We start from the raw sequence: 69499 nt of genomic DNA on the forward strand, positions 1-69499 counted from the left end.
TCAACCCCCTATTTTCCTATTTTCACCTATCTTTTGAAATGGGCTAAGAGTCCAATGTTGTATATTCACATTTCCCTTTTTAATATTTTTCACCCTTCTACATTTCTTTACACACCCTCTCAATCCTTCCACTCTTACGTTGCCACGTGGCTCACTTTTTTCTCTCTCCCTTTTAATTTCCTACATCTACACACACCATACCCTGAGAGCTGCTCGCGGTGGCGTTCGAAAATGGAGAGAAGGAAATGGCGTTCCAAAAAGAGATGAAGGTTTATTGGTCTAGGCCATTTAATGCTTTTTGTACCCCGAATGTTTGATTGATTTCACCATCATCTTTTTTATTTGCTGTTGGTTTTATAGCACCCCTACGTTTACTTTCCCACACCCGTAATTTGTTGTTGGGCTTTAATTTTCTACACCCCTATTGTCATCATGCACCCCTTGAGGGGGCTTCTCCCTGCACCTCCAATGATTTCTTCTGTACCCCCAAAACTTATCTTAATTCCGTCTTTGCCCATGATTAAAAAATGAGTTATTATTTTTTACTGCACTGCACCCCCAAATACCCCGTGACTCACCGCACTGCACCCCCAAAAGCAGATTCCCTCCTTTGCACCCCCTGCCCTTGCCCTTGGAATCTTTAACCAAGGTTTTTTTTAATGTGCAGAGGCCTCCATCCTCCACACCTCTTATCCCTCTTCTCTCTCTTCTCCCACACACACAACACAGCACCCACACGTCCTCCCTCTTCTCCCTCTTCTCCCCCTTCTCTCTCTTCTCCCACACACACAACACAGCACCCACCCACGTCCTCCCTCTTTTTTTTTTTTTTTTTAGGAAACGGATTGTGTAATCCGTTTCCTTTTATTTTTTTTTATTTTTTTTTAAAACGGATTGTGAAATCCGTTTGAGTTTTTTTTTTTTGGAAACGGATTGTGTAATCCGTTTCCTTTTTTTTATTTTTTTTTTAAAAACGGATTGTGAAATCCGTTTGGTGTTTTTTTTGGAAACGGATTGTGTAATCCGTTTCCCTTTTTTTTTTTTTTTTTAGAAACGGATTCTGAAATCCATGGTTATTTGCAAATTTCTTTAGGAAACGGATTACAGAATCCGTTTCATACACTGTGAAACGGATTCTGTAATCCGTTTCATACTAAGAGAGTCAAGTTTTGGGGGTGCAGGAGGTTGACGATGCAGTAAATAAAATTTACTGCGTCCCAACGAATTTCACCCACTCTTATAAATGAGGGTATAACGGTCTTTTTTGGGGGTACAGAAGAAGTCTTGGAGGTGCAGGGAGAAGGCGCCCCCCTTGATTGCCTTTATTTCTTTTTGGACTGTTTAGCTCTACGCACCCCTTTCTCAGTTCTTTAAACCCATATTCTTCTTTGTAGGCCATCTTTTGTCGTTTGCCGCACCACGTTCTACTGTTCGCACCCACTCGCCCTCTTCTTCTTTTTAAGTTGTTTCTATTCTATTTCAATATTTACAACACTTATTTTACCATTAATACTTTAATATTGTTATCTTTATTTTAATATTTTAAAATTTTAAAATCAGTTTTGATGCATTTCTAATTTGATTATTTTAAAAAATCACTAAATGCATTTTAAATTTGGTTATTTTCAAATTTTAAAATCATTTTGGATGAACTTCTAATTTCATTATCTCAATATTTCAAAAACATTGTGGATAAACTAATAATTTTGTTATCTCAATATTTTAAACTCACTTTGTCTGCACGTCTAATTTGGTTATGTCAATATTTTAAAATCACTCATGATACACTTCTATAGTGATTATGTTGAAATCTAAAACAATTTTGAATGCACTTCTAGTTATGTTATTTTTATTATTTTAAATCATTTTAGACACACTTATAATTTAATCATTTTAAAATTATTTGGAATTATTTTATATATGCTCATAATTTTGGTGTTATAAAATATTATATTAAAATTAAAAATGACATTAAAATTTTTCAATCCACAAATGTTTCTAACAAAATCCCTTAATATCAAACTATAATGGTATACTCAAAAGAAGAAACAGATAATTTTTTATTTTTTTTTAATTTTAATCTTTAAAGATTTGGGTTAAATGATGAAATGTTAAAAATAAAATAATCATATATATATATATATATATATATATATATATATTTAAAAGGTAAATTTTTTAATTAATACTGAAATTATAATATATTATTATTATTAAAAAAATTTAAGACATGAAACTGTTTTAATATATGTGGTGAACTTTTAAACTTACAAATATCATATTGGAATAGTGTTTTAATTGACATTTTATCCAAATACTACATAACTATTATAATATTAATATGTTTTATGCGGCAATACTATTCTGATCAACTCAAAAGTATCTTTTCGTAATATTATTTAGTTTCATAAAATTAAACTTTTTGAAAATTAAAATGTCTTCAAATCATATCACAATTAATTGATGAGAATATATATAGTTTAGTATAACTCTGATCTAGTTAGTGATTAATTGTAACAAAACATACTACCATCAAATCATACGTCAATACTATATTTTATGTGACTAAATAAAAAATTTATATCATCCCAATGAACTTGAAATAGATTTTGATGTCCTTCTTCGATCAAATTCACCAAAACATTCTTTCTACCTAAAGTCGTATACCTACCTAAAGTGTTGCTTTGTTACCACTAAAAATTTGAAAAAAAAATCGTACATGCACCTTACACACCAAAAGAAACTGCCTTTAAAACATAAAATAGAAGAGACACAGAAAAAGATGGAATTCACAAAGGAAACATAAAAAAGAGAGTGACGCACTAACGGTGTTGTATAGGCATTGAGGACAATAAATCCAACATGTTCACTAATTTCTATAACAAAGTTTTCATCACTCAAAATTTTATTTACCATACATTACATTTTTTTTTTTCTTCAATCATGCACGTTGATTTTGAACATGTTCACTAATTTATATAAAAGATAAGCTACAACCTCGACCATAATTCATGAAAAATATAACCATTTATATATAATGATACTTATATAGCAAGCATAATATACAATTTAGAATTTAGTTGTTATTTAAGACATTAAATGTTAACATTATTAACATTATAAATTTAAAGTATAAATAATTTAAATTGTATTATTTAACGTTTAGAAATTGGAAATAGTTCTTTAGCAATTTTGTGATAATTTTTTTAAGAGAAATGAGAAACCAAAATTAGAATTAATCCAACAATTAGGCTTAAAATACAACACTACAAGAAAATCTTTAGATAGTAACCAGTTTTAGAGGCAAAAAATAATTGGTTACTATTTAAGTTTGCACTTACTTAAGTTTGGATTCTGTCTAAATCCGCATTTGGAAAGGAAAAAAAAAAAAAAATTCTCAGATCAAGTTTCGAATGACTTTCTCATCAACTAGGTATTCTCAAGTAATACATCGCATAGACTGGGGTTTAGATTACTCCAACAAAGCCATAATCTCTCCGCGTTGACTATCATTTAGGTGACTAACATTTAGATGTAGACCTTAGCTTTTGCGTTTCATGCCTCCCTACCTCCCTGACGGATAATCTTTCACACTGTGGTGAATTATTTTTCTAGTGAATACAAGGTTTATTATGACCCCATATTTCATGCCATAATTATATGACTTATAATATTTCATAATTATAATGAACCTTCATATTCCATAATTATATTATCCCTATTATTTCATAATAACATGACCCATAAAATTTCATATGCCCGCATTCTAGTTAAGTTCGCAACAAACCCCCTTGATATTAAAATGATCAAAATAGAGACTTAAGTGAATGTATAAAAATTATTGATATCTAAAATACTAGTTATTATAAATAAAAATTTATAATTACTTTGTAAATTAGACTTTAAATTGATTACTAATATTAACTACCAAAGTTTTAATTATCAAAGGAATCAATGTATAAATTAGTAAAAAAAAAATTAGTAATGTTAAATGGCATATGAATGTCTATTTTACTTTTATGCCATGAAGTTATAGTCCATTATGAAATACTCAAACTCAATTGCATTGCACGTAACATTATATTCTATTATGATGGTTTCAACTCAAAAAGAGAGAGTTCATAACTTTAAACTCTATTATGATGTTACCAGTTTTGCGAGGTAAACCAAATATAAAGCTACACATTCCATTTTCATATTTTATCTAAACCAAATGAAAATAATATTTTTGTTTAAAGCAACTTAGTAGGATAGTCACCTCTTTAAAAATTTTCCGTTTTGTTTCTACCAAACCAAAATAGAGATAAGATGTTATATTTGATGGAATCTAAGATGAAATGAGAGGCTCATTTGGAGAAACATATATTCACAATTTCAAATATTATATTAAATATGATTTTAAAATACGACTTTAGATAAACATAAAAATATATTTTTAAACTAATACTTCACATGAACAATTTAGCATTTATTAATAAAATTACTTTAAAACTTATCACCCTTGTTAAAACTTAACTTAATTTTCTTTAGTTAAGTTTCTTGATTTTCTAGATGAATGGTACCAAATTCTCCATTGATGATAGCAAGAGCGTGTAAATAGATTTCTGAAATTTTGTTTGAAGGTTCTATATAATGTCTGTGTGGTTAAATTGAATTGACCTCTCCCTAAAACAGATATCGTACGAGTACAAATAAATATAATTGATGAGAAATTTTTTATCACAATTTATATTATAATTTATGTATGCATAGCAATTAAAAAGGTATGAGTGCATGTTATATTCAAATAGATAATAACAGTTCATAAATAATTAATTTGAATAAAACTTTCGCTTTCCAATACATCTTCTAATAAAGCAAGAGTTTCAAAAACAATATAACACATCTTCATACTTTTTATGTATTAATACTTTTCTTATCAACTCAAAAGTATTTTTGTTTTCATAATATTAATCTTTAAGTCGTTACTAATATTATACTTTTCGGTATCTCTCATGTTAATTTGTCATTAAAAATAGAAAATTATTTTTTTAACGGTTAAATTTTGATAATTTATTTTTACAATATAATATAATATTTTTTAATTAACTTTTTATTTTTTATTTCTCTGTATTTTAAAATCATTTTAAAGATATTATCTAAAATTATAAGAAAAAATTGTTAAAATATCGTTCTGAAAATGTGATCGTACAACATTAATTTTGTTAACCCATTTCAAGAGGTAGGTGAAAATAGAAAAATGGGACAGTCGAGAGAAAATCTGTTGGGCTGTTGATCCATTAAGAAGAAGCGTGTGAACATATAATCTATTGGTGTAGTAGGTAATATAATCTTTTATCTTTTAGTTTGTTTGTTGTATTGATAATCAATATAATAATAATAATAATAATAATTAAATAATTAACTGTTTCTTTTTTTTTTTTTAAGTTTACCGTTAAAACTTAATATTAATTGTCATTAAAAACATATCATACAAATATCGTATAATTAAAATATTTTAGATCTCATATCACCATTACAAAGGATATAATTTAGGACATAATAAAAAAATTAAAATTTCATTATTATCTTAAGGATATTCCATCTTGAAAAGTATAAATATGATTTCCTAACCCAAGACAACCATGAATATTTTCTTCTATTTGATTATTGTGGTAAACTAAACTTTTCATACCATCTACCAACCTTCCTATGGCTTCTCAATTCAATCAACATCTTTTAATGGGAATTCTAAGTATAGTTTTGGTTCTACCTTAAGGTAATTCATAGATTAATTAATCTATTTTTATCTTTATGTCACATGAAAGTAAAGATTATCGTGTTTTGTAATCTTTCTTTTATGTATTTAACAAATGACACTCATAGTTTTGAATTTGGTTTAATGTTGAAAAACAAAATAACAAATGAAAAAAAATTATTATAACAATATGATTTTTTTTTGCAGTACTAGTTGCTGCAAAACCACTCTTTACAGAATCAATCAGAGTAGATAGTGATCCACCACCATATTGCAATGGATTGAAATGCAGTGTAGGAACTCAATTTTGTACCATTTGCTGTAATGGATAAGAATCTAAACAGGACAAATGTGTTCAAAAGAAATATTTTATGTTTGTCAATGTCAATAAAGTTACAATATTGTATCAATTTTCATGAGAAAACTAAATAAAATGCATGCTTTAAATATTAATTTTATTATAATTACAAATAACATAGAAGTTTGAAAAATAAATAATTATGAAATAAATTGAATTTTAATTATGATATACTGTGTTTTTAAGTTTCATCCAATTATTGCATTCAATAAAATTATGAAATGTAAGTTACAGAGAAGAGAGAAATAGCCCTTGATTTAGATTGGTGCTCTTCCAAAACTAATCACTCCACCTTATATAGATTAGAAACCGTTTTATTATTATTTAATTTTTCTTACTTTTATTATCAGTGTGACTGTTATTATAATATATTGTATTTTGTTCATATATTTTTGCATGTGTATTTTGTTTACAATACTTTAAGTTTAACTTCATTTATTCTTTAATTTCATATGGTCAATATATTCTTTAATTCTTTAATTTTATATTTTTTAAACTGCTCCTATCTACATATCATTGATAAATTTTAATATCAACTTCGTTGTATTTATTTCGTACAAAATTCATAATACAAAAAATTCATAATACAAAATATGTTTACATTTTAGTTTAATGGTATATACTTTTTATTTTAATATAAAACTTAAATGTTTAATTATAAATTTTATTCATACAATAATATTAATTTTACTATACTCACTCGTTGATTATTATATCAATTTTATAATTTAACACAAAAAAATCCAAATGCATAATTTTCTAGAAGAAATCATACATATGCAACAATAATTAATTATCATAGTGTCAATGTCAACATTAATGATAATAATTCCATCTATTTTAATTTAAACATTTTAATCTCAAATTTGTGTATTCACGTCACTCTATTCATGAGAGACTAATTATTATATTAATTTTATAATTTAAAATAAATAAATTCATATCCAAATATTATTTTTTAATATAATTTTAATTATTTGTACTATTATTGATGTTATTAGTTATACTCTTTTAATAATATATTATTTTAATATAATAAAATCAATATTAAAGTTATTTTATTTTATTTTTTATATTAAAAATAATCATAATTAATTATTTATTTTTTCTCATATCATTAAATTTTTATAAAAATTTTATATTAATAACTATATATAAATATAAAACTTAATTATATCATTTAAATAAAGAGAAGAATAATTATTTTAATTTTTAATACAAGTTAAAATAATAAATAAAAAATACAATTTATTTTCGAATATAATAAAAATTAATTATTTTTTTAATATGAAAAAACAAAAATAAATTAAGTTTTAATCTATAACAATATATAAAAGGGATTCCTCTTTTTGTGTTCACATTTCAAAATACCAATTTTACTTTTTAAATATAATAATTTATTAAATTTTTTAAAATTGACCGTTACTTGTACAAGCTTTTTATAAAATAGGCTATATCTACTTCTTCCCTTCTTTTTTAGTTATGAATGGTTATTCTTTCATCTGTTTAGATATATTTCACTTTATTTTTAATAAATATAAATTTAGTTTATATATTAACTTAATAACATTACAATATTATCACCTACTAATATAATATCACGCATATTTAAAAAATTGCATTTTATCAACATTTTATTTTTATTTGTAAGTTATAATTTTTAAATTATTAATGTCTTGTGGAGAAAGTACACACATAAAAAATAATAGGTAACATTTTAAAAAAATTGATTTTTTTAAAGAGTTTATCCTCTTTCCTTCGTATTCCTATTCCATTTAATTTGATACATAAGGTTCCTTTAACCCTAAATTTCCTTTAACCCTTCGTATACCTCTTGCTTTTACATAATGATGTCTCCACTTTGATCTTCTTTCTCCATTTTTCTCTCAATTATTGCACCACAATATATTCTTTACCTATTACATAAACGTTCTTTCTCCTTCCTACATTTACTCATGTTCTACTAAATATAGAAAGTTTTTATATAAGAGTTTTAATGCAGTTTTATGGTTGGTTTAGCCTAAAATGATAACAAAAACTTTGATTGTACAGTGTGATTCATCACATGCAAAAATATACACAATGTTTCATAAATCCATTTGGGAACTTTAGATAGAAGTAGAAAATTTCCCTTATCACCGTTCCACTAATGTTTCCACTCATGAGTGAGTCACCAAACATTATTACTTTTAGGTTTTTGAAAGAAAAAAAAATTCTTTCATGACATTTTACTGCATATTACAGCACTCAATCCTTTCGTGTAAGCTTCACCTCTATATAAGATGGAGTAATTAGCCTTGGAAGATCACCATCTCAACCAAGGGCTCATTCTCTCGTCTTTGTAACTTACACAATTTTCTTCTCTTCTATGTCACTTCTGAATATGTCTGTTTCTATGTCATAGAGGTCTGCAAACATGATGTTTGGAGTTATTTTTGTTCTACTCGTTTTCTGCTTCTTTATCAATGTCATCGCCGGACACCCGATTGTAATGGGTTAAAATGTAGTTTAGGAGTTGAATTTTGTATAGTTTGCTGCAATGGCCAGGGATATAAAGATGACGTGTGTGTTATCTCACACTCTTCTTATGTCTTTTGTGACTCCAACTAATTTAACAAGTGCACACTTTAAACCATATCTTTTGTGATCAACATGTGTGTGCGCATGCGTGCGTTCATACGTTAGTATGTGTGTCCGTGCTCGGGCAGCTGTTCTTGCATTTGTTTTACAAAATTATTTTTGTATGTTTTGAATCTAGATATCAAAATCCTCATTATAAATCTTTTAATAATCATATTCGTATAATTCTAAGTTTTAACTCATTAGTATATTCATCTCATATTCTTTTTTATATACTTTAGATTTCAAATACTATCATTAGACTTTTCTAAACTATAATGGTCTTACGTCAATATTGGGAACAATGGTAGAGATGTAATCATTGTGATAATGTATACTTTGATGACGGACAAAAGCATCAATTTATTCTCCACAAAATAAGATAAAAACAACAAAAGAAGTTATATATTAGATGGAGTTAGAAAGGAAAATATTATAATAATAATAATAATTATTATTATAATTATTATTGGATACGCCATTCGTGATCAGCATGTGCCATGTCCATGTGCGTGTGTGTGCGTGTGTGCGTTCATTCATATGTCCAGATGTTCGTGCATGCATATTACATGTTATGCACAATAGAATAAAAGATCATTAAATAAAATCTTAGTGCTACGAAGATCATTGTCTAAATAAAGTTAAATATTGTCTACGATGGAATAATAAGATAATAAGAATGTTGTGAAAAAAAAAATCAAATGAACCAGTTTTCTTATAATGATACAAAAAGGCAATGGATAAAGAAAAAGTTTTGACACAGATAAAAATAAAATAAAATCGAATGATTAATTAACTTAATTTGTTATTTTGAAAATTTCTAATAAAAATAACCATTTAACTTCGAGTATTTTTTACGCAAGAAATAGTATTTTTTTCTTATATCTCAGACTAAAGTTACTGATTTATTTATTTTTCTTGTTTATTTAATATTCTTTTTACAATAGATATTACTTATGATTGTAATTTTTCTTTATTTTAGAAAGTTTCATCAATAATAAAATTTTCCTTGAATTTAAATTGTTTTTTTTTTGTCATGGATCTTTGTATGCATAGTTTGACTATAATAAGATATCTATTAGTAATTTATATATGTCTATTGAAGTTGGTGCAAAAAATATTGTCGATAGCTTTGCATGTAGCATGTGGTAATATAACCAAAGTTTTTTGTTACCAATTTTGCAGTAGACCAAATATAAAGTTGTATTATTCCATTTTCACATTTCTATCTAAAGTTTCAACCAAAGAATAATGCGCACAATAATAGTGGGTTTCAAAAATCATACCTTACCTATGCTTTAAGCTTCCATGTGAAAAGATTTGTTACAGTTTTGATGGAGAAAAAAAAATAATTTTATGGGTTATCTACGTAGGCTTGGGAGGCTTTACTTGAAGGAATATTCTGCAACATTAGTGGAGGAATATCACTTTGTTTGTTGTCCCTACTGCATTTGTGGAGCAGCAGTCGGTGATGAAGGTTATTCCTAAACTAGGGACAATATTAATGCCTTTTATCTAAACTATTTTTTCATTATGCATCGTGTTTCGACATTATGATATAACACTCATGTTTCCTAGTATACTCATGTAACTTTTCATCCTTTTATCTTTTCTCAGATCAAGAGAAATATTATAATAATAATAATAATAATAATAATAATAATAATTATTATTATTATTATTATTATTGTTATTGGATACAACCATTCGTGATCAGCATGTGCCATGTGCGTGTGTGTGCGTGTGTGCGTTCATTCATGTGTCCAGATGTCCGTGCATGCGTATTACATGTTATGCACAATAGAATAAAAGATCATTAAATAAAATTTTAGTGCTACGAAGATCATTGTCTAAATAAAGTTAAATATTGTCTACGACGGAATAATAAGATAATAAGAATGTTGTAAAAAAAATCGATGTTGTCAACTCATAAGAGAGAAACATAGTCAAAACATTAATGACAACATGCATCTAAAATTGTTTAAATTATTGGAATAACTAAATTAAAAGTGCCTCTAAATTAGTTTGAAATATCTGAATAAAAAAATTAGAAGTGTATAAAATATTGAAATAATCAATTTAGAAGTGCATCTAAAGTGGGTTAAAAGCCTAAGAGTAATTAAATTAGAAGTGCATTTAAAATAGTTTTAAAATATTAGAATAACCAAATTAGAAATGTATCTAATATAATTTTAAAATCTTAATATAACCAAATTGGAAATACATCTAAAGTGGTTTTAAAATATTAAACTATATTAAAAACATCAAAAATTATTTTAAACAATGTAAAAATAAAAAACTTTAAAAAAGATACATAAACGTGAAACGATTTCTTCATAATTTTATTATAAAACATTATTTTTATTTTTGATTCAAAATATATTTATTATTTTTTTATTGATAAAGAAAATTGGTTCACATTTGAAAATATGAGATGGTAAATATATAAAAAATGTGGAACTATGATAAAATATGTGTTATGGAAAATAAAGCATAAACCTAACCGGTAAGAATTGGTTGGGAAGCAAAGATTAAGGTGCAGAATATTAAAAAGGGTGCATAAAGTAAAAGGCTGGGAAAACAGTGGGGGTGTACAAAGTAAGAACTCAGACCAAATTTCTTCTTCCATGCGGAGACACATCTGACTTACGGTAAAATCAATGATGAAGTTTTAAAAACAAATTAGTCATATATATTTCTGACTTACGTTAAAATCAACATTCTACTTGAAGAATTTCGTAGTTAATGACTTCAAAAAGTAACATATAAAAACACATATTTCTTATTTAATTGTTGTATATACATTAATTAAAAAATAAATCAATATGAATTAGTTGATATCTATTTTATGTTGAAATTAAAATAATTGAAATATAAAAGTTGTGAACTTGGTTTTTATACGAGATCAATCAGTAATTGTAGAAGAAGTTTTTTTCAGGACCAATAAGAATGGAAGATAACCCAGCCCCATATTGTAATGGAGTGAAGTGGAGGAGTTTTTATTACTATTTTGTGGTAAACCAAGTATAAAGTTGCATTATTCTATTTTTCTATTTTAATCTAAAGTTTCAAAATTGGTTTATAAAATATTTTTAATTAAAACATAAACTTGAATCATAGAAAAAAAAACAACATTTGGTGAATCAAAAATTAGATGTATAACCTAATTATAGTTGAAGAGACTCAACGGTGCATTTTACCAATTTTATGCTATGCAAGTAACACGATATATTTGGTTAGCTTCATGTATCTTCATTTGAAGTTCAAAGTTGAAAGCATGGGACTTGGTAAAAGAAAAGCTGAATTAGTTGAATGTAGGGTCCAATACACACTCACAATAGAGAATGACACCATCAATCACTCACTTTGTTATACATCACAATTTTGTGTGTGATTTCTTATGCTTCCTATTTTGTTCTTTCACTTCTTTTTCATAATTTTTTTTCTTTTTGGTGTGTCAATCAACAATTTATTATACAACACTATTTTAATTTGTATAATCTTTTGAGTGTGTTAATCATATTTCACCTAGCGAAAGATCTCAATTTGTCGAGAAGCATCGTGGAAAGATGATAACTTAAAATTATAAAACAATTTTTGTGATGATAGGAACCAAGTGTTGTCAACAATTACCTTTTAATTTATAACAATGCACTTATTAATTAAGTTTGTGATAACATTTACCTTTGGTTTGTCAATTAATTTAAATTAAGGAAACACATATATTTTAATAAGTTATAAGAATATATTCACCTTTTGAAAGGTAACTTGAAATATAATTGAATTATATCATATACAACTTTACATTACCGAAATAAAAACAGTAAAACATTACAAAATTACTGATGTACACCTCATCTAATTATAAATAGATAACCATTTAACTCATTTGCACCTCTCATCAGAACTCATCTCAATTACTCCAATTCTTACTCTTTCCACTCTCAATCAATTCCATGACATTCTTTCTTCAGAGTCTTTCCTTCATCTTCCTTCACCTTCCTTCTAAGTATAGTGGTCTGAGAACAATATTCTAGTAGGAATGAATAAGAAAGTGATTGGATGAAACAATTACCTCAACAACCAGCGATGAATTTTAATCACTATGCTGATTATGTCAGCTTAGGACTTGACAAAGAGAAAGCACTATTTTACTAGTTTTTCGAAGCAGAAGCCAAAGTACAAGAGATTTCTGTGATGGACCATGTTCTACTTCAAAAAAACAATAAAAAATGCTATCTCTTTATTAGATCCTAACTGCACATAACCAGTGTAGTGATTAAAATTCACTGCTTGTTGTTCAGGTAACTATTTCACCCAATCACTTTCTTGTTCATTCTTACCGGAAAATTGTTCTTGGACTGCTCTACTTAGAAGAAAGGTGAAAAAAAAAAAGAATCTGAAGAGAGAATGCCATGGAATCGATTGAATAATGCAAGCTTTTATAACCATGTCATACCCGCAATATATATGAAAAATGCATGATCAAAACACTTCACAGTCAGAGTGATAAATTTTGTAGTGATGGAAGAAATTACATCATCTCTCTCTTACACTAAGAATTTCTCAAAATTATGAGATATTAAGGAAGGAGAGAAAGGAGGAGGAGATGGGATGTGTTGGTGTGTGAAATGAGGGGGGCATATGGTTTCTTTTATAACCACCCAGCCATGGCCCATGTTCCACCTATGTGGGACATCTTTCTTCACATATTACTCAATTCGAGTGAATGATCGAGTTGAACAACTCGCAGTGAGTGTTTATGTAAGCTTCGTGGCAACGCTCTTTGCGAAGACCAAACCCACTTGCATCACTAGTGATAAATATAGAAAAAATTACCTTTAGACTATAAATAATGACATTTTTTAACAAAATTACCTCTGATCAGCAATTATTGGACCCCACATGTCTTGAATCATGAAATGAAGGTACAAGTTTGTGGAGAACAACTTATTCCAACAACCAATATCAAAAGCCACGGTAGCGGAATAGGAAATTCAACAACAGATTGAGTATAAGTGGTACAACCCCTTTAAAACTCTTGTTCAGCTACAAATGGAAACTTGATTAATTTATTGAACTGATAGATTATGTTATTTTTTCTTTCACAATTCAAAGGAGAAAACCATACAATGATACAAGTATAGACCAAACACTAACACAAACACCTTAATTTCTTTTGCTCCACAAGTATTGAAAAAGAAAGAAAGGAGAATGGACAAAGTGCGTAGAAGTGGAGTGTCAGTGGAGTGAGTATAGTGCGTATAGTGCATAGAAGGCAGTTCATTTCAAACAAAAAAAAAGAGTTAGTTTGGTGCCGAGGGAAAGTAGGACTCCATTCTCCTTCTAATTGTTAAAGCACCTCCCCTCCATTCCATTCTAATGATATTAACATCAATACCCTTTATTAGCTATCTTTTACATTACCAAACTAATAAAATTCAGAACTTTCTCACATTTCCCTCAAGATGAAAACAATGTACGTCACTTCAGAAATGTGCAATATTCTTTCACATTTTTTAATTTTTCATGTGTTCTGTTACTTTAAATCATTCAAAAGTGGTGGTCCGTGTGACGAATGGACAAACAAATGGAGTGCATTGAGATCAACATTCCAACAAGTACACATGCACAAAATTTGGAACCAAAGAAATTTGGGTTCAAATTCATGTGTGGGAATTTTGCAAGGAAGACACCGACAGAGAAATATTTGCACTCAAAGTTGGGATAATTGTTCTTCTTGTGTCTTGTTCGTATTATTTGAAGCCTCATATCAAGTCTTCGGCTCCAACATCATATGGACTATTCTCACCGTTATCATTGTCTTCGAGGACACTGTTGGTATGTTCCATTTCATATATATAATATTTTCTTTAAATTATTTAGAATAACTTTAAACTTAATTTAATCTTATAAAATTTATTTGTAAGCGATGAATTTTAAACTACAATATCTTGAAAAATGTGATTCTAACTATGATTGCTGAAGTTGAATAATTCATTGTATGACTGAATTTTGATGCTGGTTGTGAATTTGAAAGAAGCAACGTTTAATCGAGGATTTAACCGAGCAGTAGGAACCTTGGTGACTGTAATCTTGGCCCTGGTGGCTGCTGAGACAACACCTGTCGTGTGGTCATGTCACTGAGCCTATTATCCCTTGCTAGAGCATGTTCATGATCGGTAATTGCAATGAGATGTTATGGTTTTAATTTTTATTAATGTTAAAAAATGTATATAATATATTATTAAATTATAATATGATGGGATTTGCATGTCGACTGTGTTAAGGAAATTAACATAACTTTAAAAATAAGAACAACAATATATAAATAAAATTATTTATATATTTTTTTTAAAATTTTAAATTAAAAATAATATTTTAATATGTAAAGCTTAAAAATAATATATACCATATAATTGAAAAAACAATTAGATGAAAGAGGATATACAAGAAACCATGTATCCAACACCAAAATTTTAAAAAGTATGAGTCACAATTGTAAAAAATTGGTTCAGTTGTCTTAAACGGATAATTTTCATTAACTTATAATTTAAAAAAAAAAGTGATTCACATATTCTAAACAAAATGATTACAAAATGCACAATAAAAAAATAGTTATAGGCAACAAAAAAAGCTTGAAAAACAAAGAAGTAAACGAATTCATAGGCAGCAAATTCCCAAAGTATGATGTAATAGTCTAATCCATTTATAATTTGAAAAACTTGTCTGGCTTGAATATTTTGGAGAACTATACATGATATCAGACTCACTGTATGAAACTCTTGGTATAATTATGTGATAACCTTTTTAACAGTATTTCGATCCTATAAATTGGATTTTTACAAATTTAAAATTTTCTATTTAAATAAAACACTCAAAAACAATTTAAATTTAATATATTTAAACTTTCGAGAAATTATAAAATTGTTATCCAACCCCACTTTAAAAAGATTAAAAAAAACGAAGCGATTATATCAAATAAAAAGTTATTTATTAAAATTTAAAAGTAAAGGATGTTAAAATTATTTAATTCAACCGAGAGGTTGTAAAGTAAACAAGAATAAAAACACGTATACAAAAAATGTTCATCATCTTTATAGATTTATATATTGTTACAGGTTAGGAAAAAAAAGTGTTCACCAGCTTTGCCATTATGGGCGGTGGCTGTGGCGGTGGTGATTGTTCGGTGATCTCCTAGCTTTTAAAGGTTTGTTCTTTTATTCTTCTATCTTTGAATAGTAAATACCCACCACCACTTTTTTTCTCGGTTTTACTTCTTGAAAAAGGAAAAAATTGAATGGAACTGTTTCGTGGGATATTGGCAATTGCTTAATCATTCCAAATGCAATGCTCACCTAGTTAGCTTCAGTAGTCTTAGTAACCTGAATCGGATAATGCCGTGGTTCTCTGTTCTGTTGAATTTGGGGGAAGAGTGACCAAACTGGGAATTATTACTGTTCGATGAAATTTCTGGTAATGCATTTGGGGTAAAACTGCCGTGATGTGAGCGGAGTGTTTCTTTGCTTCAAAGAGAAATGGTTAGGAAGGAAGCAATGCAGTGTTAATAGGTTTCTGTCTAGGAGGTGTTTGTAGAAATGCCGCACCGAAGCTTTGCACGTATAATAGTCTGCTTCTTCTTTTTTTGACATTATTTCAGTTTATTTTCTCCGCTTAAGATCTTCGTTCATTTATATTACCCTGATTAGTTTTCAGTGTGTGTCACTTTACAACTGATTTTATCTCTTTTTCTGTCTTACGCTTCTTTTCCAGCATCTAAAATTTGGTGTGCATAAAAATCTTGTTAGGTTTTGAACGCTAGCACCTTTCCCTCCAAATCACTGATGGCTTTTTTATTTCAGAAATTTCAAGAGGTATCTCTTCATTTTTTATGAAATATTACTACTTTTGCTTGACCTTGCCAAATTATTTAAATTATTGTTGTTGTTACTGTTATATAAATATTGAAAAATGAAAAACACTTAAAATTATGTGTTAATCTCACTGCCCTCATGAAAGACTTGCGGTCTTGAATGAAGAGTGACCAAAACTCATTCATAGCAAAATATGTTTTTATGTTATGGTTAACTGTGATATCTTATTATATATGTGGAGCATCATGTGAAACCTATAACAACAATTTTGTTCTTAATTTGTCTCCAGGCTGTGAGAACCCTCACAAAAAATCCCATATTTTCTAGGGATCCTAAACAACTGCAATTTGAAGCGGACATTAACTCCTTGTTTCTTTATACAAGGTTGGTCTTTTCTATTGTCTAAGTTTATTGATTAATTTTAATTGTGAAGATTCATTCATTTGGTTTATATCATGGTAATAGACACTTTTCTCTCTATGTTTTGTATCATGGACGAGCTAATGTATTTTGACAAAATAGACTGTGTTTGTGTCCTAACCTTTTTTAATAATCAAAGGTGGCCGGAGCCAGACAAACAGATTTGTTAACATTCAGTTCGGTTAGTAGTTTGGGTTAAAAATGGTTCTGATGAAGTTGAAAGTGAATGGAGATGCCTTTTGCGACTATCTCTCCAAACACTAGGTTATAATATAGATGCTCTTGCTTTGAGTTTGAAAGCCAGTGTCTCTAAACTGGAGCTGTCAAATCCAGCTGCATTCTCTATCATTAGGCTAGCCAATTTGGGACACCTTAAGGTCTTGCTCTGAATTTCTAAGCTTCAATCATTGTATTCAAAAAAGGATCATCAATGCTGCTTCTGATATAGATTATAGACAATCAACTGTCTTTGTTCTGATGAGAAATTCCATTGATATGCATTTGTTTGAATACGAAGATCCATATAACCATTGGGCACCCCTTCAGTTATTGGTGATATTGATTAATAAATATAATAATGATCGACCCTTTTGAGCAATTACTTCTAATCATTATATGATGTTATATAAAAAAAATTGGAATTGGCGTGTAATAAAAGTGAGAACCGCGTTTTACATCTGCCTGTGAACAAGATTAGCAAGACTGAAGTCATTGATCCTCATGAAGAGACCTGTAATATTGATGTTATTAAATATAAGGAAACTACAGGAAGACGAGGAAGGGTATGTTGCCTCCAAAGCTTGTTAATAAAACAATAATGAAACGCAAAGAAACATAGGGAAAAAAATGCAGAAGGATTAAGTTAATTTTAACGTTAAGATGTTAAATCTTCAATCGTAAGATCTCATGGACAAAGTATTTTCTATTTCTGGTATTATGGATTCAAATAATTTTATTTCTAATTATTTTTTATCTTGTTTGTATACTATGCGATGTTTTTCCTTTTTAACATTTTGACATATTTTGCTCATGCAAAGACTTAAATATCCAGTTACAAACTGTTGGGGGAGAATGCTAATGAAGCAGATGCGGAAGAGATTATTAAAATGGCTAGTAAAGCCTCTTTTGTCGATCAACAAATGCAAGTACAAGAAAATGTTCACTCTCAAATCAAAGCATTTTGCACATGCATGAATGAAATTCTTGTTTCAAAAGAAAAGATGGTGAATGGCCCCTTAGAATTATCTCAACAAGCAAACACTTCACCTCTCCGTGGTAAGCCTAGTTCTGCTAAAGGTGTGTGTGACCCAACTAATAACATTCCCGGTGATTTGATCTTTGCGTTAAATTTTAATCTTCCCCTTATTTTACCTGTCATTTTGCAGTATTTTTCTCATTGCTCAGTCATTTCCTTCTCCTTTTGATCCATGAAGGCGTAGAGAAAAACCTTTTTGAGTTTTTTAATTCACATTTTCATATTGCTATGAAATCTCTAACCATTGCGTGTTTATCATTTGTTATTGATGTGCGCAGCTGCCTCTAAACAAAAACCATTAAGCCAATCGGAAGTCTCTCAGAAGTTAAAGGATCAACTTGGTTACACACTTAATGTTAAACCTTCTCAAATACCTCACAAGGATTCTGGCAAAGGTCTACTTTTAGATGGTGCAGTTGATGTTGGTGCTGTTCTAGCCTTTTATCCTGGTGTGATCTATTCCCCATCTTACTATAATCAAATTCCTGGATACCTTGATGAGCAGAACTCGTATTTGATAACAAGACATGACGGGACTGTCATTGACGCCCAACCATGGGGTTGTGGCGGTGATGGACCAGAACGATTTGACGGTAGAAAAATGTTAGGAAACAAGCTTGATAATAATGATGATGTAGTTGAGCGTAGAAATCCATTAGCCTTGGCTCATTTTGCTAATCACCCTCCAAAAGGGATGCTTCCTAATGTCATGATCTGCCCTTATGACTTTCCATTGACTGAAAACAGCATGAGGATTTACATACCAAACATATTATTTGGAAATGCAGAAGTAAACCTGAAGAGATTTGGCAGCTCTTGGCTCAAATCTGTAGTTTCAAAAAACAGTGTATCAGATGTTCCTACCCTCAAAGCTGTTGTTCTGGTAGCAACTAGGGCTCTTCAAGATGAAGAACTCCTTTTGAACTACAGATTGAGCAACTCTAAGCAGTGGCCACAATGGTATGCTCCAGTGGATGAAGAAGAGGACATGAATCTCAAAGATGAAAGTAGCCAATGATGAGACAGAACACCTTCTGATATTAATCTCTATGAAGTCAGAATGATGTTGGAGGTTTAGGTTAACTGCCTATCTATTGATCTCAATTAATCTTTATTATACAATGTTAGCATGTTATTTAACTATTTTTTTAATGAAGGTTGGAAACATTAGATAATCCCCCCATTATATAAGTATTAAAAATATTAATTTTATAGTTTTAAGGGATGAAAAAGAAAAAAAATGTACTATAGGAAATACAAAGCAATTCATTGCGTAAAAGTCCTTGGAATTTTTAGAAAATGTAAAATTACTGTGACTATTTTTTTTTTTTTTAAATTTCTGTAGAATTTATAGTTCTCTTTGACTTCGATTGATGGAGATAGTAGTTAAATAGTTTCTCATTTGTACCACGAACCAGTTTGTTCGAACGTAATCTTTAACTCATTTTTTAATATTAACAAACTTTCTTTTGCAAAGAAAAGTAATTAATTATTATAAAAGTTTTTTTTTTCTTAAAAAATCTTATTATAAATACCTCAAATAGAGTTCAATTATTTTAACGTTTTGATGAATATCATGTACCTTTTCTAGAACTATATTTTAAAATTATTTTTCAATACATATACGTTGACAAGTTTAGATATTTTGTATACTATGATGTTATTGATGGATGCAACCAAATATATATAGGTAAGAAATAGGAACTTTGATTCTTTAGTAGTTTTTTTGTGTTGTCTATATATTGTATCTTCAAAGCATAAATTTTATATTTTAAAGTATATTCAATTTTTTATAGTATATTAAAATAAATGTATTTAAAAATAGAACGCTAAAATTCAAGAAGAAAATGTAGATATAGTAAACAGTGGCGATATAGATATTTAAAAATTAGGTTAATTTTTCTTTCTGAAATATTTTAGAAAATATATTTTGATTTTAAATATATATATATATATATATATATATATATATATAAACATACTTAATTAAGTATTAACTTTAACTAAATTTTGATTTTTTTATTAAATTTTAGTTAAAAGAATTCATTTGACTTTGAGTATAATTTTTTTTTTATATTTTTAAATTGAATCCCTAAAATTTAATTTCAATATCAACTATGGTCATTTTGTTTACTATTGTCATTGCTTAAGCCTATTGACATAAAATATAAATAATGACATGTTAAATTTTAAACTCTTGTAAAATTTTATATTTTAGTATTTATTAATTTTTTTATAGAATATCCAAAAGTTTAATATTTTTTAATCAAAAATTTTATAATAACAATTTAATTATAAATACATAAATTTAGAGAATCTAAAATTTAATCATATCTTTTATTTTTCATCTAAAAACATATAATGCAAAATAATAGTTATTTCAATCGACTTAACAATAAAATTAAACAACAAATATTTCATTAAAAAGTATATAAAAGTAAACAAATCAATAAACAAACTCTTTAATAAACTTTTTAATTAAAAGTAATCAAACTTTAAAAAAATTGAAACTTAATTAAACCAATATAATATAATCAAATTATTTATTAAATTATTCTAATATTTATCTAAAAACCTGTCCCACCTGATTAACCCTAAACCCTAGAATTCCCTCACCACGGTCTTCTTGACCTCTTGAAGGTTCATACTTCGTTTTGCTTTTCTTCCGCCACTTCACCGGTGTCTTTGCGCACTTTAAGGTATGTTCTTCACAGCTCTAAACACTCTTCTCCATTGTTGCTTACTTTCCAGTTTTCATATGCATTGCCCCAACCTCTACCCTCCTCCATCATTTTAACAAATTCTTGTATCACTAAAACTAATTTCACCGATTGCGAAATTCAATTTTATTATTGTGTGTGAATATTCTTGCAAGAGGTAAAGCTCAATTTCTTGTTTTGTTTTTTCTTTAGACGATCTCAAGTTTCTGAGATCCTATCTTCCCAGCTTGTTTGATATTTTTCCTATTCTACTTTGCATTACTAAACAGGTGAAAGATGGAGATAAATTTGGGGAAACTTGCATTTGACGTTGATTTTCATCCGTCAGATAACCTTGTCGCCACGGGTCTAATTAACGGTGACCTTCACCTGTACGTTGCTTTGGATTGGAGCTGCAGCTTTCATAGCTAACACCTTTTTTTTTTTAGTTATTTATACCTTTTTTGTATTTATGATAATTATTACATTGAATATGTGTGCTGCAGATACCGTTATAGCCCTGATAGTGTCCCTGTGAGGTATAAACTTTGAACCTTTTTCTTTTTATACTTGATTGATACTTGTAAACTCGCATACATGCTGACTTTATTTGTTTGCTGTGTGGTGGTTGCTGTTCGGTGATAGTTTCTGCTAATATGTAGTCATCTGTTGCAATTCTTAATATTATTTTATTATTTATTCTTTCAGGCAATTGGAAGTTCATGCACACACAGAGTCTTGCAGGGCTGCTCGATTCATCAATGGTGGACGTGGTAATGCACTTTATTTTCGATATTGTGTATAATTTCTGATGATCTTACTTGCATGCGTTTGAGTTCAAAATATTTATGGTCATGTTTCTCTTTCAGTGCTGTTGACGGGTTCTCCAGATTGCTCTATACTGGCTACGGATGTGGAGACCGGATCCACAATTACCCGTATTGATAATGCTCACGAGTGAGTAGATTTACTGCAATTACAGATTTGTTGTGATTTGGCTTACTGGAGAATCACTAGTATCCTCATTGCTTTAGAGTTTTTATTTGGCTTTTGTTGTGACATAGGGCTGCAGTAAATAGATTGATAAACTTGACCGAGTCAACTGTTGCCTCAGGAGATGATGAGGGTTGTATAAAGGTACACTTTTGTTCTTATTTCAAATTCTCAGAATTTGTATTCTGTTTGAATTCCAGATTATTTTGTGGCATGCATTAATAATATTTTACATAGATATTCAGTCATTTCTATGATAGTGGATGGCAACAATGGATTGATCTCTTGTTTTAAAATTTAACAATCTTCGCCCAGCTCTTAAATTGATAAACCGTAATTAGTTGGGCTCAACTAATTTGAAAGCCCTATGCTCATAGCAAGCACAGAAATCGACTATATTCTAGAGATAGTTCAATGTTGATCTTGTAGATCAACATTGTAGAGTTGTGGGAGGGTCAGGCTATTAGTGCTTTCTCAACGTCTTTCATTTATCTCTTCCTTGTCTTAGGTTTGGGATACCAGAGAACGCTCTTGCTGCAATTCTTTTGATGCCCATGAAGATTATATTTCAGACATGACTTTTGCATCTGATGCAATGAAACTGTTGACAACAAGGTAGTAAATTCATGTAGCTCACCTGCCCCAAAATATCAATGGATATAGTCTAAATTCTTATTATCCATAAATTTCCTTTTGTTAGTGGAGACGGGACTCTGTCTGTTTGCAATCTTCGAAGGAATACAGTAAGTTGAATATCTGTGTTTTCTGGTTTGTCTTAAAGTATATATTCTCTCTATTTATTTCATGAATTTTAACCACCCTTTCATGATTTATCGAAAGGTGCAAACTCGATCCGAATTTTCTGAAGATGAGTTGCTGTCTGTTGTTTTAATGAAGGTATCAAATCCAAAGCCCATGAATTTGCAGTGAATTCTTATGCTTTTATAGGAGTTTTTTAAATATTTCTGGAAAAGTATTTTATAAATACATTTTGTGCTTCTATTTTTGGTCACTAGGAGAATAATTTTGTCTCGCTTCTCAAGGCATTTCTTTTATTTCTATCTTACTTTTATAATTTGACTAAATATCTGAAGAAATTATTTTTTTAATGAAAATACATACACTTATAATTTTATTACAGCATATCCAACATGCTCTTATTCAATGTATTTCTTTCCGCTGAAAGGTGTACTGTGTTTGACACTGAACCTCTAAAATGATCACATGACTGATGTTTACATTTTTTGGCTGGGGTGACCAGAATGGTAGGAAAGTTGTGTGCGGATCTCAAACTGGAATCATTCTGTTGTATTCATGGGGATGCTTCAAGGATTGTAGGTATATGATGTGGAATGTGTCAGAATTAAATGATGAAAATGTTGTGTTTCTGGAGGAGAGAGGCCGAGAGACATTAATTGGATGTTTTCCTTAGCTTGTATTTCTTGTTATACGTCTTCAACTGATGTTCTAACTAATTGGTTTGAATTCCAGTGATCGATTTACTGATCTCTCTTCAAACTCTATTGATGCAATGTTGAAGGTGAGTCAACAACATAACATCGTTATTTCAGCTTCAGTAGATTTTTCTACCATTTTTAGGTCTTGTAATAATCTTTCCTTGATCTTATTCTTAGCTTGATGAAGATAGAATTATTACTGGATCAGAGAATGGGATTATCAAGTGAGTCTTTTTCTGTTGGAGAGCATTATTGTACCTCTTCTGTGAATTGTACTTCAATATTTTATTTCTTGTGTTCTCTGTTTCATTTATATTAACGTTATTTTTTTTTTCCAGCTTGGTCGGGATATTACCCAACAGAGTCATCCAGCCAATAGCTGAACACTCGGAGTATCCTGTTGAGTGTCTTGGTAACATACAGTCTCTTCACATATCCTTTTCTTATTCCTGGCTTCTTATAAGCTTCACCTATAGTTTCTCTGGTCTTGTAGCATTCTCTCATGATAGGAAGTTCCTTGGAAGCATCGCACATGATCAAATGTTAAAGGTACTTCTCTGTTCTGATTCCTTAAACTTCACTGGAATTCTGTCCTCTTTTTCCACTCCAGGCAGTCATTATCGTGATTGTCATAAACCCTTCCTTTGTCATTTTACTCAGGCTTCATAAAATTTTTATGAAGAAACATTGCCTAAAATATTAAGGGGCGTCTCAGTATTTACGATTTTTGAGTAAAATCATTCCACCAGAGTGCTTTAGTCGAATGGTAGATTTTAGCAATAGTTATAGCAGTGTGGATTTAATTGGGATGGTCATTAGCAATTGAAAAGGGGACAATTGATAGTATGCCTTGAGAGAGTTGGCCTAGTTGTAGGGCTTACACTGATGGTCGTATACCGATATTTTTATCAGAAGTTAATTCATCAGAGGGTCAGCAAAGCATTAAAAATGTTCGGATGAGTTTGTAACTATTTGGCTTAAAATATGGCCTGCCAATCTGAGTTATCTTTGTTAAGAATAATGGTGGATGGGTAACTATTAAAAATATGAACAATTGGTTATATGTGTGTCTGTATTTTAGTATAATTGTATAGCTTAGACTAAGAACTTTGTCGTCTGAACGTCCACGATTGTCCTTTTGTGCAGCTATGGGATTTGGATACTATACTCCAAGATACAAAAAACACACAAACAAATGAAACTGGAGCGATTGATAGTGACGATGATGAGATGGAACTAGATAACGATCATTCGAAGTTGAGTAGAGGTAAGAGATGATTTACGATGGATGTGAATTTTATAGATATCCACCATTAAAGAGTAAAGTCATGGTATGTTTTTTGGAAAGCTATGTATATGATGTGCTTGAATTTGTGTGGACAACTTTGTTGCAGGGAACAAGAGAAAGAATGCAAATAATGGGCAAACCCAAGGTGGTTCGAACAACTTCTTTGCCGATTTATAGGAGAGGTTTGAATGCAACTTTGTTCTAAATGTGATGATAAGACCCACAAGAAGATGAACTACCAGAAGTCACGCAAAAGCAGGAAATGGACACCTCCAATATTGGGCCTGTTATCCAATCAGTAGCTTGGACTGTGTTGTGGTTTCAGGAAATTTAAATTGAAGCATTGAAATTAAAATTATAAATTTCAATTCAGGAAATAAATCACTTCCTGTGTTGGTTTTTTGAGTTATTAATGCTATCGCCTTAAGTTCAAAGATTAAAGCAAATGAATGTGTTGTTATATCTAATTGTTAAATAAACTTCTTAAAGCGAATAATTGTTAATTAAATGATTCTTTTAATAAAGAATCAAAGGAAAAAAAGCAAGTTACCTTATAAAGAATTTGGCGAAAATCATAGTGGCGTGTTGTTACCCAACAATTAAGTTGTAATAGGATTTAGGATTTTCATAGCATTCTAAGTGATAAATTACTCTTAGGTACTTTGTAAAAACTATACACTCCTAACGAATGAAGAAATTTTAAAAGAGACAATTAATTCTTTGACATTCCATTTTCATTTTTACACTCTTTACAATCCTATAAATTAATATTTTATTATAATTTAATATTTTTATCACTGATTTCTTGGCATTTCATTTTTTTCACCTACTCTACAACTTTATAAATCAATATTTGAACATAATATTTTATGAGAAAAAACTGCAGTGATTATTATTTAGGAACAAAGTGAAAATACTTTTTTCTTCTAAAAGGATGTATTAAGGGTAATTTTTTACGGTTTTGATAAGATTTTTAGATGGCTTTGGTAAAACATGCCAACTGTGATTCAATAGTGTATTATTTGTTCATAAAGAAAAGCATTTGGCATTGGAAATCTCCGGCAGCTCTGCTTATGTTATTCGAATTAAAAAAAAACAGCTTAACACTAATATATTTTATTATATATATCATTAACAGTATTGTCAAGCATTTATATTCAATAATCTTTATATTGTCAACTTTTGTTAATTTATACAAAACATTAATAGTATTTATTACTTTTTATGCCAAAAATTAAATACAACTATGATAAGATCATGCAACAGTTTTAAATAACATTATTTTCATACTTACTAAAATAATGTTATGGCATGTTGATAACTAATAAAATTGAATTCCGTGATGAATATATCAGAATTATCTAATAATTCTTGTTTCATAATTATGTCATTCTCACTCAAATATTGTTATCGCATGTTGATAATTAATAAAACAGTTCGCCACTGAGAACTGAAACATTAAGCTATATCGACAGGAATCCATTCACTGTTATGGAAAATCGTGATCACAAGCCTTAAGCAGCTCATAAACAGAAACCAAACCAAAAAAACAATAAACTATTTAATGGGGACTTAAGGCCAACTGAACCGGTAGCGAAACAAGGACAAATAATGTTTTTATTTACAACTGAGATCAAAGTTAGGGGACCTGTGATGAGGAAGCTCGAGCAGCACGCCTTTGCAGCGCCTTCAACCTATTTGCTTCCATACGAGCTCTCTGCTCTTCTGTTATCTCGGCTTTGCCCGACTCGCTTGTTCCATTATTTTGGACTTTCTCTGCTTTCCTTTCGGTTGCGTTACTTTCTGAAGCCATGCTGGTGCCGATCACATTGTCCGTGGACTGAGAAGGTTGCTGTAATAAAATAGGAAGGTTATTATGTCGTTAAGGCTTTGACATAAGCTCGTCGTTTACAGCTTCTTTGATAATTTGGTTTGATTGAAAAGATAAATACGAACAGAGGAGAGGGAAATAAAGAATATAAACTAAACTCTGATTTGTTTTAGGTTTTTACTCCTGCATACCACTGGACAAGGATAACTGAATTCCATTAGCTTTTTTCCCGACAAATCAGATCACTCACAAATTTGTCAGAATCAGTATCCTAGATAATTTCGTATTCCTGATTGATTTAGATAAATACCGTTGATAGGGTTTCTTTCACCAAGCAAAACATTCCAAATTGTTTTCACAGACACATTAAAACAGATTACATGACAAAGAACTAATTTTGTTTAAAGTAAATTAACTTACCTCGGTAGCTTTATCATATATATCATTAAGCATTTCTTCCTGAATGTCAGTAACATTCAAAGAATCTGCAAACACATCTGTCTCTTGATGAGTTGCACCCCCATCTTCAGCAGATCCAGCAAATCCTAAAGGAAAAAATTAGAAAAATGCATGAGCTTGTAAATAAATACAGCCTAACTAATTAATTTGAGTAAATCATAACAATGTTCCAGTGAATTATATTGAATCAGACAGCTGCCCTGATTGCAATGAGTTATGGAAAAGTTTGTTTCAAAATTAAAGATCGAACCAAGAATTGGTCCATTTTCAACAAGGATCAAATTGTCAATTTGTGCAATTTAACATTTAAGAGATACACATACGCTTGACGAAACGAGGCTTAAAAGAAAGGATTTCTTAGTAAAAACGATTTCTGAACAATTAAATATAGCTGGTTAAGTCTGTAAGCGGTACTCTTTAACAATACTTCAAACATCGTCAACTATTTGAATTGATAATTGATCCTAGCTGAAAATAAAAAGCAAAAAAGTTGTATGTCCTATTAGGTGTTGTCCTGTGTAATTAATTTATATTCACACGTCCATTAGAACAGAAGTTAAAGCTTAAAACCAACAAGACTAATCTATCTTGAGACCTTGATAGCAAAAATAAGGTGAAATAAATACCCTGTTCATCAATTGAAATGTCATCCACAACCGGTGGTTCGCGCAGTTTTGTTGGATCTCCACCACTTGCAACTCTTTCTCTCAATTCCATAATGCAATTCTGCTTATAAAACAGGAGAAAAAGTTAACTGATACTCACTAAGAATCCCTTTTTGTGTAGAGTAAAAAACTGGAGGTATGCATGCATCACTCATGCAATGCAAGAGACACATCCTCTCAACAAATACAAACACGAACAGACTTCATATAAAAGAGACACCAGATGAAATGGAGAAATTCGTATTTTATATCATGAATGAAAATCTTATACGGCAATCTGTTCTGGAAACATGGATGTTGTGTTCGTAGATTAAAAAGTTTCATCCTCTTTGCAAGAAAAATAAACTAACATGTACATATTCAGCAACAAAGAACTACATCCAAGCAAGTACCCATGATGATTGTTCCATTTGATATGCATTTTGGTTACCATGGGTCATGGATGCTGGCCACTTCAATCATTATAGGTTATAACAACAACACTTTTCACGTTAGGCTCTTGGATCACTATAGAATTCTTGTTAATACCAAAAGAACTACATCAAAGTATTGTCCGAAAATAACCCAGTGCACCTGAAACTAACTATGCAATACCAACACGACCATTAGGAATAATTTAACAGCCACGATGATTAAATCCATTTTACAAATTGGTAACAAGACGTACGGCTATAGTACAATTCTTAAACTAGTGTGACAGACACCTAAAGGTATGATATGACCTATCTAGCACTCTTTATCTTTCTTCATATTGACGCATATTGCATGCCAACATCTATAACTAAACAAATACACGATGATACACAGTTTGAAGAGATGTAATGAGCAGAAACAGTACCTTGACGCGCCTGGTAGCGCCAACTTTCTCCACTTTATGAATAAACTCGTTGAAAGAGTAATACGGAAGCAAGCGAGAGTGCCATTCGGTGTACAACTGAAGCAGATTACCCAAGTCACGAACCTAATAAAAAAAAAACACACGCATCATAACACAATTCAAAGGAGTGGTCCAAAACTACACGTGAAACAAACCCACCAAAAGCAAACCGAGCCAGTTACGACAAGTAAGCACCAATGAGCATGCGTAACGTAGAGAGAACAAAATTTTAGAAAAATTGAAAGAAAAAAAAAACGCAAACACATACGGTGGATGAAATTGCACACGGCGCGTGTTGAATCAAGAGAAAATAAAAAGTGAGTGAGATTAATTGAATAAGAAAATGACCTCGTGGCCGCGACCACGGTATTTGAACTGGCGAGGGAAATAGCGAAGGACATAACCGAGGCCGTCGTCGGAGAGAAGCATCTCCGTTGTTAGTTTGGGCCTTGTACGGGGGAGTTTCTTGGGCTTTTCGGCGGCGGATCTGGGCTTGAAAGAAGAGGAAGAAGGATCGGGAGTGGGATTGGTGGAGGCGCTAGGGTTTGGATTGGAATTGGGAGCAGAGAAAGGACAGTCTCGTGACCAGTGACCTGGTCTGCCGCACTTGTAACAGCCTGTGGCGGTTCCGGTTCCGGTTCCGGTTCCTTTTCCCTCCATTTTTCTCACTTCTCACTCGTCACTCTCCTTGCACAACCCACCATCTATCTGTTATCTGTGGAATTTCGCTCTGTTTTCGCGGGAAATGGCGGGAAAAGCAAAATTCACAGAAACAGTATCAAAATATTCCTGTTTGGTCAAACTGGGCTTTTGGGCCCCCAACATTACATAATTTCTTTTTTTAGAAGCTTTCTTTCTGCACCTCTATAATTTCAAATTGCACTCCTATAATATTATATACCGCATGATACATTTTGAAATATAAATTTATCATAAATTAGGAATGAAATATCACAAAAAAAATGTTATAATTATTTAATTAATTTTCAGTAATATCATAAAGTTAAATATTTTTAATTAAAATACTTTATTTTATATTTTAAGTATTTCACCATTTGATTTTTTTTCTTTGAACCGATAATAGAGTGTTATTTCCTTAACTTATTTATTTTATCTTCATTCCCCTCGAATTCATCGTTGATGAGCGAGTTAGAAACTAAAAAGCAGAATTAATAGTAACATTATTTTATTGACCGCGATATTTAAACATTATTTATCAATAAAATAAATATTTTTAATATATATTCAATTAACAATACTTAAATTTATGCTAACTTAAAATTTAATTGAGACAGATATTTATTCTTATATAAATAAATAGATAAGTAATTATTTCCACCTCATTAAATTGACCTTGCCGTTTTGGGCCGAATCTGTAAATTTTCTTTTTTCCAAATGCCGGCAGAAAATTGGAGTACAATATTCACATTGTATTGTTCCTTTGACTTTTTTGGTTGCAGCCAACTGCATAATACTATGTAGCCGAACACATTTTTACAAGTATGAGTTAAGAATAATGATTAGATGAAAAAAAAGTAATAAATATATTATGATTAATTTGAAATCATATTTGATGTAAACTTTTTAGACGTGATTATAAAGAAAGTGTGTGGATGAGATGTTTGTTGACAAAATTTTCAAACATTTGAATCCAAAGCAATTGACCATTCGGCAAATAATGTCCCTTCAATACAAAACTTCCCCTTCCACTCGATCTCCAAACCTTTGAAAAAATCCACTCCAAACAAAACTTGTCTTTAAGGAGCACAGAATATGTCTAATCTCAGTTCAAAAAACAAAATTAGATTAACTAAAATCTCTTTTAGTTGAACATAAATATTCTTAATAATGTCCATAGCATTTTCACTCTTAAATTATCTTACGAAGACACATCGAAACTAGTAAAAGCAGTGTTGACAAAAAATACATCATGTCTACTCGTTTGATTGTTTAACTGTTGTCAGTATGCGTTTATTGTAAAGTGAATATTCTTAAACGATTTGAAGATAATACCTTCACAACTTAAAAAAAATAAATAAAAATACCATCTTTGGTAAAGAAAATAAAATAAATTAATGTATGTTATAAAACATTTTTTTTCCTTTTGAAAGTTAAGATAAATGTATTATGGTTATTTTTTGAAAAATGATATTTTGAGAAAAAAAAATTATCAAAGTTTGACTAACTATTTTTTTAAGTAAAAAAGGTACTACTTTATTATATCATTTTGATTACAAAATAAAAAAATTATTTATTTAATTTTATTTAAAGAAACGTTGTTAAATTTGTCAAAAATAAATTTGTCAACAAATGATTTTCCTTATTTTTATTAGTTTTATTACTCTTAAACTTAACTATTTAGCACTTTTTACTTTAAACAGTTGCTTCTAATTTTTAACATGACAAAACAAAGAGAAAAGTAAAATCCCTATTATTTATCAGAATTTGAAAATCTCTATTATTTAATATTTATCATATAGAAATAAAGGTTGACTGAAGCATCTAAATGTGGTGGTCCATAAATATTTAATAAGAAAAATCATTATGTCACTCCAACGTGTGGTTTTTGGGTATTATAAGGAAATTTTTGTATCCGAGATAAAGCAACAGTGCCTGCAATTCCTACATCTCACTCTTCTTGTTTTCTCAACTCTCTTCCTTATTTAAACCAAAGCCCGCAACGCCAAACATAGTATCAGTTATGGCTTTGTCTTCACTTATTTCCAATATTCTTCTTCTGCTTCTTCTCTCTTTCACCAAACAAGCTTTATCTGTGTCAAAGCTTTCAGTAACTGATCATAATCATAATTATCTTAGCCGGGAAATTCTGGCAGAACAAGAAGCTGATAGAGTTTATGGATTACCAGGGCAACCACCAGTGAAATTCAAACAATACGCAGGTTATATCACTGTCAATGAAACTCATGGCAGAGCACTGTTTTATTGGTTCTTCGAAGCCACTCACAAACCAGAAGAAAAACCAGTTCTATTGTGGCTCAATGGAGGTACTTACAATCACAAACTCATCTTCACTGTTATCATCTCATTGAACTGCCATAGCTAGCTTCTTCAATACATAACTTGCCTCACGTGAATAATTTAACGAGAATTTTGTTTTTATCGTAACATCACACTCATGTATATATAGGGTAAATATAATATCATATTATGGTAGAATTACTAGCTGAGTTCTGAGTCTATTACCAATTGATCATGTGAATGATCGTGACAAGAAAATGTTTGTATTATTCGTATGTTGTCATATAACAATTCCGTGTCAACTACGGTGTTACTTGTGAGTGTATAAAGCTGGTTAAAGACAAATTCCTCTTTAGGGAAACAAAAGGAAGAAAAGAAAAGAAAACTGCTAAAAACAAATTCTGAAGCAAACATGGGACCTTTCCTTAGTTTCTACGACCTAAATTCAAGAAGCTTCAACAAAACTCTTCTATTATATATATCATAATTCATAACTACGACTCCAGGTCATTCCTTGGCGCAAGTCATGCAGCACTCATTCTTTGAATCCTAAAATAATAACATACAAGTATGCATACAATCATAGCTTCAAATAGCTTAATTTTAGGAAACAAAACATTGAATATATCATACATTGTTCGGTCAATGTAACTTACCGTGTATCTGGCATTTAAGTGTGAGTCTATGTTTTATATTGAGTAGAATCAAAAAAGTAAATAATTGTATAAAGATAAAGATTCATAAACTTATTATCTTAAGGTTTTGGATTCAGAGTGGTGTTAATATGTGGTTAGATTCAGGTCTAGTTGGTATTATATCTATCCTCTTACCTGACAAATGGTATTAGAATTGATGGTTAAAACTCAGACAGTATATTAATTCTTCCTATGACCAGGTCTTGTTAGTATTTTTCGCTCAACAAATCCGTAAGAAACATGTTGCGCCTAATTGATTCATAAGGTTTTAGAAGAGAAAACCAACTTTGCTATCTTTTGATGGTTACACTCATATTTTGTTATCAGTAATTAATGAGTTGTTTCTTGCAAAGTCTGAGAATAACACATTTAATTCATAGGTTATGTAATCCTTTTCCAAATTCATTTGCTTAACTAAGATAGCTGCTAAATTATTGAGTTGTGTAAAAAGTAGAATTGAATGGAGGAAGCATGCGGTTATTGGAAAGTTGACTATAAAGTCTTCGGTCAGTGGCTTCAACTTGCAGCTGAAACTGCCATAATGAAATTGAACTGAAGTAATGAATATTGCTTTGAACCGAAGTGAGAACCTCACTTTTTCTTTGTGTTGATAGGAACGTAAAGGCAAGAGAACTTTATATTACTAACACCAGCAAAAAAAAAAAAATATGATAAAACATTAACAAGCATGTGCATATAGTAAAAAAAGTTCTAACTTTGAAGTTTGGATATATTGTACTTTCAAGTTTAATTTTTAAAGATTAATAATATCATTATTAATACTTTCTCATTTGTATCTTTTAAAGATGCAATTTTACGTAATTCTCTCTCAACTATATCAAACTATCACTTCTTTTTGTCTTTATTCCTAGACTTATTTTGTTAGCTACATATCCCTTTCAATTTACTCCTTTTTATCATATATGTACATCCAAATTTAATTTCAATAACTTTATTAAAAGTATTTGGCCTAGATAAATAACCTTGTGTCATATATTTAAATTATTTGATATAAACCAAAAATTTAATTTAGAATTATAATAATACGTAACTTCGTTGGACTTATAAACGTTATATATATTGATAATCATTATTAAATGAATAAAAAAAGTGTGGTTGTCACTTCCCCATCTTGGGGAGGGTTGTTAAGCCTCTCAATGATTTTGTTTTATGAAAATTAAACTCTTGAACAACTCCATGTTGGAATCAATGGATTCATTCATTCAATCTTGGAATCCCAAATCATTACTATTTTTGCTTTTGGATATAAATATGACTTACTTTCTGTTTACAATGATAATTACAAGGAAGTTGGAATGTAGCATTACGAACTTCTCCAATTAGTTTAAATTTGATTTTTGATTTTTCAACTCATTATTACGTTTTATACCTTTTTATACATATATCCTCCATATATATCACCATCTATAGCCGTCACTTTCGAAGTAGGTTATACGTTACATCTTTTATATCTTTTATTAATATATAATATTCCTCACGTCTCTGATTTATTGATGTATATACTGATTAAATACAAAAAAAAAAATATCATATAAGAATTATAGACACAAGAGATTTTTTTTTTCGTTTATTTGAGGCAAACTTGTATTTTTTTTCACCGACAAAATAAACAAATGATACTGATTATTGTGACACGAATTTACGTTACTAGATAGAATTAATACGATGAAATTACACATGAATATTTTCAGGCCCAGGTTGTTCCTCGATTGGTTATGGAGAAGCAGAGGAATTAGGACCCTTCTTCCCTCAAGACAGTAGCCAGCCAAAGCTAAAGTTGAACCCTTATTCATGGAACAATGGTTGGTTAATTTTTTACATATACTATTTTTGCACCATAAACATCAACATAAGTATCTATAATGTTAAAAAACACTATCCTTGAAAAAGTTATGAACATTGTTAACCAATATGATGATTTCTGCAGCTGTGAATCTTCTGTTTTTGGAAAGCCCTGTTGGAGTGGGATTCTCCTACACCAACACCACCAGTGACATTGATCAGCTTGGTGACAGCATTACTGGTAATATTGCTGATGTTTTTTAGTCTTTTGTTCTTTTGATTTTACTAAGTGTCTTTCTTACTAATAATGCTACTGTGTTTTCAACACCAGCTAAAGATTCACACATCTTTATCATAAACTGGTTTAGGAGGTTCCCACAATTCAGATCACACAAGTTCTACATTGCTGGTGAAAGCTATGCAGGTATATGTATATATATACATATATGTTCTAAAACACAGACCTTTCTTCGTTTCATACTAAAATATGATTTTTCAGGGCACTATGTTCCACAACTTTCTGAGCTTATCTTCGATAACAATCTCAACCGTGCTGAGAAAGACTACATTAACTTCAAAGGATTCCTGGTATATAATTCTCTCATTTGAATTACATTCGTGATAAATGTTTTTAATTTATATTAATTTGAGAGAGTGACATTGTGCAGATTGGAAATGCATTATTGGACGACGAAACAGATCAAAAGGGTATGATAGATTATGCATGGGATCATGCAGTGATATCTGATGCACTATACCACAACATCACAGCCATATGCAATTTCAACCGTCCAATTCAAAACCAGACAACCGAATGCAACACGGAACTGAATAAGTACTTCGATGTGTATAAGATTATTGACATGTATAGCTTGTACACTCCCAGGTGTTTCAGCAACCTCAGCAGCACCTCTCAAACTTCTTCCAAAATTGTGAGCTTTCCACCAACTTTTTTGTTTCTAAAGTAAAATTCCTCGATTCACTACGTATCAATGTTATAAAATTTACTTCAAGAAATAGAAAAGATCGATTTTGTAGATCTTATAGAACATATCTGAACAGAATAGGTGGCAAAGAAAACGAGCTGGCTATGATCCCTGTGCATCCGATTACACTGAAGCTTACCTGAACATTCCAGAAGTTCAAAAGGCACTGCATGCCAATGTCACAAAAATTCCCTATCCATGGACTCATTGCAGGTTTTCAACCACCCTTTTTATTTTTCCCTTTCTAATCAAGACATTCTGTAGTAAAAAAACATCATCAAAGAGCACCTTATTTTGTGCTGTTACATAGTAGATAAATCATAATCAAATGAAATATGTATTGATGTTGTCTACCTCTTGTGTTTGTCCTTAGTGATAACATCACATTTTGGAATGACTCACCACAGTCCATTCTTCCTGTCCTCAAGAAGCTTGTTGCTGGTGGTATTCGCATCTGGGTTTACAGGTACATTACATATATGTTTTCATGCAAAAATATCATTTTGCAGACTGATTTTACAAAAGAATAAGTTAGGTTTAATATTTTGATTGGTTTCTTTAACAGTGGAGACACTGATGGAAGAATTCCAGTAACAGCGACAAGATACACACTGAGAAAGTTGGGACTTGGGATTGTGGAGGATTGGAGTCCATGGTACACTAGCCGGCAGGTAAATAAGAACACGTTAATATGAATACGAAGTAGGATTACTAAGTAAATCGTTAATAATATAATTACGAGTCTAAGTTTCGTACCGAGTAAAAATATGTGAAAGTTGAACATCACGATACTCGTAACTCTATTATCTTAAAGTTTTAAGTTAAGTGTAATGTCAATCTTTTATTAAACTCATGTCTCGTTGGTGTTGTTTCTGTCTGATGATTCTTTCATGAAAAAACTAACACAATTAGTGTGTAATTATTCTTATTTTAGATGTTAAGTTATGAATGAATAAGTTTTTGTGACAGGTGGGAGGATGGAGCATTGTGTATGATGGACTTACTTTTGTTACCATAAGAGGTGCTGGCCATCAAGTTCCAACTTTCACTCCCAAGCAAGCTCTGCAGTTACTTCGACACTTCATAGATAATAAGAAACTACCATCTCAACCAATTTAATCACTTTTCTTTTCATATATGTAACGTTTTCAAGTTTCTTTGGCATTATAAGAATGGACACAATGTTTAAGAAGCCCACTTTCAAGTTATTTTTCTTAACATATTTGTCGTGATGATTTGTTTATGTTTCAGTTTATGTTTAAGAAGCACACACTAATAATGTACCACGTTAATATACACAATCTAATTATATCAATTTATTTTTAAAATATATTCCTAACAACAAAACATATACATGGATATTCATAATCCAATAAATACAACACTCGCAATTAATTTTACATATATGGTAGGAGATACTAAAAATTATTCCTCTTACTTAAAGGTAGTGTACTACAAGAAAAAAACTTTCCTTTATCCACTTCCATAAATTTCCTTAAACTTATTCTGATTTCTATATACCAAATCCTTTAGTGACAATATTTCCTCTTTATAAAATATCTTGAATTAAAAATAAACTACTTACCTTGATTACGACTTTAAATTAAAGTTATTCATCATGTCCGGTCCCGATTAAACAATTTCAGCATAACAATACCTCTCAATTATTTTCTAGTATTTAAAGATAATCCAAATAAACAAGTTTAAAGCGTGAATTTTTAATGAAAAATGAAAAATATAAACTCATAGTATACTTGTACTAGAACTGAAAACAACAAACATTTTTTAAACCAAATATTTCCTAAAATTAATTTGTTGTTATAATATGTTTTATAGGATTTTTTTTTTCTACATTTTATACAAAAATCCACAACAAGTGACTTTTGAGAGGATTTTCATGTGAATTTTCATCTGCAACTAATTTCTTCGTGAATAATAAACTATCTAAGGATACAAAGTTCACAAAAAATCTTTTAAGAAAAATATTAGTATGAAATGTTCTTGAGAAATTTTAAGCTAAAAGAAATTCATAAGTTCGTTAAAAATGTTTCTTGCAGAAAATATTTAAATTTCGAGAAAAGTTTGTTGCACATTTTAAATCCACGTATAAGTATGTTAAAAATAATGCTTCTTATTATGCATTCTATTTAATTAATAAATATTGATGAACATGGTATGTAAACTGATAAATTAAATTTTAAAATAAGTGTAATTAAATTTATCTTTATAATAATTATGACTTAGTTAGTTCAGTTTAATTATAATAGTATAAGGTTAGAGATTAAAAGGTTATATCAAATAATTAATGTACTGACAATACGATAATTTAAGAATACAAATTACTAATTTATATTAAAGTTTTTTTATTCTGGAAAAGAAAATCAAATTAGACAATGAAATGAGACACATGAAAAGTATAGTAAAAAATCTGTTCAAAAACAAAGACACCAGTGTGTGTCTCAAAAAAAAAAATATGACAATCACCAAATCCTTATATTAAATGACAAAGATAATTCTAATTTATTGCATGTCATAAAAGTAACAAGTGATCTCACTCTTTGCTCTTTTCTCAGCTCTCTTCCTTATTTAAACCCATACAAGTTTCTGAGGAAAACATATCAGTTATGGTGTTGTTCCCACTTATTTCCAATATTCTTATTCTTCTTCTTTTGTTTTTCACCAAAGAAGCTTTAGCTGTGTCAAAGCTTTCAGTAACTGATTATGATAACTATCTTAGCCGGGAAATAGTGGCAGAACGAGAAGCTGATAGAGTTTATGGATTACCAGGGCAACCACCAGTGAAATTCAAACAATATGCAGGTTATATCACTGTCAATGAAACTCATGGAAGAGCACTCTTTTATTGGTTCTTTGAAGCCACTCACAAACCAGAAGAAAAACCTGTTCTATTGTGGCTCAATGGAGGTAGTACTTAATTACTGACTCATCAATGAATGATTGTGACAGTTAAGTAATATTCGATTCGAAACAAACTAGAAATATGACATAATAACTGACTCTGATGTGACACAAAGTACACTACTGCAACTAATATGATGAAAATGATGAATATTTTCAGGCCCAGGTTGTTCCTCAATTGGTTATGGAGAAGCAGAGGAGTTAGGACCCTTCTTTCCTCAGGACAGTTTCCACCCAAAGCTAAAGTTGAACCCTTACTCATGGAACAAAGGTTGGTCAATTTACATTCTTAACTCAGAAGTTGATGTTTAACTCTAGTATTTTTGTATCATAAACATCAAATAACTATCTATTATTTAAAAAGATTGTGCTAGAAAAAGTGATAATAATCCTTGTTCACCAATATGATTTTTGCAGCTGCCAATCTTTTGTTTTTGGAAAGCCCTGTTGGGGTGGGATTCTCCTACACCAACACCAGCAGTGATTTGGATGAGCTTGGTGACGCCATTACTGGTAATGTTGCTGTCATCTATGATTTTTCACTTGCTTCTACAAACAGTGATTTATTGATGCTACTGATTTTCTAACATCAGCTAAAGATTCACACACCTTCATAGTCAAGTGGTTTCGGAGATTTCCACAATTCAGATCACACGAGTTCTACATTGCTGGCGAAAGTTATGGAGGTATCTATCTTCTAAAACACAGATATATGAAGTGTTTGATGTGATTTGGATCTTCTTTTCATAATAAATTTCATTTGTTTAAACTTTTCAGGGCACTACGTTCCACAACTGTCGGAGCTCATTTTCGATCACAATCGCAATCGTGCCAAGAAAGACTACATCAACTTCAGAGGATTCATGGTAAAACTCTCTCGTTAACTGTATAGGACGAGTACTTGATTTTGTCATATAACTATAAATTGACGTATTAACTACATTGGATATCGTTATCATATCTGTGTTGATGAAGCATAATAGGTCAAAACAAATCAATGAAGAGTAAAAGTCCTAAAGACACTTCATGAAACCAATACTAAGTAGTTTGAAAAAAGGATACTGGTTGTGCAGATTGGAAATGCAGCATTGGACTACGAAACAGATCAAAAGGGTTTGGTGGAGTATGCCTGGGATCATGCAGTGATATCTGATGAATTATACCATAACATTACAACCAGATGCAATTTCAAACTTCAAAATCAAACAGATGAATGCATCGACGATCTGTCTAATTTCTCCGTAGCGTATGACGTTATTGACATGTATAGCTTGTACACTCCCACATGTCTCAACAGCATCAGCAGCAACACAGCCCCTGTCGTCAGAGGCACAACCTCAGAAACTTTTTCCAAAATTGTGAGCTTTCGCCTACTGTTTCTTGTCTGTTGGTATTTTGATTTACCAAACATTACTTATTGTGTACAAGAGAAAATCAAAGATCTGTCACAATTTCATTTGAACAGAATAAGTGGCATAGAAAAGCAGAGGGATATGATCCATGTGCATCCGATTACACTGGATTTTACCTAAACAGGCCAGAAGTCCAAAGGGCACTACATGCCAATGTCACCAAACTCTCCTATCCATGGACTCATTGCAGGTTTTCATTCATCTTCTCTATTTTCTCGTTCATCTTTTCTAGTCATGACAGATACACAAGTTTGAGACATATAAAATTAAATGATGATATTGATGTTGTTACTTTTGTTCTTGCCCATAGTAGCCTCATGGGACCTTGGAAAGATTCACCACTGTCCATCCTTCCTGTCATCAAGAAGCTTGTTGCTGGTGGTCTTCGCATTTGGGTTTACAGGTACACTATTTTACTAACAAGATTACTAAACTGTTTGATAATTGTTTATTGTATCTGTGAGTAACTAAGAGTATTGTACAACAATATCCACAAAAATTGTTTCTATATACAGTGGAGATACCGATGGAGCAGTTCCTGTGACTGGAACAAGATACACTCTGAAAAAGTTGGGGCTCAAGATTGTTGAAGATTGGACTCCCTGGTATACTAGCAAACAGGTGGAGTTCATGTTTCAAACTCAAACTAATAATTTTCCTCTCTTGAAGAGATTAAATTACAATAAGATTAATTTTGATGAATCTGAATGAATTTGTGTGTTATTGTTGAATTGTTGAACTACAGGTTGGGGGATGGAGAACGATTTACGATGGTCTTACTTTTGTGACCATAAGAGGTGCTGGCCATCAGGTTCCAACCTACACTCCCAAACCAGCTCTGCAACTGCTACGACACTTCCTTGCAAATAAGAAATTACCTTCTCATCCTATTTAATCATTTTTTTTCTTCATTTATCTTTTCGATTGTGTTTCATAATAAGATTTTAAGTTTCTTAAACAGTGTTTTATGTAGTAGCTATGTGTTATTGTTTTTTTTTATTACGTAAATATCAATCACATACAATCAATCAATATACAAGAACAACCGTTTGTTAAGGTTTTTATTACGTTTATTTGTCTATGATTATTTACTAATTTTAGTGAAAATAAAGATTTGATTCAATTAAAAAAATAAAACATACGAAACTATTAATTTACAAAAGTTATAAGGTGATTCTGTAAAAAAATTATTAGGATTAAATTTCATGAACCAAATTAATGATCATATAATTCTTAAAAGTAATGTAATATATCCCAATTGTACTCAAACATTCACATAATGAGCATCATTACCTTAATTCCTTTGGAGAAAGTTATAAATCTATATGTTAAATCACTGATTTCTTAGTCATTAAAACATACAATTTGCATTAACATAAAATGTTTATAATGATCAAGAGATTTAACCTATTCTAAAAATCAAACTTGTATAAGTTCCAATTAATTTCTCAATGATTAAATACTACTTAATACTAACAAGTACCATGATATTCCATTATACAAATTAATAATCTAGATAGAACATTTGAATAACTTAGAAGTTATATTACAACAGAAAAGTTACACAAAATATAATTTCTTTGCATCTAATCCTAATGCAATCCTACTCACTAATTTTTGTAAAAGAAGAAACACCTAATAAATTCATTCCACAGTCTTTTTTTTTTCTATCAATAAAACTTAAATATAGAATGTTAAGATATTTACTATAAAATCTTCATAAACCTTTATTTGTTCTAAATTTATACGAAACTACACTATTGTAAATTAATGGTTTGACAATATTATTTTAATTAACTAAATATATATTTCACTGATGATAAAGTTTACACAATAACCAACAAAGGTCGGTATACCTTCCATTTCTCGAATAAAAATATATTGAAAATAATATATATATATATATATATATATATATATATATATATATATATATATATATATATATATATATATATATATATATATACTAGTAGCAACGTACGGGATATCGAATTTTAAAATTAAAAATTACAATATATTTATTAAATTAATTTGAAATTATAAAAATATAATTAAATTTAATATAAATTTTATTTTATAAAATTTCAATAATAATATTTTAATTGATTTTATAATAAAAATGTATTTAAGTTATTTATATATATTTTTAATAAATGTATTATATATAATTATTTTAAATAATATATTAAGATTTAGATAATTAAAATTAAGAAATCAAATTTAATTTTAAATGAAATATTGAGTAAAAAATGTAGAAAAATATAATAGTTGTTTTTCTAATAATAAAAATGATGGACAATATAGAGATTGTTGAGTAGACTTAATAAAGATACAAACATTAGACGATACAAAAAATGTGAAGAGTAAGCGATATAAAGCTACAAATGATAGATCGTGCATATAAATGTAATGTTTAGTTAGTCAGATAGTACTCAATCTCTTCAGATGTGTCAGTTTGGTACTCACTTTTAAAAATGTGTCAATCGAATCCCAACTTTTGAAAAAATGTCTCAATTAGGTTCCTTTCACTCTTCTAAGTCGTTTTAAATATCGATATCATTAATGGCGTTAATATTTTTTTCTCAAAGGGACCTGATTGAGACATATTTTCCAAAGTTAGGACCCAATTGACACCTTTGTAAAAGTGGGTATGAAACTGACATATCCAAACAAAAGTGAGTATTATCCGACTAATTACACCTAAATATAAATAGTAGATTCTTTAAAGATACAAATGTTAGACTGCAAACAAAATATAAATAGTAAACAATCAAAACTTACAAAATGTAGATTATGTAGACAAATATAAATAGTACACTATGCAAAAATACAAAGGTTAGACATTGATAGACTCTTCTATTGAAGTCCTTTTTTTACAATTTTTTTGGATTTTGAATTTCAAATTTTAACTTTGCTCCCATATTTCATAGCTTTTAAAATTTAGAATTTAAGTTCAAACTTTATTACTATATATTTTGAATTTCAAATTTGACAATATATATCCTAATTTAGAAAAAAAATATTGAAATCGACATTATTAGTGATTTTTATATCTTTACAAATTTTAAGAATGTATAATTTTAACTTGTAATGATATACCAATGTCTATGTTATAAAAATTATTTTTTAAATTATTGTTTAAGTTTGTGTAAAATGTCAAAAAATATGTGAAAAATATTTAAAAATATTTAAAAATTCATATTTAAATTTTACAATTATTTATTTATTATTTTACATTATATTTTAATTATTTTTACTATTATTATTATATTAGGACTAATATGTTAATATATTATTATATTATTAAGAACCATAGATCTTTTGTTCCTAAATATTATATTACTTGTTTATTTTCTATATCATATTTTTAACTTTTATTGTTTTTAATTGTGAATATTAATGTATTTCCATTAAATTTTTTTAATTTATCATTTTTTCATATTTTGATAATATATAAAATACGAACATTTCTTATAAGTTAAAAATATTTGAAAGTTGTTTAGAGACATTATAAGAATCTATTGAAAAACCTACGCTATTTTACACTTTTTTTTAATGTTAAAATTTAAATTTTATTGGTATATTTTTTGTTTAATTAATCAAATAGTACCACTTTCATTCTAAAGTTTCAGTTTGGTAATTGCTTTTAGAGAAAATGTTACTGTATATACTTCGAATTCCAATTTTCACAATATATGAATTTTAATCTTGCAATAATATTGAAATTGAAATAGTTAATTATTTCCATATCTTTAAAATTTTAAAAAATTTATAATTTATAATTTTTACCTTATATTTTAATTATATTAATATTATTATATTTTATATTTACATTGTTACATATTATTATATTTTATAATATATTATTATATCATGGGTCATCAAATTTTTTGAATATTTGAATTTATATATTTTTATCAGAAATATTCAAGTATTTATTACAAAAATTAACTTTTTGTATATATTTTTCATTTTAAATGTTAAATTTAATTTTTTTATCACATTCTATTTCTTTTACTGTCCGTTACGATTTCAAATTTGAATCCAAAATTTATTAATATTATTATATGTATTATGATTAATTTTTCAAAAACGATATTATTTTCAATGAATTAATTTTGAAATTTATTCTAAAAACACACGGAAGGAATATATTACCTAATATTATCTACTGCTTGATGTTTACAAAAATCAACTATAAGAAAAGTTCAGTTTCGAAGGACAATAAATGAAAAAAAAATAGTTTCCAATGTAAATTCAATGTAACGTAATATTATATAAAAATATAAAATGATAATATTACATTAATCCTACATAAATATAAATTTATTCTTAAATTAATATTTAAATTTAATCATAAATTGATATAAAGTTAAGAATACAACCATAATCAGTATTATTAGATCAATCAGTTTTCAAACACGTTAATAGAAGAAGATTTTGATTTCCAATGCAATATTTTAAAACCATAATTGATATAAAGTTAAGAATACAACCATAATAAGTAATATTAGATCAATCAGTTTTCAAGCATATTAATAGAAGAAGATCTTGCATTTTGTATTAATCATTAGCGATAAATAAAGAAGCATATAACATCTCAAAAAACAACATGATGATATAAAATTTTTATATTTTTTATATACTTAAAATTGATAAATAATATTTTTCGTGAATGTCTTAAACTCTAATTATGTGTTTGATTGATACTTCATGATTCATTGAGTCCCACAAATCATGATTGTTGTTGTTCATAATAAATAGTCATAATTCAAAATGAAAAATTCTTGGAAGACGAAAAGTTTTCTATTTATTTTGTATATTTTTTACATTTATATTGAAAGATGTAAGTGTTAATTTATAAAGTTTATTCAATAAAGATTTTTGAAAACTGTATAAAGCTCTCTTAAAAAGGTAGGTGGATTTTTAAAATATTTTCCATTTAAAATTTTAATACAATAAATTCATATATAACATTGCAATGAGAAACACAAAAAGTTGTTGGTTTCTAATATTTAATGTTATTTAATGACAAAGACATTCATCTTTGAGAAACCGTAAAAATATATCTTGGAAGTAGGTTGGAAGAAACTGAAAAGTTCTTTAAGAGGTTGAAAAAATATAGCTTGGAAGTAGTGTTGGAAAAAACTAGAAAATTGTTTTAATTCTTAACATCTTTATATTTTTGGAAGATGAAAAGTAGATTTTGAAAAATATAAATATATTTTTCAGTAAGCTAGGTAAAAAAAACAAAGTCTTAATTTTTAATTTGGTAATTAAATATATTTAAGGTAACTAATTTAAAGAAACTATTAACTGATCAGATTTTAAGAAAAGTGTAATATGTAATGACTATTTTTAAAATAAATTAATAAAATACATAATTTTTCTGTAGAAGAGGAGAAAATATTAATACTTATATAAAAAATATTTGTTAGTTATAAATCTTTCTTCTACTTTGAACTTTTTAAAAGTCTATGTTATCATTAATGAGACAAATTCATGGAGTCAGAACTTTATTTTAATTTTGTTTGTTCAAAAATTTAAAAACTTGGATTATGCCTTTATAATTTGTATTTATTATAAAAATAAAATGTAGTTTATGATTTGCATTTACTTCACTATAAAAATTCTGAAATAGTAAATATTATTTTATCAAATAAGATTTAATATTATATTTTAAAGTATTCACTCTCGATTCTACAAAACATTTCAGTCATGTAATATTCGTAAATTCCACACAAAATCCTAATTAATTTATTATATTACGTTCTTTAATTAGATTTATTTTATAAAAATTAGCTACCATCTCCAAGAAACTTTGTAAAAGTTTCTAAAGTTGTTATTTTATCATATTTACTTCAAAATATTAATTATGAAGACCACCAATGATGTATATTTTGGGACAATGCCATTAGAACTGAAAACAATATTCTTAGCTTTGCAATTGTATATAATTATATATTAGATTATATACTATTAGATATTTTGGTCATTCAAAATGACTTTTACTCTATGGGAATGTGAGAAGATTTTTGGACCCCATATAAAAGTTTTTCAAGAAGGTATGCAGATTTTTTAAAATATTTTCCATTTAAAAATATAATACAATAAATTCAAATATAACATTGTATTGAGACACTAAAAAAGTTGTTGGTTTCTTCATAATTAATGCTAATTTAAATTGATTATAAAAATGTGTTGGAAGAGACAAATTTGTATCTTGAAAGTAGTGTTGAAAGAAACTGGAAATTTGTTTTTATTCTCCTAAACATCTTTTAATTTCTGGAAGATGAAAAGTACTTTTTGAAAAGTATTAAAAGCATATCTAGCAAGCCAAGTAAAAAAATTTTTAATTTGGTAAATAAATGTATTTAAAGTAAATAATTTTATTTGCATTTTTTATTAATAAGAAATTATTAATTAATCAGATTCAAAAAACTGTAATATGTAATATTATTTTTAAAACAAAAATTAAAAAAATAACTAATTTTGTCTATAAAAAAGGAGAAACTATTAATATTTATATAAAAATATTTGGTAGTTATCATTATGTATTCTTTTAATTTTAAATTATAAATATTTTTTGTACTCTGAAATTTTTAAGACGTGGGACTGGAATGAGGAAGCAAACAAATATATTTCATTCATGGATTTAACTTATTAAACTTTAATAAATATTTATTGAAGCATGAGCTTTATTTCAATTTTGTTTGTTGAAAAATTTAGAAAATTTAGATTTTACCTCGATTTGCATTTATTTTAAAAATAAATTGTAACTTATGATTTCCATTTACTTCACTATTATAATTCTTAAACAGTAAATATTATTATATCAAATAACATGAAAATTATATTTGAAAGTATTCACTCTCAAAACTACGAAACATTTCAGTAAATATCGTGTAATATTTTGTAAATTCCACACCAAATCCTAATTAATTTATTGTATTACCATTTTTAGTTTAATTTATTTTAAAAACAATAGTTACTTTCTCTCAAAAACTTTGTAAAGGTTCCTAAAATGTCATCTTATGACACTTACTGCTCCAAAACATTAATTATGAAGACCACCAATTATGTTTTTTTGGGACATGACACTCTCTTACTATAATAAATGAATGTTGTATATTCCAATACATGTCTGGAAATCTGATCTACACATATGAACCCATATGAGTATCCTTGAAAGAAGATAAGTTGTAAATTGTAGACGTAGCAGCGTTCTTTGAGTGTGAAGAGAGGTACCGGTAATCAAAGCGTGTTAGTGATAATAATATTACCTAGAGCAATCATGATTATCGTCTTGAGAAGTGTTGATAACTCTGGACAGTGCAATTACTTTTATCTTGAGAAGTGAAAACCATAATGAAGAGAAATTTAAAAAAATGAAACGCTCCTTGGTTGGCGATTTAGTATTTAATATTGGAATATGAAAACATTTAATAATTAAAACGTGTAGCAGATGATATAGCAGTTTAATCCTCATTATCTCGAGCAGTGCGAAATTTAATGCATTTGAATATTGATTGACACGTTGTCATCATTATCTCAAGCAATGCAAAATTTAATGCATTTGAATACTGATTGACACGTTGATTTGGAGATAATTCGAACCACTTTTTGGAGGCGTTGGAATACAAAAAGTTTTTTAAACAGTCATTTTAAATTTATTTTTCCATAAAAATTGATCTTAAATTCTTCTGACTATGAAAATGGTGAAAAATATTTTAATTATTTTATAACTTATATTATTTTAATAATAATAATTAATAAGTAATAGTTATTGTATTTCACTGACTTTTAAATTTCCAATTTATATGGAATGGTAATTAATGTTAATTAATTCAATTTCTAATTAAAACTAATTTATATTGACTAAAATGAAGTCGAACAAAATCTAATACAAAAAAGGAAAATAAATATAATAAAAGAGAATAAAATATAACTTTTATATTGAGATATATAATAACTGCATACAAAATAAGAGTCCAATTGAAATCTTCTTATATATTGATATATATAAGAAGTTCAAACAAAATTACATACAAAATTTTCAACTTTAATACCAAAAAAATGGATAAAGAACTTTGATATCTCTGCTTGTTCTTTCACTTTCAATTTCAAAAAACAATTCAGGGTGATCCTCTGCAGAGAGTTGATGATCTCCATAGAAAGATCTTAGTTGGTTCCAACCTTGGGTAATCATTGGAGTGTGAATATCCATGTTGTAAGTAACATGGTGAACATTACTTTGGTAATCAACAACAATCCATTTAGTAGCAAGGTCCTTCCAACAGCGTATTATGAACACTCGGTCGACATGTCCAAAGTCCTTAAAAGATTAGCAAGTTAAGAATAAAGAAATAAATAAATATAAATAACAAAAATAAATGAGTTTGAATCAAAAAATATACCTGGTCTTTCAAAAATATAGAAATGAATCTGCCAACCATTTCTGAAAAAAGTATGGATTGTGGTGTGGGCATGGATTCCATTGCAGGAGAATAGGTTGGTGATGAAGTAAAATTGTAAGAGAAGAAAATGGGTAACAGTAGAAAAATAAGATGTCTGACTTTGAATTGGTAAACATAGGGAATATATATATATATATATATATATATATATATATATATATATATATATATATATATATATATATATATATATATATATATAAAGAATAGGAGAAATCATAGCTGTTGGAAGTATCCGTACAAACTGGTCAGTCTGAACTGGTAAAAGTACAGGATAATAAATACGAATTAAAAAATAATACGTTAAAAAAAAGAATTATGAAGCGTCGTAAAAGTATAAGAAGAATTATTTAATGTAATTTACTAATGTTGATTTTTTTCAGGAAGGGGTATTTAATATTGGAATAGAGTAAAGTTTAATAATTATAACGTGTGGCAGATGATGGAGCAGTTTATTCATCATTATCTCGAGCAGTGCAAAATTTAATGCGTTTGAATACTGATTGACAGGTTGATTTGGAAAAAATTCGAAGCAGTATTTGAAGGGGTTGGAATACAAAACGTTTTGTAAACGAAATGGTTTTGATGGAGTAAACGGTGATTGAAAAAATGTGAAGAACTCTTTGAAAAATGTCCGAATAAAGTCAAAAATTGGGTAAAAATAAAGAGATTTGGTGATACAATGCATTATTAAAAAATACCATTAACGAAAAAAAATGACACAAACAGAGTTTAAGGTAGAAAAATGAAGAAGATGAAGGGTTTGCTTGTAAAAGGTGGAAAAATACAGATAAATTGGTAAAGAAAAAGGTATTTTGATACAAATTACTTACCAGTTAAGTTGTAAAGCGAAAAAGACTCGTGCATGACTTTGAAATCTTGATTTGAAGCCTGTATCCAGAAGAAAAACAGTTAGATCAAGGTAGATAAACGGAAAAAATAGTTAGATTAACTCTTTTTGGTGTAGAACTTTGAAAAAATATAGTGTATGATGAACTCTTTGAAAAATGTCCAAATAAAAACGTAAATCGGGTAACAATAAAGAGATCTGCTGATAGAATGCATTATTAAAAAAATACCATGAACGAAAAAAAAATGACACCAAGAGAGTTGAAGGTAGAAAAATGAAGAAGATGAACGGGTTGCTTGTAAAAGGTGGAAAAATACAGATAAATTGGTAAATAAAAAGGTAGATTTTGATACAAATTACTTACCAGTTAAGTTGTACAGCGAAAAAGACTCTTGAATCAGTTTGAAATCTTGATTTGAAGCCTGTAAACAGAAGAAAAATATAAGAAACAGTTAGATCAAAGTACATAAACGCCAAAAATAGTTAGATAATTTTTTTTTATAAACCTGATGTTAAATCTGTCGCAGTGAACCATATTAGACATGTAGCAATCCTATAAAATACCATCATCGAAAAAAAATAGTTAGATCTGAGAAAATAAAAGAAAAATATGAGTTGTTCACTTGAGAAAGGTCAAAATGAAAACGAAATCTGCGTAATAAAACCATATGTCTCAGTGAACCATATTAGTTCTGTACAAAAACGAAACAAATAGTTAGATCTGACAAAATATAAGAAGAAAATGAGTTGTTTGGTTGAGAAAACTCAAAATAAAATCGACTTCTGGGTTTAAACCTGTAAAAAAACGCAAAAAGTTAGATCTGACAAAATATAAGAAGAAAAATAGATGTTCGCTTGAGAAAACTCAAAATAAAAACGACTTTTAGGTTTAAACTTGTAAAAAAACGCATGAAAAAGATAGATCTGACAAAAAATAAGAAGAAAATGAGTTGTTCGCTTTAGAAAACTCAAAATAAAATCGATTTCTGTGTTCTTACCTGTAAAAAAGCGCATGAAAAAAGTTAGATCTGACAAAATATAAGAAGAAAATGAGTTGTTCGCTTGAGAAACTCAAAATAAAATCGACTTCTGGGTTCTTATCTGTAAAAAACGCATGAAAAAGTTAGATCTGACAAAATATAAGAAGAAAATGAGATGCTTGCTTGAGAAAAATCAAAATAAATACGACTTCTGGGTTTAAACCTGTAAAAAAACGCATGAAAAAGTTAGATCTGACAAATATAAGAAGAAAAATAGATATCCACAAAAAAAATGGACAGATGAACGACAAATCTCATATGCATGTCTTTGTAAGCGTCAGTTGAAGCCTGTAAAGAAAAAAAAATGATGAACAGAAGAAGATGAACAGAACAAAGCTCAGCAAAAAATATAAACCATCTCCATAGTCGTTTTTTTGCGATTTAAAAACAACTCGATGAAAAGAAGAAGATGAACAGAAGAAGATGTTAGAGAAGAAGCTAAGAAAGGCAGAGAAACCATGATGAACGTGGAGAAACAAAGACAGAGATAGAAAGAAGTGAGAAGGTGGTGCCAGAGAGAATGAGAAAGAGAGAGAAAGAAGAAAGAAGGCGGTCGCAGAGAGAATGAGAAAGAGAGAGAAAGAATTGAGAAAGAAGAAGGTGAGAAGACTGAGGAAGAGAGAGAAAGAAGTTTTAATTAAAACTTTCGGTTTTCAATTTCTTTTCCATTTTTTTTTTCAGACTTCAAAATGCTGAGAGATTGACACATCAACGTTTTTACCTTTTGTAGATAAAAATTTGAATTGAGAAGTAGGTCAGATATATTATTCAATTGAAAATCTTGCCTTTTGTTAGTTCCCAATTGTATATAGTATTATATATATATATATATATATATATATATATATATATATATATATATATATATATAATATGTTTAGTTAAAAGACAAAGACATTTGTAGTAATTATTTAATATTTTTTTCTCAATTTTTTTAAGACTAAATAGGCCTTTTTTTTTCTTCTTCTTTTTAAATTGTGTTTCGCTTCTTTTACATTTTTGTTTTCTCTAATGAAATCTATGAAATTGAAACATTTTGGGTTTAATTTTTTTTTCCTAAAATCAATTTCTTCTTTTCACTCAACCACGAAAGGTTCTTCTACAACACACGTTTATCTTCGTCTGGAGAACAAAAAAACATGATAAAAAACCAACGCAAATCAAGAAAGACTGAACCTTGAACAATTAAAGAACCATGTAAAACAATTTAAAATATGCCAAGAAGACAATTAAAAAAAAAGTGCACATGTACTAGATGTGTAAGTTAATGCTCATTAGGGGAAGAAACTTCATTTCTTTTTTAAATTTAATAAATTACTCAATTGGTCATTATTGTTTGTGAAAACATTAAGTTAGTCTTTCATGTTTTTTAGTTTCAATTTAATTCGGATTTGTAAAAGTTGATGTAATTTGGTCCTGATTTTTTAAATTGATAAAATTTAATCTTTTTCAACCATTTTTATTAATGACTTCAAATTTAATGAAAAATCTTTGATCCATTTCAAGAAATCTAACATAAATGATCAAACTGCAAAAATTAAACATATTAAAAAAAGTTTTTGATTCATTTTAAAAAATTTAATGAAAATAACTAAATTACATCAATTTTTCACAAACGAGACCAATTTGTATTAATTTGCAAAAATCGAACCAAATTGAAATAAAAAACAAATTGAAAAATCAACTTAACACTTTTAAACAAAAATAATCATTAATAAATCATTAAACCTTCTTTTAATAAATATTAAAACGAGTTTTAAAAAAATTAAAAGAAAACATTGACCAATTATTATAAATACCAACATGAAATAGTAATGATTAAACTAAAAGTATAACGAATAACCAAATCTTTATATTAAATAACACATACAATTCTAATTTATTGTAGTCATTAATGCAATAAGTGATCTCATCCTTCACCCGTTTTTCTCAACTCCCTTCATTATTTAAACCAGCAACACGCCAAATTTTTTGATTAAGCGAGTCCATAGAAACAGAGGAACACATATGAGTTATGGCGTTGTCGTCACTTATTTCTAATAATATTGTTCTTTTGCTTCTTCTCTCTCTCACCAAAGAAGCTTTAGCTGTGTCAAAGCTTTCACTAACTGATCATGTTAATTCTCTTAGCCAAGAAGTAGTGACAGAACAAGAAGCTGATAGAGTTTATGGATTACCAGGACAACCACCAGTGAAGTTCAAACAATATGCAGGCTATATCACGGTCGATGAAACTCATGGAAGAGCACTGTTTTATTGGTTCTTTGAAGCCACTTTCGAACCAGAAGCAAAACCAGTTCTATTGTGGCTCAATGGAGGTACGTACCTAATTACTTACTCATTTTTGTGAATATTAGAATGCTATATTCTTATATTTAGTACCATTTGGAGGGGGTACTAAAATAATATAACTAAAATGTTTAATCTTTGTTTAACATCAACAAACTTCTCTGATACATATTTATTTTGTAAAGGAAATTGATATTTTGACACCGATTTCTTTTTTACTATCATTTGACATTATCTCTTGTATAGCAATGTGACTTAATAACTGACTGTGACACAATGTACATTACTGCAACTCATGATGAAAAAGCATGAATATTTTCAGGCCCAGGTTGTTCCTCAATTGGTTATGGAGAAGCAGAGGAGTTAGGACCCTTCTTTCCCCAGAACAGTAGCCAGCCACAACTAAAGTTGAACCCTTATTCATGGAACAATGGTTGGTTAATTTTTTACATTCTTAACTTCAACAATACTATTTCTGTATCAAAAACATCACTATAATAAATATGCCAGAAAAAGTGATGATCCTTGTTAACCATTATGATTTCTGTAGCTGCCAATCTTTTGTTTCTGGACAGTCCTGTTGGAGTGGGATTCTCTTACACCAACACCACCAAGGATTTGAAAGAACTTGGTGATGCCATTACTGGTAATGTTGCTGTCATCTATGAATTTTCACTTCCTTCTACAAACAGTGATTTGTTGATGCTATTAATTTTCCAACATCAGCTAAGGATTCACACACCTTCATGGTCAAGTGGTTCAGTAGATTTCCGCAATTCAGATCACACGAGTTCTACATTGCTGGCGAAAGCTATGGAGGTATCTATCTATCTTCTAAGTTCTAACTTCTAACACACCAAATATATTTCATTTGAATATCATTTGTTTTAACACTTCAGGGCACTTCGTTCCACAACTGTCGGAGCTGATTTTCGATAACAATCGCAATCCTGCCATGAAAGACTATATCAACTTCAAAGGATTCATGGTAAAACTCTCTCGTAAACCCTGCATGAAACAAATAGTAACTTGTTTGAGAAAATGATATTGGTTGTGCAGATTGGAAATGCGGTATTGGACGACGAAACAGATCAAAAGGGTTATGTAGATTATGCCTGGGCTCATGCAGTGATATCTGATGAATTATACCATAACATTACAACCAGATGCAATTTCAAACTTCAAAATCAAACAGATGAATGCTATGACGTTCTGGATAAGCTCTCCGATGCGTATGACGTGATTGACATGTATAGCTTGTACACTCCCTTATGTCTCAGCAACATCAGCAGCACAACCACAAAAGCCTTTTCCAAAATTGTGAGCTTTCGCCTACTGTTTCTTGTCTATTAGTATTTTGATTTGCCAAACATTACTTGTTGTGTACAAGAGAACAACAAAGATCTGTTACAACTTACGTGTTGGTAATTTTTGATTTGAACAGAATAAATGGCCTAAAAAAACAGCTGGATATGATCCGTGTGCATCAGATTACACTGGAGTTTACCTAAACAGGCCAGAAGTCCAAAAGGCACTACATGCCAATGTCACCAAACTCTCTTATCCATGGACTCATTGCAGGTTTTCATCCATCTTCTCTATTTTCTAGTTCATCTTTTCTAGTAATGACAGATACACAAGTTTGAGACATAACATCAAATGATGATATTGATGTTGTTACTTTTGTTCTTGTCCGTAGTAACATTATCGATGGTTGGAATGACGCACCAGCTTCCATTCTTCCTGTCATCAAGAAGCTTGCTGCTGCTGGTATTCGCATCTGGGTTTACAGGTACACTATTTCACTAAAATGTTTGATAATTGTATAGTTAAGTAATTAAGAGTATTGTACAACAATATCTTCAAAATTTGTTTCTATGTACAGTGGAGATACTGATGGATCAGTTCCTGTGACTGGAACAAGATACGGTTTACAAAAGTTGGGGCTCAAGATTGTTGAAGATTGGACTCCCTGGTATACTAGCAAACAGGTGGAGTTCATGTTTCAAACTCAAACTAAATCATTTTCTTTTCTTTGAAAGATTAATTTATAATAAGATTAATTTTGATGAATCTGAATGAATTTGTGTGTTATTGTTGAATTGTTGAACTACAGGTTGGAGGATGGAGAACGATTTACGATGGTCTTACTTTTGTGACCATAAGAGGTGCTGGTCATCAGGTTCCAACCTTCACTCCCGAACCAGCTCTGCAGCTTCTACAGCACTTCCTTGCAAATGAGAAATTACCATCTCAACCAATTTAATCATTTTTTTTTCTTATGTTTCACAATAAGATTCGAGGTTTCTTAATTACAAAATTGGTGTTTTTCTTATCATTTACCTAATGAGGTTTAGTTTTTTAAAAATTACAATATTTTAGCACGTTTTCAGTTTTTTTTTTTTTAAAGTAATGTCGTCAAAGGAGTAACAACTTCGGTTGAATTTTTTTTTTTTGGATCTTTTTAATTTTTATTCAATTAATTTAAAGTTGAAAATCAATTTAATTAATTGAGTTTATCGTTTATTCTGAAACAGATTTTTTTTCAGTGATTTATCAATTCTACTTTGTAAGTCTTTTTGTCGAAACTTCTTTCAACGATTGTTTTCTATAACTGATAAAAAATATTGAATTGTTTCTAAAACCAATTTTCTAAAACTGTTTTTATATTTTTACTGTAATATTAATAAACCTGCTTATATGACTCTGTTTTAATTTTTTATTAGTTATAGGAAAACATATTGCTTACATTATTTATTATATAGTAGTTTTAAAAACTGTTTTTTTTTAATATTGTTAAAAGATTTTATGTTGTTTATTGAATTAATTTAACTGAAATTTTTTTCTTACAATTGGCTTTTAAAATATGTTTTCTGAACTGATATAAAAAATAATATTATTAAATTACGTTTTTAAAACTTTTTTTTATTATTATTATTGTAATGTTAAAACTTATTTCATAATATACCTAAATTATTTATAATTAAATATAGTAAAAGTTGTATACATAATTTCCCAATTAAACATAAGTCATTATTAAATATAAAGTCCCTTGAATGAATTATTTATTATATATTTAAATTCCTAATTAAATACAGAATATCTTTAATGAATTATTAAATATTATTTAATTTAAAATCAATATTTTTTTTCATCTTGAGCAATCATTAATTAAAAAAAAAAACACCTAATAAATATATTCACCCGTCATATTTTTTTTTTCAATAAAACTTAAATATATAATGTTAAGATATTTAAACTTAAACAAATCTCATGTTATAAGATCACCGTAAGTTTTAAAATTACTATCGTGAAGAAAGACATTGAGGTTTACACATTTTAAAATATTTATTATCGTAATTTTTGAAATCTAATTAATTCGATTCATAAATGAGACGTATTTAGAAATAATGAGTTAATAAAAGTATTAGAAAAAATACAAATTTTTGGAACTACAAAGTTATTTATGATCACATAAAATAGAAGATTTGGGTTTAAAATTTTAAATTAGTAAAAATAACTAAATTATAGTGGTGAAAAGATGTGAGTTACCAGATTATTATTAGATAAAATATAAAAAAATTATTAAAAATTTTAATTCAAATTTGAAAAAAAGAATTACTAAATAAAATATAAATAACTTTTAGTAAAAGTTTTAATCTAAATTTGAAAGTAAAACAAATTGCAATTGTTCACATTTTTTTTCTATTTTTTTTATAACAGTCTAACACTTCTGACTACGGATCTTATAATAATAATTCTTTCACATTAAACTTATAATCTTTCATTCATTTCAGGTGTTTACTGTATTTTTATTTGGATATCATTTGACATGTATTGCAATGTCATTTAATCTGATGGTGTACGACTTTTAAATTATTCGTAAGTTATATCATAATTTAATTTCAATTTCAATTTTCGCTTTCTGTCCCTCTTTATGTGAATATTCTTTCTATGTTTTCAACTTGTATGAAAATCAGTGAATAATGAAATTTAAAAGAAGAAAAAAGAAGAGAAAAATAACTAAAAAAACACATAATGTGAGTAGTAAAAAAATACTAATAAGTGAGAATTGAAACTAAAAAATATGATAAATAAATAAAATTTCGTTAAATAAATGAATAAAAGAATAATAGATTTGAATTTGGGGACAACTTTATAATTACCTTTAAAAAATAAGTTAATAATTATATTATTAAGAATAAAATATAAAAAAAGTGTATAGTATGTCTTTGTTTGTAAATATACATAAAAAACTATATTATAATGTAAATAACTGTTTTTGCAATATTATTTGTAATTTGCTACATTATATTGTAAATTTTTATAACATTATATATATATATATATATATATATATATATATATATATATATATATATATATATATATATATATATATATATATATATATAAGATGATACTTATATTTGGTGCACATTTTTATTTCCCGTATTATATCTTAAATAATATAAGTATTTGTTAAGAACAATGGTATAAAACTTTCACTAGTTTCAATTGTATTCTCTTTCTATCTATTTATTTAACTGATTTTTATTTTTTAAATTTAGTTTAAAAATTTTATTAAAAATTATTTATATATTTTTTTAGTATTATTTTGTCGTTTGTTCTTTTAAATTTGAATTAAAATTTGTAATTAAAATTATTTTTTATTTATTCGATAATATTTTTCTCCTTGTCTACTTTAAATTTGAATTAAAATTTTTACTACAAATTATTTATATTTTATTTCATAATACTCTATAATTAGCTTCTTTAGTAATTTAAAATTTTGAACGTACATTCTTTATTATTGTTTTGTAACTTCAAAAATTTAAATTTTATTTTAATAACTTTATTAATTATTCATTATTTTTAAATGTTTATAGCATATCAATTTTATTATATATAAATTAAGTTAACTAAATTTGAAAAATTACAATAACAAAAATATTTAAAATTGGTAGTAAAATTATTTATATTTTATTTGATAATACTTTACCAAACTTTTAAATTTGATTAAATTTTCTACTAAAAAATATTTATATTTTATTTAATAATACTTATGTAACTCACATTTTCTTTCACCTTTATAATTTAACTACTTCTATTCATTTAAAAATTTTAACCAACTTTTTCTATTTTATGTACTCATCATTTGTAACTCTAAAACTTTAAAATTTTTTCTAATACTTTTATGAGTTATTTATCATTTTTAAACATTTTTAGTATTTGATCTCACCCTTTATAAATAAAAATAACTAAATTTAAGAAATTAAATAACAGAAAATATTTAAAAATGCGTTTACTCCGTTGTGTTTACTGGTATCCATTTAAGTAATCATGAAATTTACACAATAACCAAAAAGTAGGGATATACTTATCCGTTTTTCAGAAGAAATTATATTGGAAACGAGTATCTTAACAGAAATTGGAAATAACATACATATACGAAATAAAAACAAAGAAAAAAAAAACCTGTTCTCAAAGAAACTTAACAGAACTCTAACAATCACCAAATCTTTATATTAAATAACAAAAATAATTCTAAAAGTTACTGAGGTCATGAGATAATAAGAGAAAGTACGTAATTTAAAGTAATGATTGATAACAAAAATTAATAAGTAATAAATTATTAATATATTTGTATATCAGTAATTAATATTTTCATTTCCTTATTTAAACCCTCAACAACATCTGAAAAAGTGAGTCCACAGAATCTGAGAAACACGTATCAGTTATGGCGTTGTCGTCACTTATTTCCAATGTTGTTCTTCTGCTTCTTCTCTCTTTCACCAAAGAAGCTTTATCTGTGTCAAAGCTTTCAATAACTAATCATCATAATTACCTTACCCCGGAAGTAGTGGCAGAACAAGAAGCTGATAGAGTTTATGGATTACCGGGTCAACCACCAGTGAAATTCAAGCAATATGCAGGTTATATCACTGTCAATGAAACTCATGGAAGAGCACTCTTTTATTGGTTCTTCGAAGCCACTCACCAACCACACAAAAAACCTGTTCTCTTATGGCTCAATGGAGGTACCTACTTCATTACTGATTCATCAATTAATGACTGTGACACAATGTACACTACTGCAACTGATATGATGAAAATGATGAATATTTTCAGGCCCAGGTTGTTCCTCAATTGGTTATGGAGAAGCAGAGGAGTTAGGACCCTTCTTTCCCCAGGACAGTTTCCACCCAAAGCTAAAGTTGAACCCTTACTCATGGAACAAAGGTTGGTCAATTTACATTTTTAACTCAGAAGTTGATGTTTAACACTAGTATTTTTGTATCATAAGCATCACTATAAGTATATAATATTTAAAAAGACTATGCTAGAAAAAGTGATGATCTTTGTTAACCATTATGATTTCTGCAGCTGCCAATCTTTTGTTTCTGGAAAGCCCTGTTGGAGTGGGATTCTCTTACACCAACACCAGCAGAGATTTGAAGGAGCTTGGTGACGCCATTACTGGTAATGTTGCTGTTATCTATGATTTTTCACTTGCTTCTACAAACAGTGATTTATTGATGCTACTGATTTTCCAACCTCAGCTAAAGATTCACACACCTTCATGGTCAACTGGTTTAGAAGATTTCCACAATTCAGATCACACGAGTTCTACATTGCTGGCGAAAGCTATGCTGGTATTTATCTGCCAAAAGTTTATGATGAGATTTAGATCTTCTTTTCCTCATATTAAATTTCATTTGTTTTAACATTTCAGGGCACTACGTTCCACAACTGTCGGAGCTTATTTTCGATCACAATCGCAATCGTGCCAAGAAAGACTACATCAACTTCAAAGGATTCATGGTAAAACTCTCTCGTAAGTTGACGTAAATGAAGAATAGAAGTCTTAAAGACACTACATTGACACCGATACTAACTAGTTTGAAAAAATGATATTGGTTGTGCAGATTGGAAATGCAGCAATTGACAACGAAGCAGATCAAAAGGGTTTGGTGGAGTATGCCTGGGGTCATGCAGTGATATCCGATGGATTATATCATAACATTACAACCAACTGCAATTTCCAATTTGAAAATCAAACAGATGAATGCAATTACTATTCGGACAAGTTCTTCGAAGCGTATGACGTTATTGACTTGTATAGTTTGTACACTCCCACGTGTATCAGCAACATCAGCAGCACAACCCGAAAAACCTTTTCCAAAATTGTGAGCTTTCGCATACTGTTTCTTGTCTATTAGTATTTCGATTTTCCAAACATCACTTGTTGTGTACAAGAGAAAATCAAAGATCTGTCACAATTTACATAGCATGTTGGTCATTTTTTATTTGAACAGACTAAATGGCACAGAAAACCAGAGGGATATGATCCGTGTGCATCCGATTACACTGGATTTTACCTAAACAGGCCAGAAGTCCAAAGGGCACTACATGCCAATGTCACCAAAATTTCCTATCCGTGGACTCACTGCAGGTTTTCATCCATCGTCGCCACTTTCTCGTTCATCTTTTCTAGCACAAGTTTGAGACATAACATTAAATGATGATATTGATGTTGTTACTTTCATTCTTGTCCATAGTAACGCTATCGAGGATTGGAATGATGCACCAGCGTCCACTCTTCCTGTCATCAAGAAGCTTGTTGCTGGTGGTCTTCGCGTTTGGGTTTACAGGTACACTATTTTACGAACAAGATTAGTAAAATGTTTGATAATTAAGAGTATTGTACAATGATATCCACAAAATTTGTTTCTTTATACAGTGGAGATACCGATGGAAGAGTTCCCGTGACTGGAACAAGATACGCTCTGAAAAAGTTGGGGCTTCCCATTGTTGAAGATTGGACTCCCTGGTATACTAGTCAACAGGTAAAGTTCATGTTTCAAACTCAAACTAATAATTTTCCTCTCTTGAAGAGAGTAAATTACAATAAGATTAATTTTGATGAATCTGAATGAATTTGTGTGTTATTATTGAATTGTTGAACCACAGGTTGGGGGATGGAGAACGATTTACGATGGTCTTACTTTTGTGACCATAAGAGGTGCTGGCCATGAAGTTCCAACCTTCACTCCCAAGCCAGCTCTGCAACTGCTACGGCACTTCCTTGAAAATAAGAAATTACCATCTCATCCTATTTAATCATTTTTTTTCTTCATTTATCTTTTCGATTGTGTTTTTAGCAATAAGATTTGAAGTTTCTTAATTCCAACAGGGGTGTTTTATGTGACGGCTGTGTTATTTGTCATTGTTCTTTTTTGTAACACTTACGTAGAAGTTAACTTCGTTACTCAGAAAAGAAAGACCAATGCTGCACTATTTCTATTTAAAAAAGTAAGAAACAATATGTGGTAAATATATAGGTCGACTTAATTTTATTTTCGTTATAATATAGATAAGAAACTACTTAAATAAATTAAGTGAAAGGCTATAATGTACCGATACTTTACCGTTTGATATTTTACCGATATTTTTTAATGAAGTATCTAATTTATAAAGTCGTAATACAATACAATAATTTGAATAGTGACCAATTTTAGTAAAAAAATAATTAGTCATTAAATAATGACCAAATTGAGAACTAAAATAGTTTTAAAAAATTATAATTGGTCTCCAAATTGATAATTAAAATAGTTTCAATTATGAATTGATTTTTAAATTGGTCACTAACATTAACTACCCGGTTTTGGCTACCTAAATAATTGGCTACCTAAATAATTGGTTTCTAATTAGGAAATTTGGATTCACACATTAACAATCATATATTCTTATTATTTTGAAAATAAACATATTGGATACGTGTCGTATCCGATATACGCATCATAGGTGAAAGGAGAAGGACAAAATGTAAATTTATTTTTAAGTTTTTCTTTGGAGTTTTAAATATATTTTATCTAAAACAAAAAAACTATAAACAGACCCAGATTATGTAAACTTGGTTAAGAAACACAATCTACTACCACATATCAACTAATGATGATAGCTAAACTATATTTTGAAAGATGAATAAAAAAATAAATAAAAAAAATTAAGTACAACCATAAACAATCTCAACAGTAATTTAGTTTGAAATCATCAAAGAAACAATTAAGATCAATTTAATTTATTGTTTTTAGATATTTTTTAAAACAATGTATCAATTTAGTTTTTTTTTTTTTCATTTATTGAGAAGTTTTCATAATACTATTGTGTAAAAAAAAATGAAAGTAATCTTATTATTAATTATTAATTTAATTAAAAAGGTAAATATATTCTAGATAAAAATACTTATTTAGAGAAGATGAAAATATGTAAGGAATGTATACAATGAAACTATATTAATTTTATATGTAATACAATTCAATTCAATTATAAATTAAGGTATATTTCAATTTTTTAAAGAATACATACATTGATAGTATAAGAAAAATCTTATATGTTGTACAGTCCAATTATAAACTAGACTAAATCATAATCATAATTACTAGTTATTGTTATTTGTAGTAAAATCCAATAGATAGTTCTATTACGGGGATTCCAAAATGTTACTTTTTAAAACAATCTTATTTATTTTAATTAAAAAAAAAAGTAAGGAATATTTCAGATAAAGCATTTGAAAACTATTTTCAAAACTATACACGTTTTCTTATGCGTAGTACAATCCAGTTATAAACTAGACTAACTTATAAATTCATAATTAATAGTTATTGTTATTTGTAGTAAAATCCAATAGATAGTTCTATTATGGGGATTCCAAAATGTTACTTTTTCAAACAATCTTATTTGTTTTAATTAAAAAAAGTAAGGAATATTTCAGATGAAAAAACATTTGAAAACTATATTCAAAACTATACAAGTTTTCTTATGTGTAGTACAATCCAATTATAAACTAGATTAACTTATAATTTCATAATTACTAGTTATGTTATTTGTGGTAAAATCCAATAGATAGTTCTACTATGGGGATTCCAAAATGTTACTTTTTTAAAACAATCTTATTTACTTTAATTAAAAAAGTAAGGAAGATTTCATATAAAAAAACATTTGAAAACTATATTCAAAACTATACAAGTTTTCTTATGTGTAGTACAATCCAATTATAAACTAGACTAACTTATAAATTCATAATTACTAGTTATTGTTATTTGTTGTAAAATCCCATAGATGGTTATATAATGGGGATTCCAGAATGTTACTTTTTAAAACAATCTTATTTATTTTAATTAAAAAATTAAGGAATATTTCAGATAAAAAAACATGTGATTCAAAACTATACAAGTTTTCCTATGTGTAGTACAATCCACTTTATAAACTAGACTAAGTTATAAATTTGAATCTTTTTAATTTTTATTCATAATTTTGATTTTGTATTTTTTTTTTTAAATTGTAGTCTTTAAATTTTAGAAAAAATATAGTTTTGGTTAAATTTTAAGTATACACACTTTTGTAGTTTTTATATTTTGGTCCAATTAAATTTATATTTAATAGTTTCGTCTGTCATTAAATAACTTAGCCAATTAAAATAAAAACTAAAGAATCATGCAAAAGAATATATATATATATATATATATATATATATATATATATATATATATATATATATATATATATATATATATTTGCAAATACTAATTTATTAAAATAGAATCACTAAAATGATGAAAAATATAAATAAATCTTTTAAAATGACCAAAATTGTATCTTAAATTTAAAAAAGTGTTTAATTATTCATTTGGTTAGTGTTTTTGTTCAAAAATGTGAAATTGGTCATCCAGTTTCTTTAATTTTCAATTTGGTTTCAATTTGTAAATATAATTCGGTCATTTACGGTAGTTTATTAAAATGGATAAGATTTTTTAATTTTTCATCAAGATTGAAGGAGTTAATAATGATGATTTGATTTATTGATGTAATTAACATAATCACAAAGTCAATCTTGATAAAAAAAATCATTGATTCGTTACAAGAAATTTAATGAAAAATGATCAAATTGCATCAATTTTTTAAAAATCAGAACTAAATTGAAACTTAAAAAACTGAAAGACCAATTTGAAACCTTTGGACAAAAATAGGAACCAAAACAATAATTAAACATTAAAAATTTAACAAAATAAATATAACTCATACAAATATTAATTTATACTACTTTTTATATAAAAAACAATATGATAATCTATCTATTACTTCTATTAAAACAATTTTTTAATCTATCTCATTAATTAAATTATTTCACAATTTTTCAAAGACTTTATTTCCAACTCCACTCAATATTATCTTCAAATCCTTAAGAAAGAAAAGAACACACAATAGACAATGATAAACATGTTTAAGTAACCCTAGACATAATTTTGAGTACACTAATTTTTATTTACAAAGTTGTTAACATAGCAATGATAAACATTTTTTTTTTTACGTTTGAGATGGAAAGTTTGAAAATGATTTTAATTTCTTAAATATTGTAATTCAAAATTCAAAATCCTTTTAAATTAGTAAACTTTTATTTTTAGAAAACATCTTTTTAATTTCGAAAATTGATAAATCATAGTTTCTGAATAAAGCGCACCGTTTATAAAGTCAGTGATGGAAAGTAAAGAAAAATTGAAGTAAGGGTAAAGAAGGGAACTCAAATAACAGGGATATTGTGTAATTGGGGGCGAGAGGGTTCACTCGATCTGCAACGACGCGCGAATCGTGATTGAGGAGGTGGAGAGAGATGGGAGGACACGGCGAAGGCACAACCTACAAAGGTGTTACCATTCATCAACCGAAGCGATGGCACACCGTCACCGGCAAGGGTTTGTGTGCGGTCATGTGGTCAGTTTTCGCTTCATTTCTATGCTGTTCATATGGCTCCGTTTTTTTTTGCCCTAATTTAATGGATTCTATGATGTTTTGTTTCAGGTTTTGGGTACTGTACAGGGCAAAGCAAGATGCTCCTGTTGTATTGGTAACACACCACTCTGATTCGTAATTCATTCGATTTGTTTCATCCTCACCCTTACAATAACGTTGTTTCATTTTTTTTTTCTAGGGCTGGAGGCACCCTTGGGAGGGTCACCATGATGATCATGGCAAGGACCATTAGCATTCCTTAGGTACCTCTTTCCTCTGCCGGTAAATTTAATTACCGATTACCTCTTTTCTTGCCTGTTATTAATCTGTTTATGAATTACTTCATAAAACCTGCTTTCTTTCGTACTCTTTGGTATTGCAATGCAATGTATGTTCTTCACACCTGATGCATCTTAGAAACTGTACGATGACATTTTAAATCTGGGTTATTGTGTGGGTTTGTTGAACCTACAACATGACCCCACCCATTTTATTTAAATTATACCCTAGACACAATTATAATGCTGGCTGAGCCTAGTTGCTAGTTGAAAAATTAGGATTGGTTCACATTTTGTTCTGGGCAATATGCATACACTACACGATGGCTAATGTATTACCTATTTTGTTGCCGACAGTTGGTTTGGTATTCGTATTTATCATTGATATATCATAATAAACCTCTTGATGCGACGAACTTTTGAAATTTAAAGTATAAAAAAACCGTTTTCAAATTCGAGATGGAAAATAATATCATTCGTTTTCTTTCGTTTCCATACGGTTTACGTGCGCGCTTTTGATGAAGCATCGACATTTAGAGGCTGTTTGGTTTTATCATTTACTTTTTATCATCTTTTTTCTAGAAATATAAAATGGTAAGACAAATGTTTGGAAGGTTATTTTCTCTTACCTAGAAATGGGAGTTTGCATTCCTGAAAATTTTAGATTTTTGCAAACAGATTGTTTTTTCTTGTTAATGGGTTTTCTTATAATGTAATATGGTACAATATTTGTTATCGTAAAGAATTATTTTGTTTTACTTTCTTATTTCACATCTCTTCTTCATTGCAACCCTCATGTCATGGCCTACCAAAGAAGACTGGGCCTTCGCTTCTTATTTGTACTGTTAGGTCGACTGAGCTCTATGAGGAGTGGTACTCTTGCCCTTAAACTTTTTCAGGGTGAAATTTAAAATCACGGTGTCTTTTCGACAAGGGTCGTCATTATTGTATTTTTGTCAAAGTTGTAGCTAGATAATGACTATTTGGTCTGTTGCCCTATGCGCATGTCAATTGATTGCTTGTGCTCTCGGTGCTTAAGCCAACTTCAAAGTTGTAAAGCTATTCCTGTTTTTCCATGTTAAGCTTGTAAGCTATTTTGGGTGACTCAGTTTCTGTGATTGCTGGCAGAATCACTATAGTTTAAAACTTGAATCGACAGTCTTTCCAGGGGAAGATGTGTTGTGAAGTTTGGAGTTCTTAATTTGAAAATGATTGTAGAAGGAAGTGTGGAGAAAGAAGAGTAAGTCTAAAGAAAGTAACTTACTATGAATTTGTGCCAGAAAGAAAACACACAGGAAATGGAAATGGATGATACAATGAAGACTGTGTTTCTAAAAATATGAAAAATTGAATATACAAATGACTTTCAGGAAATGTAATGATAGCAGGAAATATTTCATGAAACAAAACACTCGTAAGTTTTATTTCTACTCTATTTTTACATTTACAAGAGTGATTTATTAACTTGTTCCTGTTCAGCACATACACAACATCTTTTGGAGAGCACAGATTGAGATTTAGAAATACATCTGAAGCCAGAAGTCTCTACCAAAATGAACTAGGGAAATAATTTGTTCAGAGAAGAGTTTATATAATGCCGAGTAACATGTATTATTTTTCTTGGCAGGCACGATCTCCAAGAATGGGAAGAACCGAACTTGAAGTGTCTGTTGCTGTGGGTGTGCTGTTAGTTGAAACCTTACCTTGATTAATTCAATAAATTGGCTGTAAAATAAGAGATTTCTTTTTGCATGATTTCATGAGAGTTAGATATGTTTCAGCTCCTCACCTGTTAACTGGGATGAAAGTCATGGCTATGTTTTGCTGGATTAATTATCCATTTTATCGTTCTTCTCAGAAATTTATGGGCTTAGATTGTGTGTCCAGCATTTGACAAACACATTTTATAATGTTTTTTGTTTATTTCAAAGAACTTCATGTTGTGCTAAGCTCAATAATCCGGGATCTTATGTATAGATCGTACCCACATACGTTAGAAATCACTTGCAGAATTGTTAAGCCACGAAAAGAGTGATAGATTTGGAAGATTTCCCCCTTTTGCGTTTGAAGCAACACTAACACATAGTATTATGAACTTGAAGAGTAGATTTAAGCAACATCTGCTCTCGGACTCACTCGTGAGTAGTGGTGACTAGCTTGTGCAAACCTATGCTTAATATTTTTATTTGGAGAATAATTTGTTAGCCAAACAGTAGGAGTGATTTTTAAATTTAAGAGGATTGGTGAGGTGAATTTAAGAGATTGTGCTACAAACATGGGGTAGTTGGATCTGGATGCTATAAAGATCATCCAATCATCCCATTCCGGAATAAACTTTTGAAAGGTTTAAATATGGTTTGGTTTTAACAAATTATTGATTTTATTTGCCATCAAAGGAATAACTTTTTTAACTAATTTGCTTATATAATGTTTTTGGGAATAAAATAAAATTAGTTGGACAAAATGGAGTTTTTTTTTAAGATTAAATAGTAAATTTTTAATTTGAGATGCAAAAGAAAATAAGTATTTTGTCAAGGATATGTTAAGTCTTAAAATTTTACAGTTTTTATTGAAGACAGACTCCGAAACTATATAGGCATGTGGGTTAAACACACAATATTATTATTTAAGGTAAGATTTAATTAGTCGGATGTTATCCATTTTCGTTTAGATATTGTTAATTTGGTATATGTTTTTAAAAGAGTGTCAATCAAGTTCCAACTTTTGAAGGAGTGTCTCAATTAGGTTATTTTCAGAACAAAATTATTAATGTCGTTAACTTTATTTATGACTTTTACTACTAAATTTTAATATAAATATCAGTATTTAATTTTGTAAGTATTTTTTGTTTTGAGAGAGACCTAATCAATACTTAATTTTATAAGTCATTTTAAATATAAATATCGTTAACGACAGTTAATATTTTTTGTTTTGAAAGAGACGTGATTGAGATAATTTTTCAAAAGTTAGGACTCAATTTATACATTTTTAGAAAGCAGGTACCAAATTGATATATTCAAACGAAAATGTGTATCGTCTAACTAATTAAAAGGAAAGTGTGTATATTGTGACTGATTAAACCAAGAGTTGAGAAGACATTAAAAATTATGATGATGACATTATTACACCAAGCATATTTGAAAATATTGGTCTATTGTTGTCTTAGTGTCCAAATTTATTTTGGGGACAAATAATAGGCGTAGAATAAAGAATGGAATCTGTTGTGGAAGAAAGAAGGTAGAAGGTGTAAGGTGTTTCTAGACAGTTCGTTTGTGGGTTGAAATAGAAATAGATACATTAGACTGTGAGAGAATACATTATTATTATTAGATTGCATGAAGAAGGAGTGAAGAAGGAGATAGAAATGTCTTACTTGTTACCACATTTACACTCTGGTTGGGCCGTTGATCAGTGTATTCTCTCAGAAGAAGAACGAGTTGTCGTCATTCGCTTCGGCCACGATTGGGATGAAACCTGCATGCAGGTATATATATATATATATATATATATATATATATATATATATATATATATATATATATATATATATATATATATATATATATATATATATATATACTCTTCTCCATCTACTTTCTAATTTCAGTTTTTTCTACATTTCTTTCTTTATCTGATGGCATCGTGGATTAATTTGGGTTGAAATCAGACGGATGAAGTGCTGGCATCGGTCGCTGAAAAGATTAAAAATTTCGCTGTGATTTATGTTGTGGATATCAGCGAGGTGCCTGATTTCAACACCATGTACGAGTTGTATGACCCATGCACTGTAATGTTCTTTTTTAGGAACAAACATATCATGATAGACCTTGGAACCGGAAACAACAATAAGATTAACTGGCCTCTCAAAGACAAGCAAGAGTTCATTGATATTGTCGAAACAGTGTACCGTGGAGCGAGGAAGGGACGTGGTCTTGTCATTTCTTCTAAAGATTACTCTACCAAGTACCGTTACTGAGTTACACTAACTTACCTCTGCAATTTCTTAATATCTCACCATGAACTTGTCTTCATCACCTTTGAACAATGATGTTCAATCACCAATGGCTATGTTCCATGTTGACTGTAGTGTGATCAATGTTAATGGACATTGCTTTGTAATTGATACTATCAATGTTAATGTCAATGTTCACAAACTTGTGTTTCTAAATTTCCTGTGTAAAAATACATACACCATAAAAGAAAGCAAGAGGAAGTAACACCATACAAAAAATTGTTAAACCTTATAAAGGATGTGTAGATGAACTCTATCTATGATATACAGAGCATTTTATATGAAAGATGAACTCTATATTTGTTAAATATTTTTAATTACTTAACTAATAAAAGACACTCCAAATTTTCATTTAACCGTGACCCCACGCCTATAAAATAGTAACTTTACACTAGAATATAAAATAATTAAAAGATAATCACTTAAAAAAATAATAATAATATTTTTTTTAGTAAAATAAGAAGATTAAAAATTTTTCATTTTCCGACAATTTATCCTCAAAAACAAATTTACAACTTTCACCCTTATATTGACCAGAAACAGTTAAGAGTGAGGGGTAAAATGGTAAGAGCAACGTGAACCCCTCCATAACCAACCCCTTCAAAATCCCCTTATCCTATCTTCATATCTTCAGTGTTCACTTCAATTTGCATCACTTTTCTTCTTCTCTCCCTCAAATCCCAAACCTCACAAACCTTTTTCATCACAAAAATGGCTTCAACGACTTTAACAACCCTTACCCTTCGCTCTCTATCTTATCCTACACCCTCCTCTTACCCTACGCACCTCTCCGCCAAACCCTCCATCCAATTCCCCAACATCTTCCACCGCGCTACCACCGCCACGCGCCGGGCACGCGTCGTCGTCTCTGCCGTCGAAGCGCCGGAGAAAATCACAAACCTCGGCGACGCAATCGCCGGACTCACCCTGGAGGAGGCGAAGGTCCTCGTGGACTTCCTCCAGGACAAGCTCGGCGTCTCCGCAGCTTCCTTCGCTCCCGTGGCTGCCGTCGCGGCTCCCGGAGGTGCCGCTGCGGATGCGGCGCCGGCGGTGGAAGAGAAGACGGAGTTCGACGTCGTGATCGAAGATGTGCCGAGCAATGCGAGAATCGCCGTGATTAAGGCCGTGAGAGGGTTGACGAGCCTGGCACTGAAGGAGGCGAAGGAGCTCATCGAAGGGTTGCCGAAGAAGTTCAAGGAAGGGGTTTCAAAGGAAGAAGCTGAAGATGCGAAGAAGCAACTTGAAGAAGCTGGTGCCAAGATTGCCATTGTTTAGGAGTTCATGTTTTTGCTTTGATGTAGTTGAGTACACTGCAATTTCATTTCATTTAGTCTGGATTTCAATTTTATCTGTAATGAGGAAAGTATGAGTTTTTGTTTATCTAATTTTTTTTGTGCAGCTCAGGTGTTTGTGGAAACGAGGTAAACCAGT

At 29.1% G+C, this 69499-nt stretch overlaps 10 protein-coding genes across 23 annotated transcripts in view; 8 read left to right on the forward strand and 2 right to left on the reverse strand.

Moving 5' to 3' along the window:
* Positions 1-15797: 15797 nt before the first annotated feature.
* On the forward strand, positions 15798-19438 carry LOC114169876. Of its 7 annotated transcripts, none has more exons than XM_028055246.1 (5): positions 15798-15924; positions 16488-16588; positions 16878-16972; positions 18060-18304; positions 18542-19438. In XM_028055246.1, the coding sequence occupies exons 2-5, from the start codon at positions 16559-16561 to the stop codon at positions 19279-19281; spliced, it is 1110 nt and encodes a 369-aa protein (XP_027911047.1). In that variant the 5' UTR covers positions 15798-15924; positions 16488-16558; the 3' UTR covers positions 19282-19438. The 7 variants fall into 7 exon arrangements, with proteins under 7 accessions (XP_027911047.1, XP_027911046.1, XP_027911050.1 ...); XM_028055245.1 differs by having other exon boundaries at positions 15801-15924; positions 16523-16588; XM_028055249.1 differs by having other exon boundaries at positions 15802-15924; positions 16523-16588; positions 18046-18304.
* Positions 19439-20851: 1413 nt separating this feature from the next.
* On the forward strand, positions 20852-25146 carry LOC114169875 (WD repeat-containing protein 55). 2 transcript variants are annotated; one of them, XM_028055244.1, is made up of 16 exons: positions 20852-20962; positions 21253-21354; positions 21469-21501; positions 21671-21735; positions 21832-21919; positions 22027-22099; positions 22464-22570; positions 22656-22698; positions 22796-22852; positions 23217-23293; positions 23447-23495; positions 23590-23636; positions 23751-23824; positions 23906-23961; positions 24559-24679; positions 24807-25146. In XM_028055244.1, the coding sequence occupies exons 2-16, from the start codon at positions 21260-21262 to the stop codon at positions 24875-24877; spliced, it is 1056 nt and encodes a 351-aa protein (XP_027911045.1). In that variant the 5' UTR covers positions 20852-20962; positions 21253-21259; the 3' UTR covers positions 24878-25146. The 2 variants fall into 2 exon arrangements, with proteins under 2 accessions (XP_027911045.1, XP_027911044.1); XM_028055243.1 differs by having other exon boundaries at positions 23751-23961.
* A 1005-nt stretch (positions 25147-26151) lies between these two features.
* On the reverse strand, positions 26152-29277 carry LOC114168901 (TIMELESS-interacting protein). Its single transcript, XM_028053871.1, has 5 exons — positions 28881-29277; positions 28494-28616; positions 27617-27716; positions 26952-27076; positions 26152-26552 (listed from the first exon to the last, which is right to left on the reverse strand). The coding sequence occupies exons 1-5, from the start codon at positions 29190-29192 to the stop codon at positions 26340-26342; spliced, it is 873 nt and encodes a 290-aa protein (XP_027909672.1). The 5' UTR covers positions 29193-29277; the 3' UTR covers positions 26152-26339.
* Positions 29278-31151: 1874 nt separating this feature from the next.
* Positions 31152-36215, forward strand: LOC114168917 (serine carboxypeptidase-like 34). The gene is made up of 10 exons (XM_028053890.1): positions 31152-31537; positions 33919-34029; positions 34155-34250; positions 34341-34433; positions 34509-34597; positions 34678-34941; positions 35072-35208; positions 35369-35461; positions 35561-35666; positions 35965-36215. Exons 1-10 carry the CDS (start codon positions 31234-31236, stop codon positions 36112-36114), a joined length of 1443 nt encoding a protein of 480 aa, XP_027909691.1. The 5' UTR covers positions 31152-31233; the 3' UTR covers positions 36115-36215.
* Positions 36216-37570: 1355 nt separating this feature from the next.
* Positions 37571-40379, forward strand: LOC114169122 (serine carboxypeptidase-like 34). Of its 3 annotated transcripts, none has more exons than XM_028054155.1 (10): positions 37571-37920; positions 38075-38185; positions 38332-38427; positions 38508-38600; positions 38692-38780; positions 38988-39272; positions 39380-39516; positions 39640-39729; positions 39842-39947; positions 40072-40379. In XM_028054155.1, the coding sequence occupies exons 1-10, from the start codon at positions 37620-37622 to the stop codon at positions 40219-40221; spliced, it is 1458 nt and encodes a 485-aa protein (XP_027909956.1). In that variant the 5' UTR covers positions 37571-37619; the 3' UTR covers positions 40222-40379. The 3 variants fall into 3 exon arrangements, with proteins under 3 accessions (XP_027909956.1, XP_027909955.1, XP_027909957.1); XM_028054154.1 differs by having other exon boundaries at positions 37573-37920; positions 39637-39729; XM_028054156.1 differs by having other exon boundaries at positions 37888-37961; positions 39637-39729.
* Positions 40380-47340: 6961 nt separating this feature from the next.
* On the reverse strand, positions 47341-49056 carry LOC114168129. Its single transcript, XM_028052853.1, has 4 exons — positions 49021-49056; positions 48640-48697; positions 47747-47787; positions 47341-47664 (listed from the first exon to the last, which is right to left on the reverse strand). The coding sequence occupies exons 2-4, from the start codon at positions 48671-48673 to the stop codon at positions 47392-47394; spliced, it is 348 nt and encodes a 115-aa protein (XP_027908654.1). The 5' UTR covers positions 48674-48697; positions 49021-49056; the 3' UTR covers positions 47341-47391.
* A 2604-nt stretch (positions 49057-51660) lies between these two features.
* LOC114169010 (serine carboxypeptidase-like 34) lies at positions 51661-60197 on the forward strand. 3 transcript variants are annotated; one of them, XM_028054019.1, is made up of 10 exons: positions 51661-52014; positions 52308-52418; positions 52536-52631; positions 52712-52804; positions 52885-52973; positions 53045-53305; positions 53430-53566; positions 53685-53777; positions 53871-53976; positions 59960-60197. In XM_028054019.1, exons 1-10 carry the CDS (start codon positions 51711-51713, stop codon positions 60107-60109), a joined length of 1440 nt encoding a protein of 479 aa, XP_027909820.1. In that variant the 5' UTR covers positions 51661-51710; the 3' UTR covers positions 60110-60197. The 3 variants fall into 3 exon arrangements, with proteins under 3 accessions (XP_027909820.1, XP_027909819.1, XP_027909821.1); XM_028054018.1 differs by lacking the exon at positions 59960-60197 and adding an exon at positions 54102-54305; XM_028054020.1 differs by lacking the exons at positions 51661-52014; positions 52308-52418; positions 52536-52631; ... (4 more) ...; positions 53685-53777; positions 53871-53976 and adding exons at positions 57683-58026; positions 58118-58228; positions 58373-58468; ... (4 more) ...; positions 59548-59640; positions 59730-59835.
* Positions 60198-63521: 3324 nt separating this feature from the next.
* Positions 63522-66005, forward strand: LOC114170634 (NADH dehydrogenase [ubiquinone] 1 beta subcomplex subunit 2). 2 transcript variants are annotated; one of them, XM_028056156.1, is made up of 4 exons: positions 63522-63760; positions 63848-63893; positions 63978-64060; positions 65684-66005. In XM_028056156.1, the coding sequence occupies exons 1-3, from the start codon at positions 63660-63662 to the stop codon at positions 64029-64031; spliced, it is 201 nt and encodes a 66-aa protein (XP_027911957.1). In that variant the 5' UTR covers positions 63522-63659; the 3' UTR covers positions 64032-64060; positions 65684-66005. The 2 variants fall into 2 exon arrangements, with proteins under 2 accessions (XP_027911957.1, XP_027911956.1); XM_028056155.1 differs by having other exon boundaries at positions 63978-64041.
* Positions 66006-67208: 1203 nt separating this feature from the next.
* Positions 67209-68197, forward strand: LOC114168141 (thioredoxin-like protein YLS8). Its single transcript, XM_028052875.1, has 2 exons — positions 67209-67540; positions 67724-68197. The coding sequence occupies exons 1-2, from the start codon at positions 67421-67423 to the stop codon at positions 68030-68032; spliced, it is 429 nt and encodes a 142-aa protein (XP_027908676.1). The 5' UTR covers positions 67209-67420; the 3' UTR covers positions 68033-68197.
* Positions 68198-68685: 488 nt separating this feature from the next.
* The window catches only part of LOC114168219 (50S ribosomal protein L12, chloroplastic-like), a 1099-nt gene continuing 285 nt past the window's right edge, over positions 68686-69499 (forward strand). Inside the window, exons 1-2 of one of the 2 annotated variants that reach the window (XM_028052960.1) lie at positions 68686-69368; positions 69468-69499. The exon at positions 69468-69499 is cut by the window's right edge and continues 285 nt beyond it. In XM_028052960.1, the coding sequence (XP_027908761.1) occupies positions 68780-69343 (564 nt within the window). In that variant the 5' untranslated portion in view covers positions 68686-68779 and the 3' untranslated portion in view covers positions 69344-69368; positions 69468-69499. The remainder of the gene's footprint in view (positions 69369-69467) is intronic. The other variant, XM_028052959.1, reaches the window with a different exon arrangement.

This window comes from Vigna unguiculata, chromosome 11 (genome assembly GCF_004118075.2).
Source record: "Vigna unguiculata cultivar IT97K-499-35 chromosome 11, ASM411807v1, whole genome shotgun sequence".
NCBI classification, from domain to species: Eukaryota; Viridiplantae; Streptophyta; class Magnoliopsida; order Fabales; family Fabaceae; genus Vigna; species Vigna unguiculata.

What these genes read in the sequence shown, in the direction of transcription:
- LOC114169876 (XM_028055246.1), top strand. Translation starts at nt 16,559, where the DNA reads ATGGCTTTTTTATTTCAGAAATTTCAAGAG. An exon ending in TATTTCAGAAATTTCAAGAG is followed by an intron (nt 16,589 to 16,877) that starts GTATCTCTTCAT and finishes ATTTGTCTCCAG; the next exon opens with GCTGTGAGAACCCTCACAAA. An exon ending in TAAGCCTAGTTCTGCTAAAG is followed by an intron (nt 18,305 to 18,541) that starts GTGTGTGTGACC and finishes TGATGTGCGCAG; the next exon opens with CTGCCTCTAAACAAAAACCA.
- LOC114169875 (XM_028055243.1), top strand. Translation starts at nt 21,260, where the DNA reads ATGGAGATAAATTTGGGGAAACTTGCATTTGACGTTGATTTTCATCCG. An exon ending in TCAGAGAATGGGATTATCAA is followed by an intron (nt 23,637 to 23,750) that starts GTGAGTCTTTTT and finishes TTTTTTTTCCAG; the next exon opens with CTTGGTCGGGATATTACCCA. An exon ending in TCATTCGAAGTTGAGTAGAG is followed by an intron (nt 24,680 to 24,806) that starts GTAAGAGATGAT and finishes ACTTTGTTGCAG; the next exon opens with GGAACAAGAGAAAGAATGCA.
- LOC114168901 (XM_028053871.1), bottom strand. Translation starts at nt 29,192, where the DNA reads ATGGAGGGAAAAGGAACCGGAACCGGAACCGGAACCGCCACAGGCTGT. An exon ending in GCGCTACCAGGCGCGTCAAG is followed by an intron (nt 27,717 to 28,493) that starts GTACTGTTTCTG and finishes TTTTATAAGCAG; the next exon opens with AATTGCATTATGGAATTGAG. An exon ending in TATATGATAAAGCTACCGAG is followed by an intron (nt 26,553 to 26,951) that starts GTAAGTTAATTT and finishes ATTTTATTACAG; the next exon opens with CAACCTTCTCAGTCCACGGA.
- LOC114168917 (XM_028053890.1), top strand. Translation starts at nt 31,234, where the DNA reads ATGGCTTTGTCTTCACTTATTTCCAATATTCTTCTTCTGCTTCTTCTC. An exon ending in CCCTTATTCATGGAACAATG is followed by an intron (nt 34,030 to 34,154) that starts GTTGGTTAATTT and finishes TGATTTCTGCAG; the next exon opens with CTGTGAATCTTCTGTTTTTG. An exon ending in CTCAAACTTCTTCCAAAATT is followed by an intron (nt 34,942 to 35,071) that starts GTGAGCTTTCCA and finishes ATATCTGAACAG; the next exon opens with AATAGGTGGCAAAGAAAACG.
- LOC114169122 (XM_028054154.1), top strand. Translation starts at nt 37,620, where the DNA reads ATGGTGTTGTTCCCACTTATTTCCAATATTCTTATTCTTCTTCTTTTG. An exon ending in TATCCATGGACTCATTGCAG is followed by an intron (nt 39,517 to 39,636) that starts GTTTTCATTCAT and finishes TCTTGCCCATAG; the next exon opens with TAGCCTCATGGGACCTTGGA. An exon ending in CCTGGTATACTAGCAAACAG is followed by an intron (nt 39,948 to 40,071) that starts GTGGAGTTCATG and finishes GTTGAACTACAG; the next exon opens with GTTGGGGGATGGAGAACGAT.
- LOC114168129 (XM_028052853.1), bottom strand. Translation starts at nt 48,673, where the DNA reads ATGCACGAGTCTTTTTCGCTTTACAACTTAACTG. An exon ending in TTCGCTTTACAACTTAACTG is followed by an intron (nt 47,788 to 48,639) that starts GTAAGTAATTTG and finishes TACTTTTTTCAG; the next exon opens with AAATGGTTGGCAGATTCATT. An exon ending in CTATATTTTTGAAAGACCAG is followed by an intron (nt 47,665 to 47,746) that starts GTATATTTTTTG and finishes TAATCTTTTAAG; the next exon opens with GACTTTGGACATGTCGACCG.
- LOC114169010 (XM_028054019.1), top strand. Translation starts at nt 51,711, where the DNA reads ATGGCGTTGTCGTCACTTATTTCTAATAATATTGTTCTTTTGCTTCTT. An exon ending in CAAAAGCCTTTTCCAAAATT is followed by an intron (nt 53,306 to 53,429) that starts GTGAGCTTTCGC and finishes TGATTTGAACAG; the next exon opens with AATAAATGGCCTAAAAAAAC. An exon ending in TATCCATGGACTCATTGCAG is followed by an intron (nt 53,567 to 53,684) that starts GTTTTCATCCAT and finishes TCTTGTCCGTAG; the next exon opens with TAACATTATCGATGGTTGGA.
- LOC114170634 (XM_028056156.1), top strand. Translation starts at nt 63,660, where the DNA reads ATGGGAGGACACGGCGAAGGCACAACCTACAAAGGTGTTACCATTCAT. An exon ending in GGTTTGTGTGCGGTCATGTG is followed by an intron (nt 63,761 to 63,847) that starts GTCAGTTTTCGC and finishes GTTTTGTTTCAG; the next exon opens with GTTTTGGGTACTGTACAGGG. An exon ending in AAGATGCTCCTGTTGTATTG is followed by an intron (nt 63,894 to 63,977) that starts GTAACACACCAC and finishes TTTTTTTTCTAG; the next exon opens with GGCTGGAGGCACCCTTGGGA.
- LOC114168141 (XM_028052875.1), top strand. Translation starts at nt 67,421, where the DNA reads ATGTCTTACTTGTTACCACATTTACACTCTGGTTGGGCCGTTGATCAG. An exon ending in GGGATGAAACCTGCATGCAG is followed by an intron (nt 67,541 to 67,723) that starts GTATATATATAT and finishes GGTTGAAATCAG; the next exon opens with ACGGATGAAGTGCTGGCATC.